Source organism: Pelobates fuscus, chromosome 8 (assembly GCF_036172605.1).
Source record: "Pelobates fuscus isolate aPelFus1 chromosome 8, aPelFus1.pri, whole genome shotgun sequence".
NCBI lineage: Eukaryota > Metazoa > Chordata > Amphibia > Anura > Pelobatidae > Pelobates > Pelobates fuscus.
The window spans coordinates 55605141-55677229 of NC_086324.1; the positions used below are offsets into that span (position 1 = coordinate 55605141).

Below are 72089 nucleotides of genomic sequence, written 5' to 3' on the forward strand. Positions count from 1 at the left end.
TGACCTAGGAGGAACTTTAGAAACGGCACATATTTGACATGCCCCAACATAATCTTTGATATCGTTTCTAAGAGCAGGCCACCAAAACCTCCTGGAGATGGCAGAGAGAGTTTTATGGACTCCAGGATGGCCCGCTGTGAGGTTGTCATGGAACAAATCTAGTACCTTCTTTCGAAACTGAGGTGACACATACAGTTTGTCCGGAGGTTTTCCCACAGGTGCCTGAGTTTGATCTGCTATTATGGCACAGAAGAGTGGAGAAGACACTTCGGAAACTGTAGTGGCAATGAGGCATTCAGGAGGTACGATAGGATATATCACCTGTTCCGGAACTTCATCTGTCTCAAACTGCCGAGAAAGTGCATCTGCCTTGGTGTTTTTAGTACCAGGTCTGTATGTAATTACGAAATTGAATCGGGAGAGGAACAATGACCACCTAGCCTGACGAGATGACAGTCTCTTAGCGTCCCCAATATAAGCCAAATTCTTATGATCAGTAAAGATCAAAAGTGGCTCTTTGGAACCTTCCAAGAGATGCCTCCATTCCTTAAGGGCAAGTACAATGGCCAAAAGTTCCCTATTCCCTATGTCGTAATTCTACTCTGCAGGCATGAGTTTGCGAGAGTAAAATCCACAGGGATGTAAAGGCGTATCAGGACTTTCTCTTTGAGACAGAATGGCTCCAACTCCTGTCTCTGATGCATCCACCTCTAGGATAAATGGTTTGGATGGATCAGGATGGGTCAGGACAGGTGCTGAGGAAAATAAAGATTTTAATCGTTCAAATGCCTCTCTTGCTTCTTTGGGCCAAGATATACAATTTGCTCCTTTTTTTGTTAAATTGGTTATAGGGGAAATCACGGAGGAAAATCCCTTTATGAATTTGTGGTAGTAATTCGCAAAACCTATAAAGCGTTGAGTAGCTTTAAGGCCCTTGGGTAATGGCCACTGTAAGACTGCCTCCAGTTTGCGAGGATCCATCTGGAAACCAGACGGAGATATAACGTATCCAAGGAATTGTATCTCCGTTTGGTCAAACTGGCATTTCTCCAGTTTACAGTAAAGGCCGTTCTGTAACAGGGTTTTCAGTACAATTCTCACATGTTCGTGATGTGTCTCTAGGTCTGGGGAATAGATGAGAATGTCGTCCAAATACACTAGAACGAACATGTGAAGGTACTCTCTTAGGACATCGTTAATAAAATCCTGGAATACCGCTGGAGCGTTACATAATCCAAGCGGCATAACCAGGTATTCGTAATGTCCCATTCTGGTGTTAAATGCGGTCATCCATTCGTGGCCGTCCTTAATCCTGACTAGATTGTATGCACTTCGGAGGTCGAGTTTGGTAAAGACTCGAGCTCCCTTCAATCTGTCAAACAGCTCTGATATAAGGGGAATAGGGTAGGCGTTTTTTATCGTAATCCTATTCAAACCCCTATAATCGATACAGGGGCGTAGGTCTCCTTCTTTTTTAGAGACAAAAAAGAATCCAGCCCCGGCTGGTGAGGAGGATCTACGGATATGACCCTTTCTGAGAGCATCCTTAATGTATTCCTCCAAACAAAGATTTTCCTGGGGGGACAAGGCATAAACTCCTCCCTTGGGAGGCATATTCCCTGGTAATAGATTTATAGTACAGTCATATGGTCTATGAGGAGGTAACCCTTCTGACTGGACCTTGTTAAATACCTCTTTCAAATCCATATACTGTGGTGGAATTTGTGTGGTCAAGGGAGGTGCAACAGGAACATTAATGGTACCAATAGGTTGTGGGATTTGCTTAAGGCAAACACCTTTGCATCTCTCACCCCAACTCACAATCTCTCCTTCAATCCAATCCAAACGTGGATTGTGTTTCAGGAGCCAAGGGAAACCGAGTATTATCGGAACTGTAGGTGAAGATATGATTTGAAAGGTCATTTCTTCAGAGTGGAGAATACCCACTGAAACAGTGATTGGCAGAGTTTCGTGTGTGATGAAAGGTTGGGTAAGAGGCCTTCCATCAATGGCCTCGACTGCTATAGGTTTCTCTTTATGTCTTAAGGGCAGGAGATGTTTTTCAGAGAATTCTTTGTCTAGGAAATTCTCCGCTGCCCCAGAGTCAATCATAGCCTCACACTGAACAGTAGTGTTCTTGAAAGATAAGGTTACTTTGACAAGGAAACGGTTCTTAGTCAATTTAGGGGACATATACATCACACCTAAGGTCGGTCCCCGTACGTGCCTTAGGTGTGCAAGTTTTCCGGCCGAACCGGGCATGACGATCTTAGATGTCCCTTCTTGCCACAATACATACATAACCCCTCGTTACGTCTGTGTTGTCTCTCTGCCTCAGTGAGTTTAGCGCTACCCAATTGCATGGGTTCAGGTTCTGGAAGAGGCGTTTGGCTACTCATCACTGGGTTAGAGAAACGAGGAGCTATGGACAAATTAGAACGTCTGTTACGTTGTTTGTTTTTCTCTCTCTCTCTGAGCCGGTTATCTATGTCTATCATGTAGGCAATAAACTCATTAAGACTAACCGGAAGGTCTCTAGCTGCAGTCTCATCTTGTATACTCTCAGCTAGACTTTCAGAGAAAGCAGCCACCAGACCACTATTGGTCCAATCAACCTCAGACGCTAATGTCCTGAATTCTATGGCATAATCGGCTACAGAACGACTGCCTTGCTTGATTCTCATAAGGGCTTTGGCAGCGTTCTTCTCCCTGCCTTTAGGTTCAAACGTAGCCTTAAAAGCCGTTAGAAAGGTACTGTAATCACGGGCTATTGCGTCACCACTTTCCCATAAGGGGTTAGCCCAGGTCAAGGCTTTTCCAGTTAATTGGTTCATCAGATAGCCAATTTTAGATCTATCTGTTGGGAATGAACCTGGGGAGGCCTCAAAGTGGTATTCAATTTGGTTTAAAAAACCTCTGAATTCTTTAGAATCACCTCCATAACGAGGGGGAGGTGACAGGGTTATGGACGGTGGTTTATGTGGTACGGGAACCACTACAGGTGGCGGAACCACAGGTGGTACAGGAGGAACCTCTAAATAGGCAGTCCTCTGGAGCAAGGTCTGAAATGCCTGGGCAAATTGGTCTAACCTGTGGTCCATATCCTCCACCCTACTCTCACAGGCGATCATATGCTTGCATAGTTCTGCAGGATCCATGGCCATGTCGTAATGTCACGACTAGTAATGTGGTCCAGCACGCAGAAACTATGTAAACATATACATAGGTAAGAAAAGGAAAATAACAGGATAGAGCGTAAACCGGACCTTAGAATGGCCGGACTAATACGCTAGAGACAGAGAATGGTCAAAGGGAAAGCCGAGGTCAAGGAAGCCAGAAAATACTCAATACCGATAAAACAAGCCAAGTCAGGGAAACCAGAGATCAGAATAACCAGGGAAACGCCAAGGATCAGGATACCAGGAAATCAGAATCACGGAAATAGCACTCTCAGGAAATCAGGAAACTGAAACCACGACATGGTAAAGTACTGGGGTGAATAAGGGGTTTAAATACCCCTCTCTAGGCTATGATTGGTCAGAGGGCGACCTCTGATCCCAGAACGTGCGTGTGCGTTGACGTCGTGACGTCACGCACACGTTAGTATAATTCTCGGGGGCGGGGCTATCCATAGACGCGACCACGTGGTCGGCGCCATATTGGATTCGGGCGTGATGCCCGGAAGAACTACGTGCGCGGTTCCCGGCTCGCCGACGAGCAGGTAAGCTCGTGTAGTCGGTGCGGTCGTGCCGGTCGGGCACGACCGTGAGGCTCGGCGGGCCGGTGACCGCAACAGGAGGGCTGTGCGGCCCCCCAAAGAAATGCCACCCCACACCATTACTGACCCACTGCCAAACCGGTCATGCTAGAGGATGTTGCAGGCAGCAAAACGTTCTCCACAGCATCTCCAGACTCTGTCACGTCTGTCACATGTGCTCAGTGTGAACCTGCTTTCATCTGTGAAGAGCACACGGCGCCAGTGGCGAATTTGCCAATCTTGGTGTTCTCTGGCAAATGCCAAGCGTCCTGCACGGTGTTGGGCTGTAAGCACAACCCCCACCTGTGGACGTCGGGCCCTCATACCACCCTCATGGAGTCTTTTTCTGACCGTTTGAGTAGACACATGCACATTTGTGACTTGCTGGAGGTCATTTTGCAGGGCTCTAGCAGTGCTCCTCCTGTTCCTCCTTGCACAAAGGCCGTCCTGCTGCTGGGTTGTTGCCCTCCTACGGCCTCCTCCACGTCTCCTGATGTACTGGCCTGTCTCCTGGTAGAGCCTCCATGCTCTGGACACTACGCTGACAGACACAGCAAACCTTCTTGCCACAGCTCACATTGATGTGCCATCCTGGATGAGCTGCACTACCTGAGCCACTTGTGTGGGTTGTAGACTCCGTCTCATGCTACCACTAGAGTGAAAGCACCGTCAGCATTCAAAAGTGACCAAAACATCAGCCAGGAAGCATAGGAACTGAGAAGTGGTCTGTGGTCACCACCTGCGGAACTACTCCTTTATTGGTGGTGTCTTGCTAATTGTCTATAATTTCCACCTGTTGTCTATCCCATTTGCACAACAGCATGTGAAATTGATTGTCACTCAGTGTTGCTTCCTAAGTGGACAGTTTGATTTCACAGAAGTGTGATTGACTTGGAGTTACATTGTGTTGTTTAAGTGTTCCCTTTATTTTTTGAGCAGTGTATATACCTCCAATGAAAACATGTGCATTTAATTATGCATTTGTTCTTTGCGATAGCTCTAACAACAACTTGCAAAAGCTGCAGTTCTCTTGTTTGCAGCCTTTACAAGCCCTCCCCTTCTAACCTCGCCCAAGCTTTCTGTGACTGTCCAATGCAGCTCAATGAGAAGTCTTTGCAAGACAGGTGCTCTGGTAAATTGCTGCCTCTTGAGTATATTGAGCTAACCTAAAAAGGAAGTAACATGATAGATTGTCTGACAGCCAGACGAGTGTAAAAAGATTAATTAAAGTTCCAATTTCTATTGAAATTTAAAAAAAAAAAAAAAAATACAAGCTGAAGAACTTCAGGAGTCTGTAATGTCCCTTTAAATAGCCTAAAATCTGCAGTTTGCAAGTATGTTCTCCAGAATACTGGGATGAAGCTCATAGTCATGTTCAATATTCTAAACATGAGTGAATTTTATATAGGAATGGGTGGTAGAGTATGGTGGTGGGATTTATGTACTCATAAGACTGTATACAGGTTATGGCATCCACCATCCCCATTTAGGTGATTTGAAGTGGTCATGGTAGTAGGAGTCCAGATGTGCAGCATCTCTGCTTGAATGCTGCACATCCAGAAATATATTTACACCCAAGGCACATGTGACTTTGGCAGTCCAGAATTCTCTCTCTTTGCAGGAATAGCCAGCAGCCCTCCCTCTTTGCGGTCCCTCCACCTCCCTCCATTACAGCTCTTTTTTTTTAAATAGAACTACAAATCTCTCCCTCTTAGCCTTTATAGTCTTTTTTCTCTATGAGTAGCCTATGATTGGACCACGCAAGGGCTTTCATGACATCAGATAACGAGGGAGATCAGCGTGGGAGCTTCACCCAGTGCTGGATTACAAGTAAGTAAAAAAAATAAATAAATTTAAAAAATCCCACATGATGAAAGAGTTAGAGTAACCTTTAATTTCCTATCAATAATACTGTGCTCACTATAACCCCAACATTACTAGTCCTCTTCAGCAAGTGTAACAGATCTCCTGCTTTGCAAAGACTTCTCATTGAACTGCATTGGGAAGTCTGTGATTGGACAGCCACAGAAAGTCTGGGCAGGGTTAGAAGGGGACGGTTTGTAAAGATAGCAGTCAACTGAAGCACAGCTTGTTCAAGCTTTTTAGATATACCCCCAGTGGGGAAAAAAACAATACATGCATACATGTTTTTATTGGGTATAGTAGTTCAGCATTTCCACTTGACTGCTTTCAATCCTTTTTACTATATTGTGTATAGAATCAGCCCATAATAATTGAATTGCCAGCATGTGGTGTCATCTCCCTGGCTGGTTACTGATTGATGTTTTTTTATAGTTTCCTAACTTGTTTATATTGATGCAGAGTTCAGAAGAGCAGGTTAATTAGTAGGTGTGCCATCTCTCTATTGCATAATAACTGTGAAGACTCGGGATAGCATGGGCACCAAAATTAGTTTCAAATTAATAAAGTGATTTTGGGTAGATCTGTTCTGCAGCCTTGGAAATAAAACCAGTGCCATTTCTGAGAAACAGCACTGTTTGCATTTTTCAATTTCCACCCAAGCTGACAGCAACTAGGGACTCCACATTGTAAGAGATTCAGTAGTTGAATTTATTGGACATTGGAGTAAGCACGCCCGCCCGCACCAGAAACTTTGTGAATCTAATGCTTCTAAATGAGAAACAGATTCAGTGTAGTATTAAACTGGCAGAGCTAATGGACAGTGTGTTCTCAATGCTTATAGGGACACTATAGTCACCGGAACTACACCTTGTAATTGTTCTGGTGTCTACAGTCTGTCCCTGCAGACTTTATAATGTAAACACTGCCTAGTAACACCCCTTGGTGCAGTCACTCAGATGACTACTAAAGGTGCTTCCTGGGTCATATGCAGCACTGACATTCAGCGTCTCCACACTCTGCGTGAATGTATACACTGACAGTTATCTATAAACAGAGCAACCAAACCATGAACTGTCAGGAATTCACCAATGTATTGCAATGGTCTATTAACTAAACCAGTACAGTGGACTATTTTCAACGATTGTTTTAAAGCTAAAATAGCTGAATTGGAAAAAAAAACTCAAGTTGAAAAACTTTTCCAATTATGCTTGTTTAACAAGTCCCAATTTAACCCTTGGGCCCTAGGCGTCCTCCTTAAGTTACCTTCCTAAAACGAAACACATTCTAAACCTAAACCCAGTGAAATGTTGCCGAATTTCGTTGATACTATGACCTTCCCACCACTACACTCATATGAGAACTTGGGCCAGTAGTCAGTGGCACGATAGGCAAGCAGCCAATGTATCGTATGTTTCCGTGTATAAGACGCCCCCTATTTTTTTTTTAGCCCAAAATTAAGAAATAGATATTTTAAACATCTATAGCACTGAAGTCCAGTTTGGCTGATGAGGATCCCCCACCAGTCCCGGGCCCCATCGCACTGCGGTAGGCCGCTCTCTGAGGTCCGGCCACGTACAGGCACTGGTTTCCTGGACCACTGTCTTGCTGTTGGCGGCAACGATGCCCTTTGTACCCTATGGGGGATATCCAGGCAAGGCCTCACCCTGTGGTGTCTATCTCTAGTACGGAGCTGTGAGGTTTTGGCGTGGTCCAGAGTGATGTGAGGAAGCATGCAGTTGTGCAAATTCTCCCAGACCCTCATCTGCTTCAAATATGTCAGCAGGCCGTAGAAGTGTACAACACAGCCTATGCCCGCAGGAAGCTGGCAGTAGCGAATCCAACAATCAACTGAGTGTTCTGTCAGTGAGTAGCCACGCTTTGTGCCCAAATTGCGCTGAGTAAGTATACAGTAAGTATTTCGCTTAATATTTAGATTTTTGAAGGACCTCCAGCCACATGTGACTAACTTGGTTGGCTATCAGGCCCCCTCCCCCCGCACAAGTTTTTTTTTTTAACCCTTGCTTTGACATTCCGTGTATTTTACGACCCCCAATTTTAGACAAAAAAAAAACATTGTCTTATACACGGAAAATACTGTATATGAGAATATGTACTTTTTAACTTTTTAAAATGTACTCATATACTCTTTGCATGTCAGATAAGTTCCTTATGCGTCACAATATGATTTTAAAAAACTTTTTATTTTCCTTTAAAGAGCCAATACTTGGTATACTTGGCATCTAGCAGGTGGGAGTGGTGAGTGCATATTTACAGTGTCTCAAGTGACCAAGCAGCCTGTTTGAATAGGGCCAGTTAGGTGAAGCCTTATTGTGTCCATGGCTACTGTGTACAGCTGAACCACAAGAATAAAGAAATCACAAACAAGAGACTGTTTGCCAACACCCTGTGTGTCTCACAACAGCATGCGGGATCATTCACAGGTTAGTGGGGTGGATTGGTTAACCCTTTCCTTTTTGCCGGATCAGCCATGTTTACCTGGGACTCATACACCTTCTATCTATCGATACGCAGCACATTAATAGTGCTGCCCTGCAGTATGTAGCATTCATGTTATACTGATTTTACTCCTGCAACATGTGAATTCCAGATACTGCAGGGGAGCACTTTTCCTGTGCAACCCATAATTGTGTATTTGGTGAAATGTGTCCAGGAAACGTGATGGGTCTGATGGAACACATAACTTATAGCAGAAATGTAACTAGTTAAAAAGTAATTACATTTCAATATCAGTGTGTGTACCATCAGACCCATCACGTTTCCTGGACACATTTCACATTTGCAAAACTAACAACAAATCGACTAAAGTGCAAATTGTAATATTTTCTTCTGGGAGATAATGCTTCATGGAGATTAAAAAACTTTAAAACAATGTTTGGTACCTTTTTAAATCTACAAAAATGCTTGACTGTTTATTTGTAATCATCATTTTATTGATATGTGGAGACATTTACCTGTTGGGGGTTAAACAGCATGTTTTTGTTTGTTTTTCTGTTTTATTGCTACTTTTTTATTTTTACAGCAACATTTTACTTCTGTACTGACTTCAAAGTAAATTTAAAATTGCAGGCCAAAATCGCCACAATGAAAACTGTTCTCAATTCAGCTATTTAAATGTATCCAGGTCAAAAATACATTTTCAGTTTTGTGTGCCTATTTAACATAAAGAAAATTGTGGGGCAGACAAAGGCACATGGGGGGCGACAAAGAGAGAACCAGATTAGCTGGAGAAGGGGCAAAAGAGGCAGACATGGGCTGGGGGCAGAAATACACAAAAGAGTAATACGAAAGGGGATGCACTAAAAAGGTTATGAGATTAGGACATTTAAAATAAAGGATAAAAAACAGAAAAAGGGGTACGCAATTCAAGAGGCGAGTTAAGAGACACACAGGTGAAGATTCATTTTTGGGGGCAGTAGAGTGTGTCAAAATGCATTTTTACCTGTGTAGCCAAAAATCCTTGCACCTTGTTCGGCCCAAGGGCCAAAAAGGCAGCAGGTCCGTCCATAGAATTGACAGGTCAGCCTTGTATAAATGCATGCCTGACCGCTTGCCAATCAAGTTGGCCGGCCCACCACAGGCAGACCATGCAGGAAACACAGTTACATGGCTCTCAGCAGAGTCCTAATGCCCTGAGCAAAGCGTGAGCGCATCATGAGATGTGCTGTGGATAGGTAGGACGCCAGGGCAGGAGTTAGGACACTAAAATCATGTCTAGAGACGTACTGGATACTTCACTCACCAAATAACCTAGGTGCTCTGAAGCCAAGGCTAGCCAGACCTCACTTCCAAGATAAATAACGGTTCAGGCATAGAAAAGGAAGCTTTATAGGGGCAACAGCAGCAACGTTTTGACCCTACCGAGTCTTTACCAAGCTCATAAAGACCCGGTAAGATTTAGATGTTGCTGCTTTTGCCTCAATAAAGCTGCTATTTCTGTTATCCCGGAGTGCCTGAACCGTTATTTATTTTGCATAACTAAAATCATGTCTGTCCTGCCTGAATTAAGACAGTTGGGAGGCCCGGACATGCCAGGCTGACTTCCAACCACACTGGCTGGTCCCATGAAGAAAGAGCTGTTACAGCGCTCTCTGTGACTTAATACACGTACTGGAGTACCTGAAAGCGGAACACCGGGGAATAAACCCAGGACAGCGGGACAGGACACTGAAATAGGGATTGACTCGCTAAAATCGGGACACTTCGCAGTCTGCACTTTTGTGAATTACCCCATGCATGGTGAGCTGCTAGGTTACCAAGGCTTTGTTTACACTTAGGTTTTTATGTGTGTAAAATCAATGTATTAATTGTATTTGTTTCATCATTGCATAAATTGCAGGTCTCCTCTGATCTGTCTTACTAAACCTGTTACATGCCTTATTTACAGGTAGCCTGATATTGTAATTAAAGCTGCAGATTACATGCTGGCCAGGCACCCGTCATATCAGACTAAAGCTAGGATCCTATTGCCATGTCCTCTTGTGTGGGGGCCCCTCAGGCCTATTTTGTTGCTGCAGGATATAGACATGGGAAACACTCTGCGCCAAAGTCCTCTGGGAGCAAAAACCGTCCAAGGTAAGTGTGTGTGAACTCTGTCTCTCTCAAATACCTCCATCTCATCACACCATACACCGTGCTTATACATTAGTGTGAAACTTTAATTAACTCCATGCAAGGTGTACATGAGTAAGTCAGGGAACCTATAGTCCCCAAAATAACAATTATCATTATTATTTCGGGACTATAGGCTGCCTTTTGTCCACCCCCTATGGATTTAAAAAATGAAAGTTAAATAATGATCACTCACCTCCTTGCTAACGGCGAGACTCCTCCAGTACAGCCTCCAGCTCCGGATAGAATGGAATAGTCAGTTGGGGGACAGTTGGAGACACAAGACGTGAATGACACGGATCGAGGAATGTGTGAATATAAAAGCATACTTAAATACACAAGGGTCCTCATTTTAAAGAATATGCAAAGTTTAGTTACTTCAATACGCAATATCTGATCAATACATTCCTGTTATAATCCTATGTCTAGAGGCGGCTGCAGTTATATTTTTGCTCTACTAGCAGTTTAATGGAGAAATTACAGCCATTCTTACTGGAAATCAGTTGCTCTCTGAATGTTATTTGTGACAATATTGTAAATGTAATTTTGTTAATTCATTTTTGGCATCTATTTGCATATATGTGGTTGAAAATCTTAAGGGTAGCTGTCTGATATGACTCATTTTATGTTTGAATGACAGTGTCCAGTAATCACCCGTAATATTTGTATTCCTCAGGATTTCTCCGACTGTCTGCACAGCATTCAGAGACCCAGGAAGAGAAATCATGTCTTTAAAATCATCGACTAACACCAGGTGTGCATACTGTTTGTTGTGTGTTTGGCTTTTAGAATCCCTTTGCTGTAACTGGCGCCTGCTTTCCATTGCAATATAAGACAGAGAAGGGATTAAATCTATAGTTAGTCACCCTGACATTGGAGAATTTGCACGTCCCCATATTTAACTTCAATTATACAACTCTGTTGAAATAATTAGTAATTATTACTTTCTCTTATACAGAAAGTGGACGTCTCCCAGACAGTCTGGTTGCAGAATGAGGAGCAAGGAACCCGCTAAGGTATTTTAATGATTTTTATCTTTATTTATAAAAATGGTTAATTAATTTGTAGGGATTAATAAGAATATTATTTTCTGTCTCATTAGAGATTTTTTTTTTTGTCGGAAATTGTTACCGCAAGACCTACCTAAGAGATTTTCCTTGAAGCGATATGTTACTTTTTAGTGGCCATTGCTGTGGTTATTTAAATTTGCAGTTTTACCACTTATATGGGTAACACAAAATTCCAATGGATTGCATCATCATCTTAATTAATAAATAGAGATTTGCATAAAGCAACTATGATGTCTCAAGGGAACACTGCAAGCATTATAACCACTAAAGCTCGGTGTAGTGGTTATGGTGGCAGGACTACCCTGGCACTCCTCCAATGTAAGTAGTCAAACTGTTTTTTGCATGGAGTAGTTTGCTGGGCTCAGTTCCTTGCTTCTACTGCCAACACAGTAGAGCCAGAACGTTTGTTAGTAGGAACTTCCGTTCGCTCTCCTGAGCTCAACCCTACAGTGCAAGGCTTAGCTCATTGGCTGAAAGAGTTAGCTTTCCAGTGTTGGTAGTGGAGGCAGGCAGCGGTGTCTAGAAAATCCCAGGTAAATTATCAAATGATAGTTAAACAGCATTAACATGATTTGACTTCTTACAATGGTGGGAGGGGGGGACACAAATGATTCCTACAGTGAGCTGCGGTGGTTGTGGTGCTTGGACTGTTCCTTTAATCAGTGAAATCGCAAGGAACTCTCTGTTGTGAATGCCAACATATACCTTACAGTACTGTACTAAATAAAACCAGAAAGTCGCACACAGCATACCTGGGTGAAAATCAGGATATATCTGGTTGGAAACCGTGGATGTTCGGAAAACTAGAATATCATGAATGTCACAGAGCCCTCTAAAAAGTACTCAATAAGGGTTATTGTCACTGTGGGGAGGGTATATTGGGGATGTTTTCTATCCCCTAGCAAGGGATCGCCAGAACCTATTTTCCTACTGGGCACATGACCAAAAGATGCCCAGAGACTTTGTTGAACTACTCGCCGGATCAGAACTGGGACATGATCTGGTGAATCTTTGATCATGTGTAGCTTGGTCCCCCGACGACCAGTTACCGCGCTCTTCAGGAAGGATGTTAAGGAGGCATCTGTGGATCTCCTGGAGTTGGTATAGTGTTCCTTTATGGGGGCCTTTAGGTGTCAGAGTCTATAATTTTAGAAAAATGTATTTTGAAGCACATTACAGCTGGATTTTGTGTGTGAAGAAGTTTTGGCGGAATTGGCGGCTAGTGAAGTTTTAAGATTCCTTTGGAATTTGACTCCATTTTATATATGTAAATCATCCCAAGACCAGCATATAACAGGGTACATTGCAAGTGCTTCATAAACCAGGATAGAGTTAAACTGTACAGTCTATCTAATCTAGCATTTAATGTTTTACATATCAAGTACTTCTGATAACAGAATAAGATAATTCAAACTGTAATGGGTTATCTCATTGGGCATAAATAATAAGTTACCTAGCAAGTGTTATGTAACCCAGAATACAGTGAGTTAAACTGTAATGGGTTATCTAATCATGTGTATCTATAATGGGTTACCTAGCAAGTGGTCTATAAACCAGAATACAATCAGTCAAACAGCAATGTAGAAATATCCAACTGAAAATAAATTGTAACAGGTTACCCAGCTCTGCTTGTGACATTGAAAGCATTAAAGGACCACTATGGACTCCCAGACGTAATCATCTCAATGACGTGGTCTGGGTGCAGTGCCCCGGTTAATTTAATACTGCAATGTAAAACATTGCACTTTTGTAGATCGGGCAAAGTTAACACACTGCTCTTTGTTGTCTTCCTGACCGACAGTAGAGGCACTTCCTCTAAATAACTGAGTCACACTCGGTTAGTCAATCATATGGTGCTCGTATAGAACATTTGATTGGCACAGTCTGGCTTTTTGCTGTGAATGTCCACTTGCCTTCTGTTGCTCCCCTATGACGATGCTTTAGATTGCATATAGAAAGAATCCCAGGCACTCACTGTGATTGTTCTTCAAGCAGGTTTATTGCAACGTTTCGACCTCAATGAGGTCTTTTTCAAGCTTTAGATGCTTTAGATTGTCTGAGATCATTAACACTGATGATCTCAGTCAAAAAGGTGGGGGTTAATGGAGCCCTCATGGACGCACCAGCCCAGGCAAAGCTGCAGCCACCTGAGGCTCTCTGCAGAGCGGCTGCAGCATGAGGGGGGCCAGCGGAGCTCGGGGGGATTTCCCCATAACCTGTCCCCCCCGCATGATTTGCTGGGGGGGGATGCGTCCCCCCCATCCACCCCGGTTCCTACCAGCAATGCTAATAGGAACACTTGGAAAGTATTGCTACCCATTGCCTAATGCAGTAGTCACAGCAGTCATCAAATGAAATCTGAAGTTCTAACTACTGTCGAGGGAGCTACCCATTGTATGCCACCGCTTTACTTTTTTTTTTATTATTATTTTTTTTTCGTCTTGACAAAGGTAGCAATATGACATTAGCAACATGGCTTGTGCAAAAGCCCAAAAGATCGCAACACTTATACACATTGTCATATGTATGATACATTTACGTATTACATCTTGTACCCTCGGGGTTAGCTTGTCCTGCTACTTGTCAAGGGGTTTTTCGATTAATAATGACAGCATTGGTATTGTTTGATCGTTTTGTCCCACCTGTTGCAGTTTTACGGATCACAATAGGGGTGCAGAAAATAATGTGTTTTTTTTTTAATCTGTTAAGCAATCTCGTTCCCCTATGTCCCGACTTTATAGGACAAGTTCTGGTCTCAACAAAACAAATTGCTTTCAGTCATTATCGTGCTCTATACCTAAATCCAACGGTATTAGATATACATCCTTCTGCCTTACATTGCGTACAGTGTTTTAAGGTAGCGTTTTTTGGTCGGGAGGGAACTCTGTCTCCCGTCCCTTGTGGTGTGACCTGGGGCCGGCCAGGGGTTCTCTAAGTCGCTATCAAACAAGGTTCGGTTCCCAGGTTCCCCCACAATATTGTGAACCAAAGAGAAAGAAGGTCAAGAGAGAAGAAGAGAGAAGAAGAGAGGGAAGAGAGGAGGTGAGAGAGAGAAGGAAGGAGAGGGTGGGTGGGAGAAGGATATACGTCAGTTCAGTGTGGTGTGAAGTTCTGTGGTTGAAGTCCGTCTCTTCTTAGGACCTAATCTAGAACCATCCCTAGCCTCAAGGGGGTTGGATATGTGTCGTATCATCAGAGAGGTCGCTGCTCTGCCACAGCTCCCACAATTTGTCGAATCTGGTCATGGATCCCCTTACCCGCGCAAACTGTCCATTAAATACACCTCCTTGATGTTGGAGATTACCCTTTGTATGGGTGGCATGTCTGCTTGTAGCTATGTCTGCGCTACTGCTCTCCTAGCGGCTAGTGTGATATTGTGGATCAGTTTCTGTTCCCTCTTCGTCCAGTCATCTAAGGATCTGTTGAGTAAGTATGTCCAAGGGTCTAATTTGGGCGCTCTGTGGAAAATTCTGTTAATTAGGTTGTGTATTTTTGTCCAGAAAATCTGCACGTGTGGGCATTCCCACCACATGTGGATATATGTGCCTCTAAGGCCGCAACCCCTCCAACAGGTATCGGTCTGTGTTAGTTTCATGCGGTGTAGTTTGGCGGTGTGGTATACCACCTGAACATTGTTTTAAGAAACTGTTCTTGAAGGGAGATGCATATGGATACGGCACTATTTGCTTTCCATATTTCCCTCCACTCTACCCCTTCCAGGACCTCCCCTATATCCTTCTCCCAGGCGTCTGCATAGGCTAGGGTACCCCATTCCTCTATTTCTGAGCATATGTGCGTGTACATCTTAGTTATTAATCCCCGCTGTGCGGTTTCGTTAAGGCACATTCTCTCAAATAAAGTTTGTGGCCCCCTAGCGGCTTGTTGCACCTGTGGGTGTTGTACGTTGTCCCTAATTTGTAAGTACCAAAATAAATCTGTGGGGGTGAAAGGTGCCAGCTGTTTTAGGTGGTCGAAGGTGACCAACTGGCCGTATTCAAACATATGGCATATCCTCTGCAGTCCTACTTTTTCTAGGTTCGTGAAGTCTCTCGCTGCCATACCTGGGGGGGAAAGCCCTGTTTCTCAGGAGGGGGGTCAGTGGAGATGGGGAGGATGTCAATTTGTATTTGTGTGCAGTAGCATCCCAGATTCTCAGGGAGTTAAGTATAGCTGGGCATGCAGTCCTTAGAATAGGCCTATCTGCCTTGGGAACCCATATGTGGTATTGAGGGAGGTCTGCACCTGTCGGGAGGGACTCCAGGTCCACCCATCTCCTCACTTCCAATGGTGTGTGCCACATGGCCACTTGTGCAAGTTGCGCAGCTAAGTAGTAATAGTAGAGATTTCTGTAGTACAGCAATAGTAGAGATTTCTGTTTATAGAAAATGCTCTGCAACCTCCTGGAAAGTAGTTAGAAGTTGGAAATAAGAACTTACACATTCCGTGAATGCCAATCTTGGGTATCCCAAGAGATACTCAGTCAGTTGATGGGCGAGACAAGACATCACTAAAGTAACTAGTCACTAACGAGTTGCTGCCTGCTAAGCAGTTGTTTTTTGTGCTATTCTAGGGCTGCCATGATATTGTGAGCCCATGGCGGCCCTAGAAAAAGCGCCAAAGCACAGATCTCTTCTCAGTACTATCTTGGCTCTGACATCCCTTATCAAACTGAAATAGCTTCTTAAATGAGACTCAATGCCTGAAGTTTACTGAAGTTTTTTTTTTTGTTGCAAAAAGCCTACCAAGATTTTGATATGCCCAATTAATGCTCTACAGCAGGAATAGGCAACCTTCAACACTTCAGATGTTGTAGACACTTCAGATGTTACATTTCCAATAATGCTCTTACAGCCATAATGCTGGCAGAGCATCAGGGGAGATGTAGTTCACAACATCTAGAGTGTCAAAGGTTGCCTACCACTACTCTACAGCATCATTAGACAGCCACCTATCTGAGGGCAGAGGAAAACTGCGGAACTCAAATCATTAACATATACAACCAGTGGTAGAACCAATCAGTAGAGAATATATTTATTGGAGGTCCCCTGTCATGCCCATAATGTATTATGTGTATTTTCATGTTGCAGAAATATAAAATATATAATAGAACCCTGGTCTATTCCCTTGGATTATTGCTTTGCCCTGTTTGGGGCTTACTCATTCAACTGGAAAAAATATTGGGAATTGAATAGTCATTTCCAGCAGTTCAAAGAACAGTATACCTTAATGAATCTGTTTCACAATGCTAAATGTACAATCTGACAGGGGAGGGAGAGCAGAGAGGGTCCTGGTCAGCTAGGTGACAGTACAGCTATAAGGTCATATGTACACAGTGATCATCATGAGTTACCGAGGGCTCTATAGATGCACTGTCGCAGTGCAGCCTGGCCTCCTGGCTAACTGGAATCCTGAATATACTCCTTTTCTTATGGGCGGCTGGTGGCACTGGAGGCGTCAATGCCAGTTCATCTGCTGCCTTACTGGTAGTTCCGTCCCAAGATACAACACAGTTGTAACATGCACTTATTACAAAGCCTGGTGTAAGTTTTAGCTTTCTACAAAAGCTTTCAAGTTACAAAATTATAATTTCTAATCTAGGTTTAACACAACACAGGTCCCAGTTCAAACCTCCACACAACTGATTCTGCATTTGAGTCAAAAGAAGGTGAAAAATCAGATTTGCAACCAGTTTTAATTGTGCAACAAACAGAGGCAGAATCCTTCTTGATTTTAAAAGAACAATCAGATATGCTTTGTAAACCATTGGATAGAGTTCGAACTTGTTCATCAACAGTTACGCCATGCATGATTGCAGATCATGACTTTTTTTGCATCAAAACCGGTAGAACCCTCCCTCGGGAGCCACTGTGGATACAACCACTGCCCTAAAATTGCAAAAAAAAAAAGAGGGAAAAGGTTGCTAAGAAAGAAAGTTGTGTTCATTTTTATTTGTCATTTTAATTTTCCTCTTCATCTGTTTAGAGTGAGAAGGAGTATTTGGTCATATCAACTGGCTATACAATGATGCGGTCTAAGAGTCACATTGCTGTTAGGTTGGAGGAAGAGTTTTTTGGGGGTGCTGCCCAGGAAGTTGAAGAAAAACCCCATTTCACACCTCCCAGATCCAGGTAAAATCATAAAACAGAGTTTGGATTTGTCCTGCTTTAGGGAGTGTCTGTGGTTCACGTATCAAAATAAAATTAAAGGAAATTCAATGCCCTAGTGACTTTCGCAGTAAAATATATGCACTGAAATAAATTGCAGCATTGCTTAGAGAACTTTAACCAATTCGAATAATTCCTTTGTTTTTGTTAATTTGCCTTTTAACGCTTTCATGATGGACGCCATACTGGTTATGTCACTCTACTTAAGCACTATGTGTCGACTGATATACACTGTATGGTCACCACCAAAAGTGCTGGTGGTCTTGCTGTGATTGTCGAGGCCAGGCTGTTTGTCGATGCCCCAAGTGATATCATTGATTTGGGCTAACAAAAGTTAGATAGAGTTAAAAATAGCATCCAAGTTTCATGGTGGATCGTATTCAATCCTTGCAATATTCGTCCTATGATTTTCAAAAAGTAATGAAAATTCTAGACATTTGAGGCTTTTTGCCAATAAGGTCTAGTAAGTAAATCTTTTTCAGTTATTTTCCATAGTTGCATTAGTTATGGAGAAATTATCATAAGCCAAACAGTGACATAATTCGATTGATAATGGAAGGCAAAACGAGGATTGGATCAGGATAAAATAGAATAGAAAATACTTACTGTCTGTCTGACATATTCTGTTTTCACTTCTAGATTGTCAGATCCTGATGAAATGTAAGTATTACTACAAAACACATGAAATAGTAAACAAACTAATTTTCCATTTCATTTTGTGTTTTTTTGTTTTATATATACAGTTTTATCAAAGTATGTATTATCGTAGTATATTTCAGAATACTTTATTACATAATATTTAAATAAACATTTATAACATAAGATGTGTACCTGACCTTGTTATTGTAAAATGATCTACAATCCCATATTTGTATTAACCTATGTATTGATTATTTATATCTCTATTTATTGAAACAGAATGCTTTAATTACTTGCTTCTGATTTTATAATGTGTATATTTATTCACATGCATGTCGTCCATTTTTACACACACTAGTGGTCTATTTCATGATAGTTATGATGGTTCTAACATTGTGTATTGCTCCAATAGACCCAGTGTGAAACCAAGTCGCCTAGGAACAGCACAAAAACCTGAGAAAAGGGAACAACTGCCAATTAGAAGGTATAGAAAACGATATTAGTGAGACCAATGCCGGAGGTGTCAAACTGTGGGACCCCAGAAGTTACAACTCCCATAATTATCTGTCAGTTTATAGTTCACATGGAATTATTTTTTTACAATCTTTATAAACATTTTGATTAACACACAAGACAAAAAAAAAAAACAAGAATATAAATGAAGATACAGTAATAGACACATTTTGGTGGTCTACACCCAGGGCCAGTGAGCTTATAGACAGCATGTTCAAGAACCCAGTACAGTTGTTACTACAGCATTAAAGGGCATAACTTCATAAATACGAAATACAGTGGTGGGGAGTTAAGACTATTAGATGACAAGAGCCAATATATAAAATAGGATCAGAGGAGGAAAAAAGAATGAAGAAAAATAAGGAATTCGAGGTGGTTTATACTTTCTGTGATTTTTGCAGTATGTAATGTCCTTTCACCTTTTCAGAACTCTTGTTTTTTTGTTGAGCATCTCTTAATGTCTCTTAGTCCATTTAGAACTTGACAATATTTCCTGTGGTTTCATTCCAAAGAGTCCCTATAGATATCTGAAAAGTTCGAAGATATATTCAACAAATAGTGAACTTGCAACCCACTCCATATATTGTGATCATGAGTTTCCATGCGGACTAGGCCTTAATGTCATTAGTGGTATATAATACAGGATTTATCTGATACCTTGCAGGGAAAATATTGTGGAAGATTTGCAAGAACAAATTGCCAAACTAACTGTACTTCTGGAACAAGAGACAACTGAACATCAGAAGACACATAGACGAGTGAGTTCAAAAGGGCCAGGCTGTAGGGCACTTTTAAAAAAAAAATTTGACACTTAGCATTTATAGTATGTCATGCAGTTCATTGAGAAGGGTGAAGGCAGGTGTGCAGTAGCGCAGCTCACCTGCCACATCTGTTAGCTTCACGGAGCTTACAGAAGTTGAATAATACCTCTCTGGCTTAAATGTCACACATGTGACAGGCTTCAGACACGTGTAGTTTCCCTTTTAAAATGCCTGTGCTGGTGATAGGTGCATATCATTCCTGCCCTGCGGTCTCCATCAGGGAGGTGCCTATATAATAAAAACCAAAGAAAAGAAAAACGTTACCTGCGCTTTCTCCTTAATCCCTATGTATATTTAGACAAATGGAGGTCATTTAGTTGCTCCAATGGCCATTGGAGGGAATGCCCGCCTGCCAACGTCAAGGCAGACCCCCCTAAGCGGGTCCTAACACTGACCCTTCAGCCTGCTTCCTTGAGCTTCTGGCAAAGATATCTCTAATGAGACAGAAAGGGGTATTTTTTATATACACCCCTATACTTATTAATCCTTAATAGGGAACACATGGGATGGGTAGCAGCATTGTAACCAGGCTGTGTGATACAAAGTAAATACAAATACAAAAAGAGAAGTCCTGCGCTTAAGCAGCAAGGACTACAACACACATCAGCCCCAATATATAGTAAAAACCAAAGAAAAGAAAAACGTTACCTCCTTAATCCCTATGTATATTTAGACAAATGGAGGTCATTTAGTTGCTCCAATGGCCATTGGAGGGAATGCCCGCCTGCCAACGTCAAGGCAGACCCCCCTAAGCGGGTCCTAACACTGACCCTTCAGCCTGCTTCCTTGAGCTTCTGGCAAAGATATCTCTAATGAGACAGAAAGGGGTATTTTTTATATACACCCCTATACTTATTAACCCTTAATAGGGAACACAAGGGATGGGTAGCAGCATTGTAACCAGGCTGTGTGATACAAAGTAAATACAAATACAAAAAGGTGCCTATATAAGCATGGTACAGATATCTGCCCATGGACACATGCATTTCCTGCTATGTCTGTGTACATAATTTATTCCTTTTGTTCCCTGCCTTTGGAGTCCAGGAACAACAATGCTAAATGGATCTGAAGAGGCATACAGGTCATTATTGTAGAATTGTCCATGGTACCTGGATCTAACTGTAAACTGGAAGGAAAATGACTTTCCAATATATTAATTTTAGAGTGATGGCCCAAAGTAGTAAGAAGTATGCGTTGGGCTGGAGAATCTAAAAATCCAAGTGTGAACTCTCTTAGCTATTAGATATTAGGTTAGGAGTAATAGGTTGGGTTGATAAGCAATTCTTATATTGCAAACATTCCACTCTGTGCTGTAATTACACCAGATGAGATCTGCTCTTAACAACTACATGCTCAGCTGCGGAGTGCTCATCCCACCAGGTGACATTTTGAATTGCCTACTGTCACAGTGAAATAAAGGAAGCTTTACAGAAATCAGTGTAACAAGACCCTGGCTTTCAAATCACACACATATTTCCTCTTAATTACTTACTTATGGCATGGATATTTAAAGACAGCAGTAACTACTTGATGACATGTAAATGAATATGCTAACTGGATTAATTTTATACGTTCTGTACGCTCTACTAAATTACAGCTAACTCAGGAATTGGAAGACAAAGTTACAGAATTACTACATAATAATGAAGAGGAAATAAGGTAAACATCTCATACAGAATGTATGTCTTCTCAGTATCTCACTGTGCAGGTTGTGTTCCCAAATATTCCAAGCACTGTGCTGCATCTTGACCGGTGGTGAAGTGTGAAGGATTGGGGGGTGGTGAGCTAGTTCACTGTCCTCAGTTTTCCTGGGTCAATCTAACACTATCTTCCTATGCATCAGCTCCCTGCTCTAAATACTCTCACACCTGCCCATTTTATACTGAGCAGAGCTATCCTCTGTTCTTTGGTTATATCTTCCCATTCCCTTGTCCAAGACATCTCCCAAGTTATACCTGTCCTCTGGCATTCCTCATTTAGCTCCATCACACTCTATCACACTTAACCCACAGCTTAAAACATTTGTTGTCGAATTCACCTATTTCGGGAAACCTATCTCCTTTCCATTTATTTCCGAATCTATTATACAGATTACATGCTAAAATGACCAAGTCTAACGTCCTTAACTTCCTAGAACGAATTGCCCTTTACTGTCCTACTTCCTCCTCCCTGCAGCCCCTTTCCTTCTGTTTATATCACCCAATCACTTTAAGTTCCCAAGAGCAAGACCCTCTTCCCTTCTCTGCCAGTATTTAGCAAGATGTATGTTACATGAAACTTTATGTAATGTTTATTCAATCTTGTTTGTAACCCTGTTATATGGTAGTGTAGTAGTGCTCTATAAATAATACTGGTAACACTAAAATCTGTGTGCTGTGGGCTATCTGCCAGAGATAGGGTTGACCGAATATTTTGGCTTATTCAGGAATCTTCAGATGAAGTACGCTGAAGAACTTCTTGCGCTTCAACAGCAACACAATACTGAACTACAAGAAGAGAAGGACAAGGCTGAAAAGAAGTTTGGTAAGACTATGTTTTTTTGTTTTTTGTTTTTTTTTGCAGGTAAGACATAACATCTCAATTCTATTTGCATTAAGAACAGCAATATCAATATAAAAGAAAAACATTTCCCTTTCCCCTTTTGTTCAAGTTATGATATTATGATAGTAAAGTATCCTGCAAACATATTACTCTAGCACTATGAGCCTGGATCCCCAAACTGAAAAAATGGTACAGCATAGGGTGAAATGGATGAGTTAGATATCATATAACAAATCTGCCCACTCAAGGCTATAAAATGGGATTGACAGGATTGCAATACCCTTAACCAAGAGGGTGGCAGGGTTAGCAGGTAAGATGTCCCCAACAGTGCGGAAGGTATTGTTAGACTGTATGATATTTATCATCAATGTGAGCACATAATGATAAAATTACACTCTGTTACTTGCCTGTTGGCTATGAAAATTAAGGTATAACCCCTATTTTAAGCAGGAAAAAATTGTACACATCAGCAACATACATAAAGATAAAAAAAACAACAGCAAGTATGGAGTGTGGATCATACTGAGGATTCCTGTCCCTCACCCGTTCTTGGAACAAATGTAATTACTCTGCGTAAATTCCATCAATGTGTTGAGTCAGATTAGTTGGTGCAGAAAGCCCCAGGGCCATTAAGAAGAATGGAGCTTCTTCCACGGATTTGTTGGTGAGGACAATTCCATCGCTGGACCCCGGCAATGACTGTGACTCCACTTAGAAATCCTCTCCATTGCAGAATTGCTGTAGGCGGGTCTTGATAAAAGATAAATTGACTGCCTTGTACCGATGTCATGATATGTTGCTTGTCATGAAATGTTTGGCACTGGAGTATTACATCCCAAGTGGCCGATGATGGTGCCTTTGCCGCCTTGTTGATGTGGTGCAGTCTATCCAGGGTTAGCTTTTTGGCAAAATTGGGGGGTAGAATGGAAGGAATCATACATCTCACATAGTGTGGAAGCTCTTCCATATTGATGTAATTTGGGATGTCTCCATCTACTGCATTCCTCCAACACATATACCTTGAGTGTAACACCTTTTTAAGTTGTCTGCAGTGGTTGAATGTCCTCCTTAATAGAGAACGTACCCTAATGGTGTCGAGGCTATCTAAGCCCTAAGCCTATCAGTAACCACCTGCACATCAGCCTTTATTAAACCCAGATGTCCGCTAATAATTTCTGAATGTCCTATTTTGTGGAAGGTGTTGTCAAAGCTGTGTCTCCTGTTAGAGGAGCTAGGTTAGAGACCCCCTCAATAGTGTCACTCGCAGAGTAGGTCTCACAATCCTCTGAATCCGCAATTTTGACAGACTAGTGACGTTGAAATGATGTGCCTATATCCTGGCTAACTGCCAGGGTGCCTGAGTGAGGTCTTGATGACCGGAGTCTCATCTCTGTGGCTGATTGTGTTGTGTCAGCAAGCACTGTAATTGGGGTAACTTCCTACCAAACACGTGGCTCCTCTAAACTGGTAGGTAAGTAAGAACCCAGATCTTTGGTGTTGCTTCTAGTTTATCAAAGTGAATAAGAAAGGCCTAAGGTTGTAGCTGGGGACGTGTACAGCAATATTCCAGTAGAGTAAAATCTATACCGGCCTGTTTGACCGTATTATTTGGCAAAAATAGTCAGAAGTTGCAGGAGCTGCCCAGTATGGCATGTAGTTTGGATAGATGCCAGATTCTGCCCACCAGTAAAATTATGTTTTGAATAAAATATTTTCCTATTACTCTAGTGGACTTTACAATAGATTGTTGCAGAGGCTTGTCTTTAATAGGAAATCCAATCCTTAGCCAGTGATTCCATAGTTTGCATGCCAACTGGCTTGTGCTATGAAGCAGATTAAAGAAATGCTGTAGGATGAATGCAAAATCAAACCAGTCCCACTCTTGCACAGATAAAACATATATATAATAGACTATGATACAAACTATCATTTTAGATTTGTCATTAGAATTCTTGCTCAGTATGAAAATGTCATTAAATTTTAAGAGTCGTTATATTGAGTGTAATAAAGTGTGTGAGCTGAAAGGTTCTACCTGATGACCCATTGTACCCATAAAACCTATGCAAATCACATAGAAAATAACCTGACCAAAACAAAAAACAACAAAGTGAAAGAATATACGGTAACAAGAATGTAGTTGAAAGTATGAATATCTGGGGATCTTTTAAATTGATTATTATACCGCCACATCACTCTTTCTGACTACCATGTTGAATAAGTTTAGATGAGTCTCAGATTTGATGTAGACGTGTCATAAGCCCTATTGCCCTATCATACTAGCAAATGTCCACAGGATTTAAATTGTATTTGATGTCAACAAGAAGGTAGTAAGGTATACACTATTTTATATATAAAAAAAACATAAATAGTTTTTCTCAGTAGTTTATTTTAGAAAACACATTTTAATCTTTAAACATAACTTTCATTTCAGTTTGAAGAAGTCTTGTTTAATTCCTTTTGACTTTTGGATAATGTGACAGTTTTTGTTAGTCTAGCTAAAATTCTGTATTTTGTTTGTACAGACAAATTGCAAAAGGAGAACGTCCTGCTGCAGAGTTCCTTTAGAACATACCAGGTAAGTATCCATATTATGGATTACACTGGGTAAGGCTCACTAACACATAGCACCAGTAGCAGCAACCTTTGATTGATTGTAACGCTTTATTATCACCATGGTGATCAAATATGGAAATCATCTATACCATAATACTGTAGGGCCTATGATGTTATGGACTCCACTTGTGAGCTATAAATGATTAATAATAACAAAAAATAAATTGAAAAAATGGGGGAGCGAGATCAGAAAGTGCAATGCATTATAGCTGCAGTGATTTGTTAAATTTTTTTTTTTTTAAACAAATACTGAGGCTATGAGCTACTCTCACTGAGAGTGAGTGTAGGGCACTCTCTGCACATCCACCTATGCAATCTTGGAGGTGGAGTTGTTATGGTGATTAGAGTGACCATCTAACGACGTGCATTATAGCTTATACAGCTTTTATGTACAATTATAATACAAAATATGATCTGAATAGAATTATTTCAATCACTATCAGAAAACCTTTTTTACTATATGAAGCAGATTTTGTCTGCACAGCTTAACAGAAAGCTCCATATTGTCTCCATCCTATATGGAGTTACACTATTATTATTATCATTATCATCGCCATTTATATAGCACCAACAGATTCCGTAGCGCTTTACAATATTATGAGAGGGGGGATTGAACTATAAATAGGACAATTACAAGAAAACTTACAGGAACGAAAGGTTGAAGAGGACCCTGCTCAAACAAGCTTACAGTCTATAGGAGGTGGGGGTGTAAAAAAATTACTGTTTACATATACACGATATAGAATAACCTTATAGCTATCTGTCATAGGAAAGTCTGTCGGAGGAGATGAATGCAGAATGGCTCCTGAAGGAGGCACAATGGAAAGAAACGTTTGAAAATGAGAAACTGAAGGAGTTGACAAAGCAAAGTGAGAATCGTGTGACATTTGTGAGCGGAGGCTATTAAGTGATCTTATGTGATTATGTCTGTAAGGAACACTCCAGCATTCTAAATAAATACATATACACTGAATGTGTTTTGCGTTCCAGAGCTGTCTCTGATGAATGCGTTTGAAGAACAGAAAAGTGAATTGAGGAAGAGAGCTCAGGAAGATGCATCTATGGTTCAACAGAGCTATGAGAAGAAAATGGAGGTAACTTATTTATAGGGTGGTAGATTGTATTTTCATATACCGGGTCTTTATTCTTGATATTATATGGTAATAGTTTCCTGTAACAATAGCTTTTTATTATTTTGCAAGATGCTACCTCCACGTTGGGCAGTGTTTTGAAAAATATATATTTAAAAAAATGGACATGTAAGTACGGAGAGGTAAGTATTCCATTAACAAATGACTATGCTCCAAAACATGAAAAGACAGATCATTTTAAACAGGGTATTTCACAAAAACAGGGTTATTACACAAACAGGGTTATTCGCCAACGTGCTTATTTATTGAAAACTAAGTAATGTAGAATTATTTTGAGAAAAAAAAAATTGGAAACATTGCTGACTTTTTTTTTTTTTTTTTATCCAATTTGAATAGTTTTAGCTAAATCTCACAATGACTTTACTTTTAATTCCGGACATAGAACATTGTGGTGAATAGCCCTGTGGTTATTATGCTATTGCTTTACAACTGCTTGTTAAGCGTTTGAGAATTACCTAGCTGCTTGAAAATCATTGTTAACAGTTTTAGACTTGTTTCACCATCGGGAGCCTTGTAAAAGCAGCAATAATAGATCATTATATTGGATGTTACGGATTGCAATGTTTCATTTATGATTTTGTTTTTCAAACCCTGAAAAGGCAATGAGATGGGAATTTCCATTTGCTGTGCTTATTTCGTTATGATAAAGTGTTTTGTATGGAGTTCAAATTGCAATCGCTTCAGATCTTTAAGAACTTTTATTTCACCAAATACCAGAGCTTATTATGTGCCAATATTTTACAGTGTAAATAGAACTGCTGCTGCAACACTACACAATGACTTTGCGCCCCATTTTTGTAATTCAGAAACCTGGCACCTGTATTATATAGGTAATTACATGTTCGCCATAGAACAGAAGGAGGAGATCAATGTAGCTTGTATCTCAGGGAGGGGAACCAACCATGGTTTTACAGATTTATGCTGAAATTATTTTGGACATATATGTGTTGAAGTCTTGTGTTTTGGATATTGTAGATAAGAAGATACATTATAGCAGTTATAAAATTCTGTTAAAGAAGAAATATCCCTTCTTTGGAATCTTTATGGTAGTACAAAACACTGAAAATGATTTAGAACAGTTTAACTCCTTACCCATGAGATGCTCCATTTTCTTTCAAATGTGCATGAAAGGTTTAACAAATGCCTTCACGGTCCAGCTCACAGAAGGTAAAGCTGGGGTAAACATTGGAAATGAGAAGCATGGTTCCATATCTCCTCTTCTCTGTATGCTCTCTGTCGAAGGCAGGCACAAAGTCTGGAGTTTGTAACAATAATTGACTGGGAGATCATCTGGAGATGCCAGGTTGCAGGATAAAGAGGTGTGTTTTTCATAATTCCAGTAAAAATAGAAATCCAGCGCACTCACTTATCAACTAAACAGCTACTTTGATGCTGACAGATTTGACTAGTTTTATTAAAAACACCTAATCTAGGCAAAAAATAATGGGGGTTTAGTTACACTATATGATCATACATTGCATAAGCCTGCCACAAACGTCAATGTACCCCATCTTTGGCAGGTCCTACTCTCACTGCCAACTGTCTACTAAATGAGCTACTCACTTGGGGAAATCCTTCCATCTCGAGTTCTCTGCAGTACAGGGCTAAATAGGGTCCTGAGATGAGACACCTATGACAGGGGGCGGTGCAAAACCAAGGAGCTGGCTAGACTCCTAAATATATATGGGAAAACAAGGGGCTGGCTGCACTCACCTAAACATGCTTAAATGGGGTGCTGCTGGGGGCCAAACATCATAATTTCTAAATACTACATGTAGTATGTAGAAACTTGACTACACACCTGGGGTCCTTTAGGCACCAGTTACCTCGTGCCGGAGAGCCAGAAGTTCTGAGCTAACCCAGTGATGCAAGACCTAGCTCATTGGATGAGAGCACCCAGCTGACCCACTCAGCCAATAAACCAACTTGGGAGAGTCAATGGAAGCTCCACGCAGGAGCTCCTGGCTCTCCTGGAGGCTGTTTGGAGCACACCAGGTAAGTTATCAAACTGTTATGGTACTTGGAGTGTTTTTCTTTTAATTTTAATATTCAAATTTCACAAATATGTATTAGTTAAAGTAAACAAAATATCACAAATTCTAGTAAATTTCTTTGTGTATTAGAACTAATCTGTGTTTTTCGAGTTTTTAGGAAACCTGGAAAAAGTACAAAGAAACCTTGCAGGAATCAAAGAGACAGGAAGTGTTAAAAATGGTAACTGTTTACACTCGGTATATTCATTTAGGAAAAGTCATATTGCCACAAATAAAATGGTAGAAATTAGATTAACACTTGGGTAAGCAGCAGTCAGATTTTCTCAGGTAAACTGTGCAACTAAATCTCTTCTTTTAATATAGGAATAAGTTGCTGTTATGCTGTGTGTGTGTGTGTGTGTCAGTGAGAGATATGTCAGCAGGTGTACAGTTTAAAACGTACACTTGCCTCACCACGCTGACTCACCAGTTAATCCCACTTATCTCTCCTACTCACAATGTTACCATTTCATGTCTTGGTTAATAACATGGCTAATCAAAATTATAACAGAGCACAACAAACAATATCACTTCCTAAAATGAAACAATCAAAATAGAAATCAATAAAAGTATACACATAGGAAATCCCCCCCCCCCCCCCCCCCCCCAATCTCAACACTGAAAATACACAAACATATGCATTTAGTTTGCTCTACTAAGTACTAAAAATGCTTGCCATAAAGAGATGGAATACGTTTGAGACTGGAGAAGTCAAGTTAAATTTTCAGTTGAATTTGGGGAAACCACTTGAAACATTCATTGTGTTGAGCTATTTAATTGCTTTTGCATAATTAGTTCATTGCAAACAGCTGAACGTCTGTACATTTTGACAATAAACATTATTTTTAATGGGGGTTGAATAATTTTGATTACAACTGTAATTGATTAGTGAATGTGATGTACAAGAATGTGTAGTGTGCGTAAATGTATTATAGAGCTCCTTTAGAAGCCTGTGAATATTCTAAAGATCCAAATTACTGGGCAGTATGTATGATTTTATCACAGAGCGTTTGCATCTTATTATTTTCTTTTGCAATATATAATTAACTAATAATAATAATTACTGTATAATTATATATTCTAACTGCGCTCTTCCAGAAATTGAGGCTTGTATCTGCCCCTCTATGGATAATTTATTACATTAATGATATCTATACGACTGACTCTGTATGTTTTCATGCAGCTTCTGGAGGGCGAATTAGCTGAAAAAAAGGAGACTATTATCACACTAAACGCAGAGATACAACAAGCACGCTCGCAGATCGGGAAGATGGTAAGTACAGTAATTTTAAATAAAAAATACACCAGTTAAAATTGTAGTATAACATTTTTTTAGTACATTTTTGTTTCCCCCAGCGTTCCAGTAATATGTATCATTACGTTTGCCGAAAAAAATGAAGGCAAATCTGTCTTTCAAATTACTGGAAGTTGCTTGTGGCTAATTTCTCATGTGTGACATTACACTAGGTTTCATATCAGAAATTAATGCACACCAGTGGCAGGACTACCACTGTCGCAGGTGTGACCAGGTCCGTCACTCCAGGGTGCCGACCGCTCTGTTAACCCCTGCTAAATGATATTCATTAACGTGAGAGGTCCGGGACCCAAGCTGGGAGGCGGTCCATGAGTTCCACTAGTATGAAGAACAGAGCGAGCTCAGAGGGAGCATGGGGCACTGCTGGATGTGAGATCCCCCTGATATGAGCTATCCAGGGCATGGCTCCTAGGGCAGTTGCTGACATGAAACCCGGAATGGCTATGTAAAGAGCTGCGTGCTCCGCAACTTCCACCGGGTGCGCTGTGTGGACCACAGTCCTTGCCGTGCTGGGGAGCCCCAATCTTTCCTCCTGCGCTTCGCCATGCCATGAACTATCTCTTCCTCTTAGCCTTTGCCTTCTTCCTGATCTACTATAGTCCGCTCTCACAGGGACCTGCTGCACTTGTAGCCCAGCTCCTGGCTGTGTTGGGCTGTCTGGCTGTGCTGTACTGGGCACCCTCTAGCAGGCCCTGCAGCTCAGGCAAAGCATGATGGTCGTGGGCTTTTCCAGCCTGATCTGGCTAGTGGCTCTCACTAGCCTCTGCCCCCTGCCACACGCCTTCTGGACTGCTGGCTTTCCTGCTGGATCTGGGCTTCATCCACTTCTTTCAGATCAGGAAGGCCCACCCTAGGGCCACCATGATGAAAGACAAGGAGCCTGTGATCAGATCCAGCTGTGTGTCCTTGTGAGAGACCTCAACTTACTATGGAAGCGACAAGATATGCAGGAGACCTTCCATGTCCTGTATCTCCAGGGAGCAGGTAGGTTGGATTGGGGGCTTCCTTTAAATGGGTAGGTGGGATCTGACCTGTATCTCTAGGGAGGTTGGAGGGGGCTTCCTTTAATTGCGGTGGGGAACCTGTCCTGCCCTGTATATGCAGGGAACAGGTAGGTTGGAGAGGGTCTTCTTTTAACTGGGGTGGAAGTGCCATGGGATAAAGGCAGGCTCCTTTGTAGCGAAACCCCCTGGTGTCCAGGGGGAGGCAGTTAAAATGCTCACTACAAGACCATAGGAGAGAGAGCTGGACTTAGACAGAGGGTAAGCGTGTCTATGTGTGTCAGTGTGTATGCTGGACTGGTGTACGAATCTGTGCATGTATGTTAGTCAATGTATTTGTGTATGTGTGTCAATCTGTGTATCTCTCAGAATGAATCTGTGTGTCTTTGGGCATCTTTGTGTGGCAGTGTATGTGTGTTTCTGTGTATGTGATGGTGCCCCTCTATGTGTGTGTGTGCGGTGCATATGTATTTGTAAGTACACATTTGCATGAGAGCACCAATATTACACACAAACACATTCCTGCATTTAAACGTCAACACTGCACACAAAAGCAGTTCTGCATTCAAATGGCAACACTGCACACAAACACACAGGGCCGCCATCGGGGGGTGACAACCACACTGCATCCACTACACTAACACACACACTGCATCCACAACACTAACACACACTGCATCCACAACACTAACACACACTGCATCCACAACACTAACACACACACACACTGCATCCACAACACTAACACACACACACTGCATCCACAACACTAACACACACTGCATCCACTACACTAACACACACACTGCATCCACAACACTAACACATACACTGCATCCACAACACTAACACATACACTGCATCCACAACACTAACACATACACTGCAACCACAACACTAACACATACACTGCACCCACTGCACTAACACATACACTGCACTAACACATACACTGCACCCACAACATTAACACATACAACTCATCCACAACACTAACACACACTGCATCCACAACACTAACACGCACTGCATCCACTACACTAACACACACACTGCATCCACAACACTAATATATACACTGCATCCACTACACTAACACACACACTGCATCCACTACACTAACACACACACTGCATCCACTACACTAACACACACACTGCATCCACTACACTAACACACACACTGCATCCACAACACTAACACACACACTGCATCCACAACACTAACACACACACTGCATCCACAACACTAACACACACTGCATCCACAACACTAACACATACACTGCACTAACACATACACTGCATCCACAACACTAACACGCACTGCATCCGCAACACTAACACGCACTGCATCCGCAACACTAACACCCACTGCATCCACTACACTAACACACCCACTGCATCCACTACACTAACACACACACTGCATCCACAACACTAACACACACTGCATCCACAACACTAACACATACACTGCACTAACACATACACTGCATCCACAACACTAACACGCACTGCATCCGCAACACTAACACACACTGCATCCACAACACTAACACATACACTGCATCCACAACACTAACACGCACTGCATCCGCAACACTAACACATACACTGCATCCGCAACACTAACACATACACTGCATCCGCAACACTAACACACACACTGCATCCACTACACTAACACACACTGCATCCACTACACTAACACACACTGCATCCACTACACTAACACACACACTGCATCCACTACACTAACACATACACTGCATCCACTGCACTAACACATACACTGCATCCACTGCACTAACACATACACTGCATCCACTGCACTAACACATACACTGCATCCACTGCACTAACACATCCACTGCATCCACTGCACTAACACATACACTGCATCCACTGCACTAACACATACACTGCATCCACTGCACTAACACATACACTGCATCCACTGCACTAACACACACACTGCACCCACTGCACTAACACATACACTGCATCCACAGCACTAACACATACACTGCATCCACAGCACTAACACACACACTGCATCCACTGCACTAACACATACACTGCATCCACAGCACTAACACACACACTGCATCCACAGCACTAACACACACACTGCATCCACAGCACTAACACACACACTGCATCCACAGCACTAACACATACACTGCATCCACTGCACTAACACACACACACACTGCATCCACTGCACTAACACACACACACTGCACTAACACACACACACTGCACCCACTGCACTAACACACACACTGCACCCACTGCACCAACACATACACTGCATCCACAGCACTAACACACACACTGCATCCACAACACTAACACATACACTGCATCCACAACACTAACACACTGCATCCACAACACTAACACATACACTGCATCCACTGCACTAACACACACACACTGCATCCACTGCACTAACACACACACACACTGCATCCACAACACTAACACACACACTGCATCCACAACACTAACACACACACTGCATCCACTGCACTAACACACACACTGCATCCACTGCACTAACACACACTGCATCCACTGCACTAATACACACACTGCATCCACAGCACTAACACACACACACACACTGCATCCACTGCACTAACACACACACTGCATCCACTGCACTAACACACACACTGCATGCACGGCACTGACACACACTCTGCATTCATTACACTGACACACACTCTGCATTCACTACACTGACACACACTCTGCATTCACTACACTGACACACACTCTGCATTCATTACACTGACACACACTCTGCATTCACTACACTGACACACACTCTGCATTCACTACACTGACACACACATACTGCATTCATTACACTGACACACACTCTGCATTCATTACACTGACACACACACTGCATCCACAACACTAACACATACACTGCATCCACTGCACTAACACACACACACACTGCACCCACTGCACTAACACACACACACTGCACCCACTGCACTAACACACACACTGCACCCACTGCACTAACACATACACTGCATCCACAGCACTAACACACATACTGCATCCACAACACTAACACATACACTGCATCCACAACACTAACACACTGCATCCACAACACTAACACATACACTGCATCCACTGCACTAACACACACACACACACACACACACTGCATCCACTGCACTAACACACACACACACTGCATCCACAACACTAACACACACACTGCATCCACAACACTAACACACACACTGCATCCACTGCACTAACACACACACTGCATCCACTGCACTAATACACACACTGCATCCACAGCACTAATACACACACACACACACACACACACTGCATCCACTGCACTAACACACACACTGCATCCACTGCACTAACGCACACACTGCATGCACTGCACTGACACACACACTGCATTCATTACACTGACACACACACTGCATTCATTACACTGACACACACTCTGCATTCATTACACTGACACACACTCTGCATTCACTACACTGACACACACTCTGCATTCACTACACTGACACACACTCTGCATTCACTACACTGACACACACTCTGCATTCACTACACTGACACACACACTGCATTCATTACACTGACACACACTCTGCATTCATTACACTGACACACACACTGCATCCACTGCACTAACACACACTGCATCCACTGCACTAACACACACTGCATCCACTGCACTAACACACACTGCATCCACTGCACTAACACACACACACACTGCATCCACACCACTAACACACACACTGCATCCACTGCACTAACACACACACACACACACACACTGCATCCACTGCACTAATACACACACTGCATCCACAGCACTAACACACACACACACACACACTGCATCCACTGCACTAACACACACTGCACTAACACACACTGCATGCACTGCGCTGACACACACACTGCATCCACTGCACTGACACACACACTGCATTCATTACACTGACACACACTCTGCATTCACTACACTGAGACACACTCTGCATTCACTACACTGACACACACTCTGCATTCACTACACTGACACACACTCTGCATTCACTACACTGACACACACTCTGCATTCACTACACTGACACACACTCTGCATTCACTACACTGACACACACACACTGCATTCATTACACTGACACACACTCTGCATTCATTACACTGACACTCACTCTGCATTCATTACACTGACACACACTCTGCATCCACAACACTAACACACACACTGTATTCACTACACTGACACACACACTGCTTCCACTACACTGACAAAAACACACACTGCATTCACTACACTGACACACACACTGCATTCATTACACTAACACACACACTGCAATTATTACACTAACACACACTGCATTCATTGCGGGGGGAGGCCGGCCGGGGGTGGGGGGGGGGCGTAGGGGGCCCAGACCTTGTGCTTTGCAAACACATCCCTGCATTCACATGCGGACTGGGGGCCCTTAACACATTCTTGCACCGGGGCCTTGAGGTTTCTAGTTACGCCCCTGATGCACATTGTATGTATGGATGGATGTTCACAAAAATTATGGAAGGTCAGATAATGAATGAGAAATCCCAGCCAGATCTTATCACGTGCAGAATAGCAGATTTGGTGAGATTCCCCTCGCAAGGACTTGTGAAAGTAGGAGAAAATATATTTTATTCACTAGGAACAGCATCCCCTCTCCTTATGGTACTTGAATGTCAGTGTGAATTTGTGTGTGTGCATGCAGGATACTGCCTTTAGACGTTTTAGGGACAGTTGTGGTATGTGGATTCAACAAGTACCTAAATCGTAACCCCTTAAGGACCAAACTTCTGGAATAAAAGGGAATCATGACATGTCACACATATCATGTGTCCTTAAGGGGTTAAAGGGACACCAACAAGATGCAAGTGCAGGTTTTGATTTCATTCATTATTTGCCCCTTTTGCATTCAAAGCTCATTAGGTTTGCTAAAATAAATGATGTTGCCTCCTTTTTGCACATGCCGCAAAACTAAAATACTAAATATATTTTGTGCTAATACCTGTCAAATGCACTTTAAGTTGTGTTGGTACCCAGAGGTTACATGGATGGTACACAGAATATTTTAGGTGTGTTCCTAATTACCATTTATACAACTAAAATGCGATTTATAATAAAGCAATGTATCCTATTTAAACAGGAGGATTTCCAAACACATTTATCGTAGTTTAAATGCACATATTGCTGGGGTAAATTCAGACAGACACACCAAAAATATGGATCTCCTAGAAAAGAGGGACGTTAGGATAGAATATAGGGACACAGGGATTTGGGCTCGAAATAAGGACTGTCCGTTCTAAATAAGGACACTTGAGAGGTATGCTATCTGATTTGGAGCCTTGTTTTTATCCACTTTAGGATCAAGGTTTGGTAAATGATTGAGACATGTTGTCAAATCCGAATGTGTCACAAGTATCCCTGTGTTTCTTTTCTGTTTCTTATAAAACATGACTATCAATCGAAAACTTAATGAGCTAATGCTACCTTTGAATGTTAAATTATTGGTTTTGCTGCTCTCTTGTGGTAGAGGGAAATTATTACCAGAGATTGAAATTATTACATTGAGAATATTACAGGAGTATAAAGGTGCAGCAAAAGCAGTGAAAGTCTAGTCTAGCCGTGGGATGTTTTCTGAGAGAACCTAATGTTGTTTATATAACCATTAACAAAGTCTGAGTTTTTAAAAAAGATTCTTTATTTTATGTTGTGCATAGGTACACAAGCAGGCATCCAAAGCCAGAACAGCTAACGCAAGTATTTTTAAATAGCATAGTAAGACATTTATATGGCATAATGGGTAAACTGCACATTTTATAATAGTATTGTAGTGAGGGCTAAATCACAGGGGTCAGAGAGGGGTAGCTATGCCATGTGAGAACCATAATAAAGGAACCCATTGTGACCAAGATTGAGGAGTGCGGACAGTAGTGATATTTAATAATAAAGTAAAAATTAAAAGTTAGAACAAATTCAACTGGCCAGCTCAGAGGCATATAATGAAGTAAGTGCACATGAATTGCGTTGAGATGGGTACTGCAACATCAACATAGTGTGTGAACACCCCCTATACCCCTACTGTGGGTAATTTGATAGTAAGGCCCCAGGAAAAATTAAAGTCCAGATATAAACATAATATTAGGCTCAGATCATAATTTTAAAACATTCCCAACTAAGCTTTGTAATGTGAAGGCTGAGGATAGTGACGGCCAATATATATAGGGGAGAACTCAATTCAGCCGATACTCTCTGGTATAGTCCTGCTGTCTTCAAGCATTCTGGCGCCATCAGGGAGGTGCAGTGGGTTATAACTGGGATAGGAAGCAACGTCTCACGCTGTGAGCCAGCGGTCTGGGCAGGCATGAGGGCAAGTCCTCCAGGGCTGATGTGTGTTGGTGGTTCTGTGCCGCGTTCGCCGACTTACAGTACCTCTACCTTCTTTGCCACTTGTTGGCCGCCACTTGTTGGCCGCCCCAGGGCCGGAGCCCAGGCTTCACGTTGGGTCTTGTCTGGCAAATACTGGGATGGGATACCACTTTGTTTCTGCTGAATAGGCTGCCGCAGAAATGTAGTGAGCTGCCGCCAAAAGTCTGTGAGGATTTTATCTAGCGAGGAGGGAAATTTTGCGTCCAACCTGGTGCAAGCTGTTGCATTTCCGGCTTTCACCATTTTAAGTATGACTCATGATCTGAATAGTGGTATAATGGTACACTGGGGGTGCGGAGTCGCTGTCATGGTAGGGACCAGAGGGTGTGGACCGGGATCATCTCAACTGGTCCAGACAGGGGGGAGACCGGGCCAGGTGCACACAGTTTTGGGAGTCCAACTTGATATAGTCGGGCAGGACAGCAGCTGTCCACCCTACACAACGCCCGAGTAGGCCTCATTCTAGGAAGACGACAAATATCCTCCCGAGGGACTAGAACAGAGCCTTGCCTCTGAACCAGTACTCCCTTGTGTACAGGACCACAGCTTCTGGCTGCCAGGTAGGTACAGGATCAGCTTTTGTGGGCTGAAATTCGAAAGATGGTAGGAGCTGCTATCTCCTGCGACCTTTCAGCGTGGCGGACAGGCCCCGCCCCCTAGTCTGAGGTTTTTAATACTAGCAGATTAAAGAGGAACAGTCACTTACCAGGGTTTTGTTTTTTTTTGTTTTTTTTTTTGTAAATCTCTTTTTTATTGAGGCATAAAGTCATGTGGGTACAGAATGTAGAAAGGGAGACAATAAGGTTTTCAAACAATACGGGGGTAATACCATGCAATACATATCATCCCTGTACGGTGTTAGCCTCTTTTTTGTAGATTTTGTGTTCATTATTTCTTTTCTTTTTGTTTTTTGTTTTTTCAATCAAGATGTTTGAAGCTGTGAGACTCGCAGGTCTCCATAATGAGTTATATACAATTTAAATCAACATTAACAGTTTGGGCCCGCAGGCCCGCATTGTTGTAGGTTTCGCTAATCACTAATGTCAATTCAGTCACGTTTCTGGTTGGGTAAGTAGTCAAGTGTGTGTTAGCTGGTGTCTCCCCCAGTGTCTGTGTGGTTTGGTTGTGTTTGGGAGTCAGGTAGAGTGAGCGCCACCATAGCTGTTGGAGCGTAGTTTGTGGGTAGCTTTCTTCAGTAGGTGTGTGAGTTAGCTCCTTCCCCTCCTTGTTTTCCTTATTCCCTTACTGTGGTTGAACCCTCCTATGCTATGTCTGTCCCCCCGAGGGGTTGAGTGAGTTGGTAAGTCCGAAACTTGTTTGGTTCCTTAGATTTCAGGGTTGTATGTAGTGTTGGCGGGGGGTCTACGGTGGCTGGGTAAGCTCTTGTTTTAGGGTCTGTCGTTTTCCCTTGTGTTGGTGCATTCCTGGGGGCTGAGGCAGGAGTATAGCTAGGTCAACATGGGGGGGGGGGGGAGGTGGGAGGGGGGTGGGTTGAAGGTATGTCGGGTAGAAGAGGGGGTCGGGTGCGTCCTTCGTCCGTCGTCCTCAGTCGTGTTTGTTGTGGGTTGGTCTAGTCTGGCTGTGTCTCAGTTGGCGTTAGTTCTGATGGTCTGTTGGAATCCTTCTTTTGCTGTCTCAAGGATCCAGTGTGTCCAAATGTCTAGGTAGGTCTTATGGGTCTGGTTGGCCGTCATCGTCAGTTCCTCAATTTTCCTAAGGTCTTCCATTTGGCTAAACCATGTCAGTAGCGGGGGTGTTGTAGTTTGCTTCCAGAATTGGGGGAGCACCTGTTTGGCTGTGTTGAGTATTCTAACGGTTATTGATTTTTTTGTATTTGGAGTGTGGGACAGTAGTATGGTGTAGGAGCATCGCAGCCGGTTCCAGGGGGGGGGGCGCATCCGAGAACTTCTCCAGGACCTTGTGTATTCCCTCCCAGTATGTTTTGATTTTCTCACAGTCCCACCATATGTGTTTAATGGTTCCCACCTCTTTTTCGCATCTCCAGCATTGGTCAGAGTGTGTTGGGTCAATTTGGTGTAGGAGGTGTGGTGTTTTGTACCATTGTGTTAATAATTTATATGCTGTCTCTTGGGTTTTACTGTGCGTTGAGCAGTGGTGTGTTAGGTAACAGATGGACTCCCATTCCTTATCCGTGAGTGTGGTGCGTAGGGCCGTCTCCCATTTACCCATGTACAGTGGTGTGTCGGATGGGGTTTCTAGTTGTAGCATGGAGTATAGATAGGATATTCCATGCGGGAGTGGTTCTGGGCTTGCGCTGACCGCTTCTATTGTGGTCAGGCCCCTAGTAAGCGCCGGACCTTGCGGTAGCGTTCGGATAAAGTTAGTCAGCTGGGTGTGTCTGAACCTGTGCATGAATGTCATAGGTGTCTCCCCTAGTAGGGCTGTCAGTGGTTTACATTCACCTGCTTGGAGGATGTGGCGTAAGCGAGGGGTCTCGTCCGGAAGAATGTTGCGAAGTGCTTTCGGGTCTAGTCCCGGGGGGAAGTCGGGGTTATATGTAAGGGGCAGAAGGGGGGAGGGGAATGGCGACATGTTACCGGTCTTGGAGGCTCTCCTCCATACCTTCAAAGTGTGCCATGTGTATATGGACATGTCTTTCCCATCCGCTGCCTCCCGGCCCCAGGGTAGTCCGGAGAGCGGTCTGCCCACTTCTGCCTCCTCTACTGTTTTCCAGAGCTTCCCGACGGTATCCTTTGACCACTCCACGATCCGCAGGAGTTGCGCCGCGACGTAGTATTGGTAGAAGTCTGGGAGGGCTATTCCCCCCCTGTTTTTGGGGCGAGTTAGTGTGGTGAATTTCAATCTAGGTCTACCCCCGTTCCATACGTATTTGGTCATCTCCGATCTAAGGGACCCGAAGAATGTCTTTTGGATCGCTATGGGGATGGCCTGGAGGAGGTAGAGGAGACGTGGGAGGAAGTTCATTTTCAGGACCTGGACTCTTCCCAGCCAGGAGATGTGTGGGAAGGACCATTCTCGCATGTCTCTTTGGAATGATTGTAGTGTGGTCGTGAAATTTTCTTTGTACAAGTCCTCACTATGTCTTGTCAGCCATATCCCTAAGTACCTAATTTTGTGTTCGGCCCATTGGTATGGGAAGCTGTTTCGTAGGGGCTCTGTTTGTGTGGCATTTAAACTGACGTTGAGAATGAATGATTTCCCGTGGTTGATTTTTAGATTTGATATGTTCCCGAATTCCCTTAGTTCTTTCTGCAGGTTTGGAAGGGAGATCTCGGGTTTGGTCACCACAAAGAGCATGTCGTCCGCGTACGCGGCGACCTTGTGGTGCACTTGCCCTGTTTCCACTCCGGTGATGTCTGTGTTGTGTCTAATGTGTGAGAGGAACGGTTCTAGTGCTAGAACAAATAAGAGCGGGGAGAGGGGGCAACCCTGTCTCGTGCCGTTGTGTATGGTGAAGGTCTCCGTGGGTGCTCCATTAACTATTACCTGGGCTGTCGGTTCCCGGTAAAGTTCCTCTATCCACCTTCTCAGGTGAGGTCCTAGTCCTGCTTGGGCCAGCACTTCGAAGAGGTATACCCAACAGACCCTATCGAAGGCCTTCTCTGCGTCAGTTGACAGGAGAAGAAGGCCTTCCCTCTTACCTGTACTACCGTGCATGAGGGTAAGCGCTCTGATGGTATTGTCGCGGGCCTCACGTCCCGCCACAAACCCTACCTGGTCCGGGTGGACCAGCGATGGGACATGTTTTGTGAGCCGTGTGGCCAGGATCTTGGCCAGTAGCTTGATGTCGCAATTGATGAGCGATATGGGCCTATAGTTACTACATTGTTCCCTGTCTTTACCGTCTTTGGGGATTATGGAGATATGCGCCGCTAGGGCTTGTTTAGGGATATTGTGTCCCTCTCTGACTGCATTAAAGGCTTCTACCATTGGTTGGTATAAGTCTTCAGCATAGGTCTTGTAGTATTTGGTCGGTAGGCCATCCGGCCCTGGACTTTTACCTGTCTTGGTTTGCTTAATTGCCATCGCTAGTTCCTCTGTCGTGATAGGCATGCTTACCAGGGTTTTTAATGTTATGTTTACTTATTCCCCAAATGTAACAATTATAGGTCGCGTGGCCTGGACACTGATGGTGATCAATAGTCAGTAGCTCTTGAAAACTAGGGAGACACACAGTGTGCTCACAGCTAGTATTGCGGCGAAATACTGAAATCCTCCACTTGAGAGGATACCTACCTTACACCAAATATGACAAATAGCTCCTTGAAAAAGCAGAAGGGAGCAATTATCTCCCTACAAGTTATGACCCTCAGGCCCCCAGCAGAGCTGATTCAAGATGGCGCAGACCACACTCCATCTCTCGCGTCTCTCTAAGTAGGGAGCGATAAAACCTGTATCTCCAATCCAGGCACAGCCCCTGCCACAGGTCACTCAGTGAAGAAAATGATGACTGAAATGCAGGCATCAATTAAAGCTGACCTCCTCACACTTTCTACAGAAATTAAAGCTGAGATTGAGACTTTAGGTGACCACACAGCACACTTATGGAGGAAATAATAGGAGCTCATCATTCTCTGGTGGATGTCTATGCCAAGGATTCAAAGATAGCTCAGTTAGAGCAACCTTCCGTACCATAACTCTGGCACCTACCCCGTCTTTTCAGTTTTAAGTCCAGAAAATTCTTTACTCCTTTATATGGGCTAAAAAGAAAGCAAGATTCTGAGAAAACTCTAGAGGTGGTGCGGGAGCTCTAATGTTCTTTAAAGCTGCTATCCTGGGCTGGCACAAACTATTTGCTTACACGCACCTGAGGCGTGTCTTCAATGGGTAGACATAGGGAGGGCACATATCTCTCCTTTGCAGCTTCTTAATGTTATTTTGACACCAAAAAATCAGATCACTTTATCTGATCATTGCCCTTTAAATTAGTTTGAGATGATGTGATGCACGGATTCCCCACAGCCCCTTTAACAGCCCTATAGGCAGTAGTCCCAGATCTCCCAGTGACATTATTGGCAAGAAGGGAAGTCGCCAACATACTCCTGGTGGTTAAGAGAGATGGGATGTTTCCTTTCACCTCTCTGCAGGCCACATTCTCATTGTCTCCCAAATATATGTTCTAAAACCTACAACTGAAAAGTGTCTTGCAAAAATATGTAAATTTATAGTGGAATGTGTGTGCAGAATTATGGTTTCATAGAATATTTCACCGCTGCTGGTCTAGTCCATTTGAAAATAAAGCTCTGTGTGTTATAATGCCTATATGCAAGACTTTCAAAACAGGGATACTCCAAAACTGAGATTTATAATGCAGTGGGAAAGATGTATGTTTAACTATTGATAAGTGAAATCAAGTTGCTCAACGGCTTAAAAGGTATTACATAGTGTTAAAACCACATAGAGACACATTGTATGTTCTCATATACAGGTGGTATTAATCTCTAGAAAATTTGCAAAAGTTATATGCTTCACCTAACCCATATTGCTGGAGATGCCAAAAACAAGCGGGCACAACGCTCCATATTTGGTGGGTATGCCCACAGATACGCTCTATCTTGGCACAAGTTCAAACCTTGATCACAACAACCTGCGGCACCGGCTTGCCACTGATACCAGCAACATATTTATGTATGATCTTTCCACCCCCTGGCAACACATGTTAAATTGGCAGCAAAATACCTAATCACCCTACATTGGAAGAGCCAAAAAATTCCCACCATAAGAAAACTAAAGGATAGGATACATACTAATTGCAAGTATGAGCTTATGGTCGCATGTACGATCCCTCAGAAGAGGGCAGCTGAGAAAACGTGGCCATCTTGGCTAAAAAATTTCCCCATGATAAGGTCTTCCTTCGTAGAAGTGGGCTCTGTAGGGAACAAATCTCAGACACCTTAGATACAAAGAATAATCCTAGCAACATTGCACCTGATCCACTCAAATAAGGCTAACCCCGGAGTCCTGAAAATGATTCTTAGGCTTACATGGGAAGGCTGGATGGGGTGGTTGAGCAACTTGGTACACATTATTGTTGATTTATAATTTTTATTGTTCCGGTCTGGTTATTCCAGTCTGTATTGGCTATATATGCATATTGGCGAAATCTCTAAACTTTGTGCACTGTGCATTATATTTCTTGTACCATTCTTCTTTTTGTTATGAAGAGAAATCAAGCGACTTCGATTTGAGGAGGATTTTTTTTTTAACAATTATATATTTGTAAAGGGTGGAAAATAAAATTAAGTGTAGAAATCCTCATTGTTTTTCACACAACGGGGCACCTCCATCTTGGCTGTCTGGCAATAATTTGTTAAAAGCTCTATGCTTTGAATCTGATAGTCATCATAGAGAAAGCATGAAATAAAGAGGGGAATAAAACAATGTTTCTTCTCCTGATTTGCAATGAGAGACTTCCTTGGTTGTACCAGAATTGAATTAGATTGAGCAGTCATTTGATAAACCTTTAATGTAAATTTAAAATTAAAACTTTGATCACATTGCAAATCCGAAAAGCAAGCATTTGTTTTAATAGTTTTATATTTTAAAACTATGAATTTATGAACAGTTCACACAAATATCTCACTGTGTACTTTTTTGCAACTCAACGTCACGATATTGCATTAGATCTTCCCTAGGAAAAAAAAGTATTGGTTTATCTGGCATTTATATATTTAATTGTATATTTAAAAATGTCTTTAAGAAAGGGACATTGAGGCCAATCTTCTTTTTTTTTTTTTTTTTGTTTCATCAATTTGGTTTGACGTGACTTTTAAAACACAATATTCAAAGAGCACCACTGGTGTAAGGACTGGCTGTGCCACTGCTGGTCATTCACACTTTTATTATGGAGCCATTGCAGTGTTTACAGACTGATATTTACTGTACCCCCTTATCAATACAACATAACCGCTAATGTCATTAGACTGCTGCTTGGGAGTACATTTCCATCAGATGCACAGCATAGCCAAAGATACTTTAAGAGTGGGGTACCATATCTGCCCATGTTTGCAGATACAAAGCTGGGACTGGAGGATTGTACGCTAGCAGTGTTAATTTTGGCGGCAAATTTCAATTTAGTTTTAGTCACAGTCTTTTGACTAAAAAGCCTTTTTAGTTTTAGTCGTATTTTAGTTATCTGAATTGTTTTAGTCTAGTTTTAGTCGACTAAATCTCAAGTAAATTTTAGTCGACACGACTAACATCTAATGGGTTTAATTAAAGCCTCTGTCTGTCTCTTATGCCCCTTCCAAGCCCCTCTGTGTCTCTTTGTGTTCCCCCAGCTCCTTATATGTCTCATTTCTTCTCCTCCCTCCCCCAGGTGTCTGACCCGCCAGTGTTAATTTTGGCGGCAAATTTAGTTTTAGTCATAGTCTTTTGACTAAAGAACCATTTTAGTTCTAGTCGTATTTTAGTCATCTGCATTGTTTTAGTATAATTTTAGTCGAATAAATCTCGAAAATTTTAGCCAACTAAAATCTGACTAAAATTGTTAGTTGACAAAATTAACACTGTGATGTAATTTGCTGTCAGGTGGAGCATGTAACCTCCCCCCCCCCCCCAACCCCAAGTCATCCTTACCTCATAACTTTCCCAGATTAAACAGTTATGTTTGATAGTTCACCCGTTATTAATTTGTGTACAATCAGCTCATTTCGATTCTGTACTTTACCCATCTACTTTAGAGAACCTGTTTGGATTTTGTTTGTTCATGTTTGTGTTTATTATATCCATTTTTCATTTATCTCTGTTCACAAAGCATTTAACAAATAGTTAATATGACAATGTGAAGTTTTTTTTGTTTTTTTTTTATAACTGTAGAGGTAATGATACTGTATATTTAACATTCACAATACAAAGATAACATTATTTAAAAAAAATCATTATAGGCTACTCTCTGAATTAATAATGTTAGAAGGTTGGATTTAATTAGATTTTTTAATGTTTGTTTTAATTTAGAAAAGTCAATTAGATGACCTGAGAAGGTCCTTTGACGATAAAGTAAACAAAGTTGAGGCGAAATATAACCACAGAATCCATACTTTATTGAACGAAAATGCAGATTTAAGGTAAGCGAGGCGAAAGTACTCTTTGTTTTTGTTTATCCATTCCTTCACCTATGAACATACATTCATTCGCTGTGCAAACACTAGCTACAAGAACAAATAAACAAACCCTTGATCCCTGTAGGAATTTGTTACATCATGCTTTCATTATCAGAAAATATTCATCCTTTCACTTACAAGCTAGATTTTACTTCCATGACTCCAAGCACCTATTTCTGTACTAACAAAGCTCTCTGCTAATTTGTAACACACAAACCATTATTCACTGAAATCAGAATGGGAGCAAATAAAAATATCTATTGTAAAATGAACGCAAAAATTCTCTAACTCGGCTATAGTCAAAGCATAGCTGTTTCTGCAATTTGGATTCTAATCTGTTAAAATGTAGTGAATAATCTTGTATATTGCTGGTGATTAACTTCAGTCCATTTTTCCATGAGAAAACTTAAAATGTTTGCATGACAGTCTCTCCATTCAAACTTTCATTTAGTAACCCAGTGACTGCCATTATTTTTTACATGATACAGGAGGAAACTTATCGCAAAGAATGAACAACTATTCAGTGAAAGAATTCAATAAACCTGCTGAGAGTCAAAGAATGAAAGCTATATTGCAACCATAACATTAAAATCAGACTGTCTGAAGAAACAATATGCTGGGGCTCAAATGACAACAAACTGTATATTTAAAAATCTACATCTTTTTTTTAGTTGTTTTTTATTTATTTTTAATTCAGAAGGGTTTTTTAAATCATTCTTCTTATGGTTTCTACCGACAAGGAAATCTGTCTTAGAGTAATTCACCAAAGTGTGAATTGTAGGAATTCAAAGTGACATAAAACAGAATTTCATATGTTAGGCCATAACAATCAGACAGAAAATATAGCAAAGAATGTTTAAAGTTGTGCTAATTTGGCCTAAAACGTGAAATTTGTTATTCCGTAAACTCCAGATTTTAGCAAATTAAATCAAAGTGGCACATTTAAGACTAAAATCCGTGTTTATGCATTATGGCGTTAAGTATTTATGAGGGAACATCCCTATTTTGGCCCCAACCCCCCTTTGCCTCTTCAATTTTTATAATAATATAATAAAATAGTCATGCCTATAATAGGAAACTTGAAAGAAAAATGAAAATATGTGAAAACACAGGAGGATACAAAATAAGAGAACGTGCCTGGACGGGGATAATCGTCCCAAGGGAATCACCTTAAGAATATGACAAAAAATCCCCCTATCCTGTGGAGTCCGTCACTCAGCAATAGTACCTCAGGAGAATGTCCTTAATATGGAAAAATTCCTACCACAGATGCCCCGGATCACTCCCTTCAACACCCCCTGACAGTGACAAAATCAGAGTCTATTGGGTTAAGAAAGTTGCAAACAGTTGTCTACTTGGGAGAAAAGGTGTAGCATAAAGTGGTAATAAATGAGGTCTATATACAATGTGATCAGCCCCTAGTCAGGCTCCGACAGCCAAATAGATACAGTGTAGCAGGTTACATGACAACTGCTTAAACACTGTATCTAGGAGAGGGGAATACTAGAGGGAAATTGGTGTGGCACAGAAAACGTTTGAATTGGAAGATAGCCCTAAAAAAAAGCTATTCAACGATACACACACCGTTGTCTGACTAAAAACTGGAAATTCCCCGTCAACCACACCTTCACCTTCCCACCCCACTCTCTCCTCTAATGAATCATTACGAAAATGTCGAGAATAAACTAACTGGCTGATCATGCAGAGAGACAATACTAGTAGGAGTCCAGGTTCTCAGCTATCCTTCCTGCCTGCTACCTCTATAAATGCATCCAAACTAAGAATTGTTCTCCCCACACAGGCAACCCCACAAGCAGCATCCCCCTACACACAACTACACAACAACCTTTCCCACACATGCAACCCCAAGAGCAGCTTCCATATAAATACACACTCTCCCAGCCCTATTCCACTTATCATCCAACCACCCACCTAGTCACAATTACCATTCAATCATACTACAAAGCTTGTCAAATTAAGGCACCCCAAACCTTTGCATTACTTTTGCGTTATATATATCTATATCAGCGGTGCATTAAAAATGGTATTGAAGCAGCAAGGAGGGTAAATCAGGCCCTGCTGGTATAGATATCTATATTGACTTTATGCTACAAAAAATTGTAGACAAGTGGTGGAGGAAATACAGGTTTATAGACTTTTCCCAATCTATTCATGTATAGATTACATTTTATTTTTTCTAAATTGAAAATTTTGGGAAAATGGCATTAGCTTATAAGATAAATAAAAACATTTATATGTGAAATAGAGTGGGAATTTCACAATTCCAAGTTCAACTCAGGGACATCAGACACTGATATTATTTGGACCCTGCCCTGAGACGCACTATCTCTGTGTGCTACTCATATTTAGCCAGATGTTCCAGAATTTGATTCTTTGTTAAAATGGTAAAGGGAATTAGACACAGAGTATGGACTAAAGCTATGGTTTGCTTTTGCATCTGCATTGAAGGGCATTACGCAGTGTGTGACACATTTGGAGTCCCATTATAAAATAATTTATCACTGGTAAGTCACTCCCTCCAGACTTTTTAAGTTACAATTGTCTTATACAAACGCATGCTGGAGGGGATGCGGTCAAGTAGGTTCGTTGTGACACATACTGTGGACGTGTCCCAAGCTTACATCCTACTGGAACTTTATTCTTGATTTAATTAAAGCCATTACTGGCTCAATTGTAGCTTCATCACTCGAACTCTGCTTTTTCAAAAAAATCCCTATTGATTTGTCGAAATACCAAGAACTATGTTGGCTCACCTCTTACTTTCAGCTACATCAACCATCCCTCTTTATTGGAAAATCGCTAATTTACAACTCCATACTAAAGTATAAACGTTGTGAATTAGCATTTTGGCCGCCATCTGATACAGTTAACATGCTAAGGCATGAATGGGCAATCTGGGAGGAGAATGTCAAATAAAGATACTGTTTGCATTCATGATCCCCACTTGGCCAGATATATTCATATACATTATGATTACGCTTTGGAATCCTGAGCCATGGTAATGAAATCACGACAGGCCTTTTCTTTTGGTAAATAATTTTATTCATGATATTTAAGACATTTGAATGTATTTTATTTATCACTGGAAGAATTTTATTTTGTTATTCCTCTATTTTTCTTATTGTTTTCTTATGTTTTTGTTATTTCTTATTGTTTGTTGTGATATATAATATTTGAAACTTGTTGATAAAAACCCTCTTTGACCAGATTACATTTTATTTACTTTAAACATAACAAATGTGTGTGTACCATGACAGGTACAGTTTAGCCCTTCAAGGACCAAGGGAAACCTAAGCACGGCTTCACCGTGGAACTGGAGACTGAGCCCCAACCTGCTAAGAGACCAACAGGCGCAAGAGGCGATTAGGCAGGGAATCTGCGAGTACTTCCTAGAAAATACGACGGAAGAACTCTCACCTGGAACCATATGGGCAGCACATAAATCGGTAATACGGGGCACATGCATACAGCTAGCCACTAGAAAGAAAAAACAAAAAAACGCAGCGATTAAAACAACTATTGGAAGCACTACGTAACATAGAGCAGAAACACAAGGCGACACCCACTCCCCACCTTGCCGATATACTCCAGGACACAAGGAGATCAATTACAGAACTATTATTAGACGACGCGGTCAGAGATCTCACCTGGTCCAGAAGAACCTACTACGAAAAAAAACAAGACAGATACTCTACTAGCGAGAGCTTTAAGGCCAAGACAAAGACGATCCCACATAGGAGCAATCAAGCAAAATGACGGAACCATAAAAAACACCCCAGCCGACGTGGCCCAAGTTATATAACCACACACCCAAAAATAACGATCAACAGCTTGCGGTGGAGGATGACATGCACACCTTCTTACGGAACCTGAACCTACCGAAACTATCGAGAGAAGCGACACAACACCTAGCTGAAGACATAACTAGCGACGAAAAGCCATAGCAAGCCTCAAAAGCCACAAGGCCCCGGGCCCCGACGGCTTCGATGGGGGATATTATGAAACGTTCCGGGAAGAACTTTCCCCCAAGTTAGCACAGCTATTCAACAACTTTATGGCGGGTGGCAACCCGAGAAAGGGATGTCTTTGGCAAACATAATCCTCCTCCCAGGTAGGGACCCCATGCTACCAGCAAATTACAGGCCTATCTCCTTGATCAACCACGCCATCAAGATACTAGCAAAAGTATTAGCAGAGCGATTCAACCCCATCTTGAAAACATTGATACATCCAGGCCGTCAACTATTTGAGAACACCAGAAGGAACATAGACATAATATGGCAACAAAAAACAACCAAGTCACCCACCTTGGTAGTATCCATCGACGCTTAGAAGGCGTTCGATAGAGTTGAGTGGCCCTATCTCTTCAAGTTACTAACATTCCTGGGATTCCCTGATCAATACGTTACCTCAATAAAAGCAATGTGCAGCAACGTAACTGCCCAAGTAAAAATCGCGGGCACATGGCCCCAACCCTTCAGCCTCGGCAACGGCACGAGGCAAGGATGTCCACTCTCCCCTCTACTGTTCGCATTGTCCCTAGAACCCTTACTACAGGCTATACGGGAACATCCTCGCATCCGGGGAGTCAAGGTGGGTGACCAGGAATTTCTAGTTTCTGCATACGCAGATGACGTCCTCCTAACGATCACGGAGCCGAGGATATCAATGGACGCTCTCGCTGAGGTCCTTACACAATACAGAACCTTCTCAGGGTATAAAGTTAACCTGGAAAAATCTAGTGCCCTTCCGGTGGGAATGTCTGTGGCTGACACGGCGGCAGTGCGAGCAGCCCACAACATGCCTATAGCACAAGGACACATCAAGTATCTAGGGATTTACTTGCCAGACAACCCGGTTAAACTATATCACCTAAACTACACCCCACTTATAAGGACACTCACAAAAGATAGGGAAAAATGGCTAGATAAGCCCATCTCCTGGATAGGATGCGTACACACGGTAAAAATGAATATATTGCCCCGGGTGCTATTCCTTTTCCAGGCCCTACCCATCCCAATCACTAAATCCAACCTAGCACCATTACAACAAGCAATAGGAAAATTTATATGGCAAAATAGAAGGTATAGGATTTCAAGAAATATCCTATTTAGACAAAAACAAAGAGGGGGTCTGGGCCTACCACACTTATATTTTTATTACCTAGCAGCCCAACTCTCGCAGGTGGCGATGTGGCACGACCCCCTAGAAGAAAGGAGATGGGTAGATCTTGAGTCCCTATTGACAGGGGTAGACTTACCCCAATTCCACATGTGGGTGCCAAAAGAGGATAGGCCCATCCTACGCACAACCTGCCCAGCGATTCTAAATTCCCTGAGAATATGGGATGCCACAGCCCGTAAATTTAAACTAGTCTCCGTCCCATCACCACTCACCCCACTGTTAAGAAACAGAGCCTTCCTCCCTGGAATGACAGCACGAGACTTTGCCAACCTTGAAAAAGCGGGGATCCAAAGGATATGCCATATGTATAAGGATAACACATTAGTTACCTTCGATCACTTGCAACAGGCGACACACCTCACCCCAACTGACTTCTTCCGATACCTACAACTCAAAGACTATATGAAACGTCCACACCTACAACAAGCAGCAACAGGGCACATGTCTTTCTTTGAAAGAATGTGCCTAAACGAATGCATGCCACCGTGTCTTATCTCAAAGCTATACGCACACATTAGCTCAGAAACTGATGAATGGGGCACACTCACCTACACGGACACGTGGGAGAAGGAACTGGGGGAGGTACTGGAAGGAGTAGAATGGAGAGAGATATGGGAGGCGAACACCTCTGTATCCATATGTGTGTCTCTCCAAGAACAAGCGTATAAGACATGTTCAGGTGGTACACCACACCAGTTAAATTGCGTCAAATGGGGAAAATTCCTAGCGACGATTGCTGGAGGGGATGTGGCCTTCAAGGCACGTACATCCATATGTGATGGGAATACCCTCAGGTACAAAGGTTTTGGAAGGAGATACATGACTTGATATTGCACATTTTTCATAGAGCACCAGACTTAAACCCATGGACGTACTTACTTAACAGAGAACTGGACAAAAAGAGAGCAAAAACGAATACACAAGGTGATGTTAGTGGCCTGGAGAGCGTTAGCCCAAATGTGGCTGAAAGTCGAAGTACCCCCTGTGAGAACCGTTCTGTCAAACATAAAAGATGTATACCTTATGGACAGCTTAACAGCTAGGGTTAGAGGGTCTATGTCACGTTTTGAGAAACTATGGGAACCCTGGACTTCTAGCGATCTAACCTAAGTGAGCATCAGCACAGATAGGGTGCGACCGACCTCACCCGAACCCACTAAAAGATAGGCCCCAAAAGGGACCCAATTAACATGGGACCATACACAACACACACCATGGCGCCGACATTCTCCAGCCTGATGAACCCCCTCTAACACTTTTATCTCTCTTTTTCTTCATATCCTTTTCTTTCTTTCTCTGATGCTTTTCCGGTGGAAAATTGGCCCGATAGGCAATTCCGAACGTCATGAATAAACATTGGGCGGGACCTATCCTAACCCAGCGGCAACTGTAGAGGAGACAGGTGCCGTGAGCCCTACCGGAGAGGTAGACTGATACATTAGCTTTCATAAGCACTGTTGAGAAGTATGGTTACTTAGTTTAAGCACTATCGTTACAGTTGTACATTACGTTATATAAAAACATAAAAATCAACAGCAAAACGAAGGTATCTTGACAAACAGGAACAATAGGCCAATTATGACGGAGATAGACCGTGGAATGTATCAATACCAAGAAATCTGACTGTAATAGCATAACTGTGGCAATGTATACTGTTTACCATGTATATGTCAAGCGCTTCAATCCTAAATAAAATATTAAAAAAAAAAAAAAAAAATTGCTTACCTGGTAACAAAGCTTACTTAGAATTATGTTGTAAGTAACTCCAAACAGGGGTTATAGTGCCAGGGGAGCCCTGGTGTCCTCGTAGGATAAGAAGTCAAACCATTAAAGAATAGTTTGGCAACTTACCTGTGGTGGTCCACCGTGTATTCTTTTCAGCATCCCCTATAGATGGAATGTAGTGGTTATGGTGCTTAGAGTGTTCCTCTTTAAAAAAAAAAAAAAATTCTGGAAGGATTGGCATTTCCCCCATTGTAGATGTAAATATGTGAGGACCCAGTTTGAACGTTGTTTGGTAATCTCACATGAACCTGCAGATAAGATACTACTAAAAGCAATGCTCATCGGCTGAAAAACATAATAACGTTTAAATTTTAAAAATCTGACGAGTTTTTCATTGGTTTTCCAATGATCTGATTTATATATTTCCAAGCAAGGAAGTTGTTGAAAGTGAAGTTTAATATTTTTACAGTTAAAGTGTTACTCTGAACAAAAACACTGTTTTAAGAAACTCTGTTTTTAGTCAGAATAATCCCAAAAAAGGAAAAAGAAGAAAATAGTTCAAACTGACCTCTGTCCTAGCGCCTATGTAAAGTTCTGCCTCAGACTGACCCACCTCTGCTGACATCACTCCCCCTCGATTGATAGGGATGGATGTCAGGGTAGATGGAGGCTCAGTGGAGAACATGGGTGGCACGAGAGTGGGGGTGGCATGCCTCTCATCAACATGCTAGTCAACTGACGACAGACAAACATGCACAGAAATGACATTAGCCAGGCTGGAAATCTCATTCTGGGTTCGGCTAAGGACACCAAATTGATGCTGCCGTAGGTGGTGCTATGCTGGCAGCAGAGTAGTTAAACTCTGTATGTGCAGTGTGTTATAGCAAAACGCTGCACATACAGACTCAAATCACCATGAATACTTCAAATCAGTGATGTGATCATTGTGTTTGAAGTAACCTTTTTCATGTTCAGTTTGTAAAACAAATAGGTAGGAACTGTACCAATATCGCAAACATAATGTTACTGTCAGTGAAGAGTGTGTTATACAATATCATAATATAGCGTATTTAAGATTTACTGTGGGCTTTAAAAATAAACTATAGTCACTATATATAGTCAGGCCCTGTAGGCTTTTTAATATAAACACTGCCTGTTCAGAGAAAATTCTGTGTTTACATTGGTGCCTTGTAAAACCTCCAGAGGCAGTCACTCGGACGACCACAAGAGGTGCTTCCTAGTCCAGTGCTGCACAATTGGTGTTCAGCATCTTCACCCTCTGCATGGAGGCGCTGAACGTTCCCCATAGAGATGCGTTGATTCAATGCCTCTCTATGAGGAGATGCTGATTGTCGCAGCGCAGCATTTTGCGCAATAGCCTTCCAATGCTTTCCTAAGTTTTATCTCAGACATGGAGACAGAGCCAGCCTAGGTAAGACCAGTGCACCGTGGGAGAAAAATGTGACTAAAAACATCTTTTTCAAAGCGATGCAAGCAAGGTGGGGACCTAAATAGTGGGTTTAACACTATAGTGTCAGGAATACATGTTTCTTTAACCCCTTCATGACCGCTGACGGTTCAGGACCGTCATCGGAAAAATACCCTTGAGGACTGATGACAGTCCTGAACCGTCATAACGGTTATTTATATATTTTCCGTCGTTCCCCAGGCAGCCGCAGGCGTCGCTCCCCAGGCAGCAATCAGCGTTGCTCCCGGTGTGGCGGGACTGCCTGACAGCCCAGGCAGTCTCCCCTTCGGCGAATTAGGATGCCGCGGCCATGTGATCGCTCTAACAGAGCGGTCACATGGCTGCAATAGGTGTCCAAGTATCTGCCTGCAGGGGGACTGCCTTTGCCGACAGGCAGTCTCCCTGCATGTATAAAATATATATTTTTTAATTAGTAAATAAAAATATAATTAGATATGTGTGTGTGTGTGTGTGTGTGTGTATATATATATATATATACATATATATATATATATATGTAAGATATATAGATATATATATTATATCTATATAATATATGTCTATCTTATATATATAATGTCATACTATGTTATGCATAGTATTGTACATATAGAAAAAAAGCATATCAAAACTGAAGCCCATGGATCAGCGCAGTCAGGGGAATGGGCCTTGACAGAGCCAAGGAGTAGGCAGGTGGTGCTATAGATTCGGGGGTGGGGTTTAGGGTGGAGCATGCTAAAGGGTGTGGTAAAGTGCGAGTATATTAAGCGGCCATTTTAGTAAACGGCCATTTTAATTCAGAATCCGCACTTACCTGTTAATTGTTTTGGCAGGCTGTGTGGTTTCTTTTCTTCTGTTTTTCAGATGGCTTCACTTGAAGAGATCTTGGACGGTGTGAGAGCAGCAGTGAGGGACAGGGGGATGGCATGGCTACAGCAGCAACTGGCGGTTCCTGGGACCAGCGGTGACCCCCCAGCGGCTGTGGAGAGGCGTTCGGTGCGGAGGGCGAGACCGCCCCAGCGGCTGAGCCCGGGCGTGATGCCCGCAGCGCGTCGGAGACGGAGTCCTTCCAGGGAGGCAAACGGATCCTCGGTTGGGGAAGCAGGCCGGTCGGAGCCAACGCAAACGCCGCCGGCCCCGTCTGCGCGACGTGGCGCCGGTAAGGCAAGGGCGGTGATTAGGCCTGGCATGGTGTCGCGGCCTACCACGAGGAGCGCTGCTCGCAGGTCGGCGGGCGGCAAGGCGGCAAAGTTAGCGACGGCCTCCGAGGAGACCGGGACCGCAGAGGATGTCGGAGGTGCAGATGGAGCCCAGAGACGTCCCGGTGAGTCTGCCGCCGGTTTGAATACCGGGCGGCAAGGAAAGGCACTGGGGATTGGGAAGGACGGGCTGACGCCATCTCAGAGGGCAGTGAGGGATGCCAGTGGAGGGGGACTTGATCATGCGGGCGAGGCAAGGCCCAGGCAAGGCAGCGGGGGGACGGCGGGACAGGTCACCCAGCTAGGGCAGAAGGAACAAGTCAGGGCGACAGCGGAAGGGGCTTCCGTTTGTCAGGGCCAGCGCAGCGCTTCCCCAGTGGACGGGGGAGCGGACAGTGAGGGATCGTCCCGAGGGTATGACACACACTCTGACAGCGGGGTTAGGAGTGTACGGGAGGGCCATAAATGTTGCTCCCGGGGTCGGCATGATTGCAGAGACAACCCTAGGCCTGCGGATTACAAGAGGCGGCGCGGGGCAGGCGCCAGGCAAAAACGGACAGGGTGTGTCAGGGAGAGGAGCCCGTCTACTGACGGGTGCAGTAGGCGGGGATCAGTCTACAGAGCCAGGGGGAGAAGGGAACGGCGCAGCTAGTCTGGGTCATCCAACGGGAGCACCCAAGGACGGCCGGATAGTTCTTACGGCCCAGAGGGCCTGGCTACTAGACGGGAGAGGCGCAGGGTTGATGACAGGGAACGTAAGGAGGAAGGGCGGGTAGATGGGCACTCGAACAGACTACCCAGGTGTTCTTCTCCCTACAGGTCACGGAGCGGTACACCTACGGTCTCACGGCGGGATCTGGCGGAAGGGAGTCGGCGTCAATTGGACACCCGGGAGCCGCACGCGGCGGAGGGAAGGAAAACGACCTCGCGGCCTTCCGCGGCCGGAGGCTCTGGCGGTGAGTTGCCTGTTACATCACACTCTGATTCCATGTTAACTTGCCTAAAATCATTGTTAGACTCATGGGGCGGTGGGGAGGGGGTTTCACCGCAATTTTCAAGGGTATGGGTTCCGGAAGCAGGTTCCGGGACATCGGGTCAGGCGAAAGGGGCGGTGAGTGGTGTCTCCGGACGGAGCACGCCCGAACCAGGTGAGAGGACAGGCTTGAGTTCGGTAGGGGGAGGGGAGGTTTCTGACGCGGCGCGGCAGAATGTACATGTCTCTTTCGCGGGCCCCTTGGGATGTCACCTGAAGTCTGAGGTGAAAGACAGGATTTGGAAAGGTGAGTTTGTAGAGGTTTTTTCTCTCCTTCCTCTGGAGGAGTTCCTTGATCTAAAGGATGAGGATAAAAAGGATGCGAAGAAGGAGGAGGAAGAGAAAAAACGTAGGTATCGGAAGATACCCAAGACGTTTGCAAACTGGTTGCGGGCTTTTTGCATACTGGCCAGCGTCATCGGGGAAAAGTTTCCCGATCGCTGTTCACAACTTTTTTGCTACTTGGACGGGATAGGGGACGCTTACCGGACGTATGGGGGGATTGCTTGGTGGAAATACGATGAGCAGTTCCGCCAACGTTTAGCAGCGAACCCGAGCATGAGATGGGATCAGATGGACCTGCCCCTGTGGATGCGGCTCATGATGGCGCAGAAGGCTGCGCCCTTTCACGGGGCGGCCGGTGCAGCACCTGGAGGAGCAGCGCCGGCCGGACAAAAGAAGGGTTTCTGCTGGCTTTTCAACGAGGGCCAATGTAAATGGGGCTCGACGTGCAGATTCAAACACGAGTGTTCCGGTTGCGGCGGTACACATGGAGTCAATAGGTGCTTCAAGAGAGGCAAATCGACTAGCGGGGGAGGTCCCAGTGGCGCCACGGCCCCTGCCGCTGCCACTGGGGGCAACTCCGGTGAAGGTAGGCGAGATGTTGCCGTGGCTAAAGCGCTACGCTAATCGGGCTGACGCGGAATTTTTGTGGAAAGGATTCACAGAGGGGTTTAGGATACCATTTAAAGGGAAGGGGTCAGGGACTTTATGTTTGAATTTACGATTCGTTCGGGATCACCCAGGGGTGGTGCGGGACAAATTGATGTCGGAGGTACGGCTGGGCAGGATGGCGGGACCCTATGCGGTCCCACCTTTGCCGAACTTGAGGGTGTCTCCGTTGGGGGTGGTCCCCAAGAAGGAACCAGGCAAATTTCGGTTGATACACCATTTGTCTTACCCAAAAGGGGCGTCTGTTAACGACGACATTGACGCGGCCCTAAGCTCTGTGTCATACGCGTCATTCGACCAAGCGGTTGAGTTGGTACGGAGAGCGGGGCCGGGTGCGTTGATGGCGAAGGTGGACGTGGAGGCGGCTTTCAGGTTGCTTCCTATTCACCCGACATGTCACCACTTATTAGGCTGTTTCTTTGACGAGGGTTTTTTCGTAGATTTGTGTTTGCCCATGGGCTGCTCTATTTCTTGCTCATACTTTGAAAAGTTCAGCTCTTTCTTTGAATGGGTGGTGCGTTTGGAGTCAGCCGGGGGTGCAGTAGTGCACTATCTGGACGACTTTTTGTGCGTAGGTCCGGCAGGGTCCGATCGTTGTGGGCAAGTACTAGGGGTGTTACAATGGGTGGCGCAGGCCTTTGGGATCCCGTTGGCGGCTGAGAAGACGGTGGGCCCGACGGTATGCTTGAGCTTCCTAGGGCTGGAAATAGATTCGGTGAAGGGGGAATGTAGGTTACCTGCGGATAAATTGTCAGCGCCCCGCCAGCGGGTGGAGGTGGTCAGGGGTTCGAAGAAGGTGACCTTGAGGCAGTTGCAGTCCCTGCTGGGGAGCTTGAACTTTGCTTGTAAAGTGATCCCTATGGGGAGGGTTTTTTGCAGGCAGTTGGCTCGAGCAACCTGCGGGGCGCGATTGCCAGGTCATTATATCAGAGTCTCCGCTGCAATGAAGGCGGATCTGGATGTTTGGTTGTGTTTCTTACAGGAATTCAATGGTCGGGTGTATTTTAGGGAGGAGGCGACGTCATCAGAAGCGATAGGCTTATATACGGACGCTTCCGGGAGCGTAGGTTTCGGGGCCTACTTGGCAGGGAGATGGTGCGCGGAAGAGTGGCCAGAGGCGTGGAAGGAAAGCGCCTTGATCAGGAACCTGGCCTTCCTTGAGCTCTTTCCTGTGGTAGTGGCGGTATCTTTATGGGGCGAAGAGCTCGCGGACAGGAAGGTGATCTTTCATTCTGATAACATGGCGGTGGTGCAGGCAATTAATAATATCTCGGCCTCTTCGCTGCCTGTGGTACGGTTGTTGAGGCGTTTGGTGCTGCTGTGCATGTCTTGGAATATTGTGTTTAGGGCGAAACACGTCCCGGGATTGTTGAATGTTATCGCTGACGCCTTATCTCGTTCGCAGTGGGAACGTTTTCGGGCAGCGGCGCCGGGAGCTCAGGAGACAGGTCAGTCATGCCCGGCGGAGATGTGGCGGCTCGGGACGTCTTGCTTGGGGGCTTTATAAGAAGTTCCCTGGCGCCCGGAACGTGGACAGCGTACACCAAGGTATGGTATGAATGGGAGGAGATGATGGGGCAGTCTGGAGGGGCGAATTCGCCGGCAGGTAGGTTGGACACGCTATTATGGTTATTGTGTCGGTTATTCGCGGGAGGGGCTTCTCCCGCGAAGGTGGACCGTTACATGTCAGCATTAGCATTTTGGTTTAAATTCACGGGTAAAGAGGATATTACAAAAACTTTTTTGGTGAAGCAGGTGTTGAAAGGCTTTCGTAAAGGACGTAGGTCTGTAGACTCGAGACGGCCTGTGTCGTTTAACATTCTACAAGGCCTGACTGACAGGCTGCATGACGTTTGCACATCTACGTTTGAAGTGCTCTTGTTGACCGTAGCTTTTGTTTGGGCGTTTTTTGGGGCGTTCCGCATCGGCGAACTGGTCAGTTCTAATAAGTCCGGGGCGAATGGGATCCGGTTCGAGGATGTGGTGCTGGGGCAGGACAAAGTCGAGATACGCCTGAGGTGCTCCAAGACGGATGTCTTTGGGAGAGGTAAGACGATAAGTTTGTTTGCGTTGCCGGGGTCGGTAGTCTGCCCAGTAGCATGTGGGCACAAATACTTGGGCGTGCGCCCTCAAAGCTCAGGGTGCTTCCTCGTTCATGAGGATGGTCTTGCGCTGTCGCGCTTCCAATTTGTCAGGGTATTTCGCATGGGGCTGCAACAGTTGGGTTTGCATCCCATGCAATTTGGGACTCATTCATTTCGCATAGGGGCTGCGACGGAAGCAGCACGGCTCGGACTCGGGGATGAACGGATAAAACAGATAGGTCGGTGGGAGTCCGCGCGTTTTAGGACTTATGTACGAACAGATAAGTTGGTTTGAAAGGGGTGTCTGGTTGGGTTGAGTTGTGGTGTCGATGCCCTGCTAGTTTATAACTTGTGTTTCTTTCCAGGTCGGGTTGTATGGTTGGTGGGTCACTCCTACGTTTATTGGGCGCAGAAGAGGGCCGCAGTTCGGAGGAATGGAGCACAACTGGGCTTTCTTCAGGACACTGTACAGTTACAATGGTTTGGTTTTCGTGGTTTCAGCTGGCAGAGCATTAGCGGAGTGATTTTTGGTAAATTGTTGGAAGGAAATCCCCCGGATGTAATACTGATACATGGTGGGGGTAACGATTTGGGGCTTATCCCTCAGAGGGAGCTAATTAGGAGGATGAAGCGGGATTTGGATCGCATCCGGGAGCGGGTGCCGGGAGTGGTTATAGTGTGGTCTGAGATGGTTCCTAGATTTAATTGGAGACACGCCAGGGACACAGCGGCGGTGTCGAGATGTCGGGGGAAGGTTAATAAGGCCATGTCAGTTTTCGTTAGGAGGTCAGGCGGGGTCCCGGTAAGGCATTGGGAGCTAGAGGGTATGTTACCTGGGTATTATCGTAAGGATGGGGTGCACCTTTCGGAGGTAGGTTGTGACTTGCTAAACCTCGGTTTTCAGGAAGGGATCTCCCGGGCCCTATTTCTGTGTGGTGGGGGGCGCTCGAGACATTAAGGGATCAAGTCTCGGGCTGTGGCGGGATAGGGCTAGGGTAATTGGGATGGAAGTGGATTAGCAAGTGGCTAGGCTAAGCTTAAGTTGAATTAGGCCAGAGTTGGAAGTGGTCTGTTGGTTCGAGCTCATCGGGTGCTCCGAACCTGGTGGTGTAGGGGTGTCTCGGTACACCCCTACAGTTAATAAAGTTACAATTATGGGGCCTCTTTGGTAGGCCGTGTGTTATATTTATGTGTTATTTATATTGTTATATATTGTTTATGGTATGGGGTCATTGTCTGGGTTAATGCTGTACGGATGGGGGTGGGGGTAAATTAAGTTATTTGGCAATGACCCCAATTTGTTATCTTGTTTATGGAAAAAATTTAAATAAAGCTGTGGACTTTTATTTTCCAACAGAAAATTGGTGTCTGTGTTTATTGGGGGTTATGGGGAAGAAAATGCCACAAGCCGAATAACGACTGTGCGCATGTCATGAAGCCCATGGATCAGCGCAGTCAGGGGAATGGGCCTTGACAGAGCCAAGGAGTAGGCAGGTGGTGCTATAGATTCGGGGGTGGGGTTTAGGGTGGAGCATGCTAAAGGGTGTGGTAAAGTGCGAGTATATTAAGCGGCCATTTTAGTAAACGGCCATTTTAATTCAGAATCCGCACTTACCTGTTAATTGTCCCTCCCTCCCTCCCTAGGTTTTTTAGCAGGTCCCGTTTTGTCACAGCGGCGGGATAGGGCTAGGGTAATTGGGATGGAAGTGGATTAGCAAGTGGCTAGGCTAAGCTTAAGTTGAATTAGGCCAGAGTTGGAAGTGGTCTGTTGGTTCGAGCTCATCGGTGGCTCCGAACCTGGTGGTGTAGGGGTGTCTCGGTACACCCCTACAGTTAATAAAGTTACAATTATGGGGCCTCTTTGGTAGGCCGTGTGTTATATTTATGTGTTATTTATATTGTTATATATTGTTTATGGTATGGGGTCATTGTCTGGGTTAATGCTGTACGGATGGGGGTGGGGGTAAATTAAGTTATTTGGCAATGACCCCAAAATGGATGCGAAGAAGGAGGAGGAAGAGAAAAAACGTAGGTATCGGAAGATACCCAAGACGTTTGCAAACTGGTTGCGGGCTTTTTGCATACTGGCCAGCGTCATCGGGGAAAAGTTTCCCGATCGCTGTTCACAACTTTTTTGCTACTTGGACGGGATAGGGGACGCTTACCGGACGTATGGGGGGATTGCTTGGTGGAAATACGATGAGCAGTTCCGCCAACGTTTAGCAGCGAACCCGAGCATGAGATGGGATCAGATGGACCTGCCCCTGTGGATGCGGCTCATGATGGCGCAGAAGGCTGCGCCCTTTCACGGGGCGGCCGGTGCAGCACCTGGAGGAGCAGCGCCGGCCGGACAAAAGAAGGGTTTCTGCTGGCTTTTCAACGAGGGCCAATGTAAATGGGGCTCGACGTGCAGATTCAAACACGAGTGTTCCGGTTGCGGCGGTACACATGGAGTCAATAGGTGCTTCAAGAGAGGCAAATCGACTAGCGGGGGAGGTCCCAGTGGCGCCACGGCCCCTGCCGCTGCCACTGGGGGCAACTCCGGTGAAGGTAGGCGAGATGCTGCCGTGGCTAAAGCGCTACGCTAATCGGGCTGACGCGGAATTTTTGTGGAAAGGATTCACAGAGGGGTTTAGGATACCATTTAAAGGGAAGGGGTCAGGGACTTTATGTTTGAATTTACGATTCGTTCGGGATCACCCAGGGGTGGTGCGGGACAAATTGATGTCGGAGGTACGGCTTGGCAGGATGGCGGGACCCTATGCGGTCCCACCTTTGCCGAACTTGAGGGTGTCTCCGTTGGGGGTGGTCCCCAAGAAGGAACCAGGCAAATTTCGGTTGATACACCATTTGTCTTACCCAAAAGGGGCGTCTGTTAACGACGACATTGACGCGGCCCTAAGCTCTGTGTCATACGCGTCATTCGACCAAGCGGTTGAGTTGGTACGGAGAGCGGGGCCGGGTGCGTTGATGGCGAAGGTGGACGTGGAGGCGGCTTTCAGGTTGCTTCCTATTCACCCGACATGTCACCACTTATTAGGCTGTTTCTTTGACGAGGGTTTTTTCGTAGATTTGTGTTTGCCCATGGGCTGCTCTATTTCTTGCTCATACTTTGAAAAGTTCAGCTCTTTCTTTGAATGGGTGGTGCGTTTGGAGTCAGCCGGGGGTGCAGTAGTGCACTATCTGGACGACTTTTTGTGCGTAGGTCCGGCAGGGTCCGATCGTTGTGGGCAAGTACTAGGGGTGTTACAATGGGTGGCGCAGGCCTTTGGGATCCCGTTGGCGGCTGAGAAGACGGTGGGCCCGACGGTATGCTTGAGCTTCCTAGGGCTGGAAATAGATTCGGTGAAGGGGGAATGTAGGTTACCTGCGGATAAATTGTCAGCGCTCCGCCAGCGGGTGGAGGTGGTCAGGGGTTCGAAGAAGGTGACCTTGAGGCAGTTGCAGTCCCTGCTGGGGAGCTTGAACTTTGCTTGTAAAGTGATCCCTATGGGGAGGGTTTTTTGCAGGCAGTTGGCTCGAGCAACCTGCGGGGCGCGATTGCCAGGTCATTATATCAGAGTCTCCGCTGCAATGAAGGCGGATCTGGATGTTTGGTTGTGTTTCTTACAGGAATTCAATGGTCGGGTGTATTTTAGGGAGGAGGCGACGTCATCAGAAGCGATAGGCTTATATACGGACGCTTCCGGGAGCGTAGGTTTCGGGGCCTACTTGGCAGGGAGATGGTGCGCGGAAGAGTGGCCAGAGGCGTGGAAGGAAAGCGCCTTGATCAGGAACCTGGCCTTCCTTGAGCTCTTTCCTGTGGTAGTGGCGGTATCTTTATGGGGCGAAGAGCTCGCGGACAGGAAGGTGATCTTTCATTCTGATAACATGGCGGTGGTGCAGGCAATTAATAATATCTCGGCCTCTTCGCTGCCTGTGGTACGGTTGTTGAGGCGTTTGGTGCTGCTGTGCATGTCTTGGAATATTGTGTTTAGGGCGAAACACGTCCCGGGATTGTTGAATGTTATCGCTGACGCCTTATCTCGTTCGCAGTGGGAACGTTTTCGGGCAGCGGCGCCGGGAGCTCAGGAGACAGGTCAGTCATGCCCGGCGGAGATGTGGCGGCTCGGGACGTCTTGCTTGGGGGCTTTATAAGAAGTTCCCTGGCGCCCGGAACGTGGACAGCGTACACCAAGGTATGGTATGAATGGGAGGAGATGATGGGGCAGTCTGGAGGGGCGAATTCGCCGGCAGGTAGGTTGGACACGCTATTATGGTTATTGTGTCGGTTATTCGCGGGAGGGGCTTCTCCCGCGAAGGTGGACCGTTACATGTCAGCATTAGCATTTTGGTTTAAATTCACGGGTAAAGAGGATATTACAAAAACTTTTTTGGTGAAGCAGGTGTTGAAAGGCTTTCGTAAAGGACGTAGGTCTGTAGACTCGAGACGGCCTGTGTCGTTTAACATTCTACAAGGCCTGACTGACAGGCTGCATGACGTTTGCACATCTACGTTTGAAGTGCTCTTGTTGACCGTAGCTTTTGTTTGGGCGTTTTTTGGGGCGTTCCGCATCGGCGAACTGGTCAGTTCTAATAAGTCCGGGGCGAATGGGATCCGGTTCGAGGATGTGGTGCTGGGGCAGGACAAAGTCGAGATACGCCTGAGGTGCTCCAAGACGGATGTCTTTGGGAGAGGTAAGACGATAAGTTTGTTTGCGTTGCCGGGGTCGGTAGTCTGCCCAGTAGCATGTGGGCACAAATACTTGGGCGTGCGCCCTCAAAGCTCAGGGTGCTTCCTCGTTCATGAGGATGGTCTTGCGCTGTCGCGCTTCCAATTTGTCAGGGTATTTCGCATGGGGCTGCAACAGTTGGGTTTGCATCCCATGCAATTTGGGACTCATTCATTTCGCATAGGGGCTGCGACGGAAGCAGCACGGCTCGGACTCGGGGATGAACGGATAAAACAGATAGGTCGGTGGGAGTCCGCGCGTTTTAGGACTTATGTACGAACAGATAAGTTGGTTTGAAAGGGGTGTCTGGTTGGGTTGAGTTGTGGTGTCGATGCCCTGCTAGTTTATAACTTGTGTTTCTTTCCAGGTCGGGTTGTATGGTTGGTGGGTCACTCCTACGTTTATTGGGCGCAGAAGAGGGCCGCAGTTCGGAGGAATGGAGCACAACTGGGCTTTCTTCAGGACACTGTACAGTTACAATGGTTTGGTTTTCGTGGTTTCAGCTGGCAGAGCATTAGCGGAGTGATTTTTGGTAAATTGTTGGAAGGAAATCCCCCGGATGTAATACTGATACATGGTGGGGGTAACGATTTGGGGCTTATCCCTCAGAGGGAGCTAATTAGGAGGATGAAGCGGGATTTGGATCGCATCCGGGAGCGGGTGCCGGGAGTGGTTATAGTGTGGTCTGAGATGGTTCCTAGATTTAATTGGAGACACGCCAGGGACACAGCGGCGGTGTCGAGATGTCGGGGGAAGGTTAATAAGGCCATGTCAGTTTTCGTTAGGAGGTCAGGCGGGGTCCCGGTAAGGCATTGGGAGCTAGAGGGTATGTTACCTGGGTATTATCGTAAGGATGGGGTGCACCTTTCGGAGGTAGGTTGTGACTTGCTAAACCTCGGTTTTCAGGAAGGGATCTCCCGGGCCCTATTTCTGTGTGGTGGGGGGCGCTCGAGACATTAAGGGATCAAGTCTCGGGCTGTGGCGGGATAGGGCTAGGGTAATTGGGATGGAAGTGGATTAGCAAGTGGCTAGGCTAAGCTTAAGTTGAATTAGGCCAGAGTTGGAAGTGGTCTGTTGGTTCGAGCTCATCGGGTGCTCCGAACCTGGTGGTGTAGGGGTGTCTCGGTACACCCCTACAGTTAATAAAGTTACAATTATGGGGCCTCTTTGGTAGGCCGTGTGTTATATTTATGTGTTATTTATATTGTTATATATTGTTTATGGTATGGGGTCATTGTCTGGGTTAATGCTGTACGGATGGGGGTGGGGGTAAATTAAGTTATTTGGCAATGACCCCAATTTGTTATCTTGTTTATGGAAAAAATTTAAATAAAGCTGTGGACTTTTATTTTCCAACAGAAAATTGGTGTCTGTGTTTATTGGGGGTTATGGGGAAGAAAATGCCACAAGCCGAATAACGACTGTGCGCATGTCATGAAGCCCATGGATCAGCGCAGTCAGGGGAATGGGCCTTGACAGAGCCAAGGAGTAGGCAGGTGGTGCTATAGATTCGGGGGTGGGGTTTAGGGTGGAGCATGCTAAAGGGTGTGGTAAAGTGCGAGTATATTAAGCGGCCATTTTAGTAAACGGCCATTTTAATTCAGAATCCGCACTTACCTGTTAATTGTCCCTCCCTCCCTCCCTAGGTTTTTTAGCAGGTCCCGTTTTGTCACAGCGGCGGGATAGGGCTAGGGTAATTGGGATGGAAGTGGATTAGCAAGTGGCTAGGCTAAGCTTAAGTTGAATTAGGCCAGAGTTGGAAGTGGTCTGTTGGTTCGAGCTCATCGGTGGCTCCGAACCTGGTGGTGTAGGGGTGTCTCGGTACACCCCTACAGTTAATAAAGTTACAATTATGGGGCCTCTTTGGTAGGCCGTGTGTTATATTTATGTGTTATTTATATTGTTATATATTGTTTATGGTATGGGGTCATTGTCTGGGTTAATGCTGTACGGATGGGGGTGGGGGTAAATTAAGTTATTTGGCAATGACCCCAAAATGGATGCGAAGAAGGAGGAGGAAGAGAAAAAACGTAGGTATCGGAAGATACCCAAGACGTTTGCAAACTGGTTGCGGGCTTTTTGCATACTGGCCAGCGTCATCGGGGAAAAGTTTCCCGATCGCTGTTCACAACTTTTTTGCTACTTGGACGGGATAGGGGACGCTTACCGGACGTATGGGGGGATTGCTTGGTGGAAATACGATGAGCAGTTCCGCCAACGTTTAGCAGCGAACCCGAGCATGAGATGGGATCAGATGGACCTGCCCCTGTGGATGCGGCTCATGATGGCGCAGAAGGCTGCGCCCTTTCACGGGGCGGCCGGTGCAGCACCTGGAGGAGCAGCGCCGGCCGGACAAAAGAAGGGTTTCTGCTGGCTTTTCAACGAGGGCCAATGTAAATGGGGCTCGACGTGCAGATTCAAACACGAGTGTTCCGGTTGCGGCGGTACACATGGAGTCAATAGGTGCTTCAAGAGAGGCAAATCGACTAGCGGGGGAGGTCCCAGTGGCGCCACGGCCCCTGCCGCTGCCACTGGGGGCAACTCCGGTGAAGGTAGGCGAGATGCTGCCGTGGCTAAAGCGCTACGCTAATCGGGCTGACGCGGAATTTTTGTGGAAAGGATTCACAGAGGGGTTTAGGATACCATTTAAAGGGAAGGGGTCAGGGACTTTATGTTTGAATTTACGATTCGTTCGGGATCACCCAGGGGTGGTGCGGGACAAATTGATGTCGGAGGTACGGCTTGGCAGGATGGCGGGACCCTATGCGGTCCCACCTTTGCCGAACTTGAGGGTGTCTCCGTTGGGGGTGGTCCCCAAGAAGGAACCAGGCAAATTTCGGTTGATACACCATTTGTCTTACCCAAAAGGGGCGTCTGTTAACAACGACATTGACGCGGCCCTAAGCTCTGTGTCATACGCGTCATTCGACCAAGTGGTTGAGTTGGTACGGAGAGCGGGGCCGGGTGCGTTGATGGCGAAGGTGGACGTGGAGGCGGCTTTCAGGTTGCTTCCTATTCACCCGACATGTCACCACTTATTAGGCTGTTTCTTTGACGAGGGTTTTTTCGTAGATTTGTGTTTGCCCATGGGCTGCTCTATTTCTTGCTCATACTTTGAAAAGTTCAGCTCTTTCTTTGAATGGGTGGTGCGTTTGGAGTCAGCCGGGGGTGCAGTAGTGCACTATCTGGACGACTTTTTGTGTGTAGGTCCGGCAGGGTCCGATCGTTGTGGGCAAGTACTAGGGGTGTTACAATGGGTGGCGCAGGCCTTTGGGATCCCGTTGGCGGCTGAGAAGACGGTGGGCCCGACGGTATGCTTGAGCTTCCTAGGGCTGGAAATAGATTCGGTGAAGGGGGAATGTAGGTTACCTGCGGATAAATTGTCAGCGCTCCGCCAGCGGGTGGAGGTGGTCAGGGGTTCGAAGAAGGTGACCTTGAGGCAGTTGCAGTCCCTGCTGGGGAGCTTGAACTTTGCTTGTAAAGTGATCCCTATGGGGAGGGTTTTTTGCAGGCAGTTGGCTCGAGCAACCTGCGGGGCGCGATTGCCAGGTCATTATATCAGAGTCTCCGCTGCAATGAAGGCGGATCTGGATGTTTGGTTGTGTTTCTTACAGGAATTCAATGGTCGGGTGCATTTTAGGGAGGAGGCGACGTCATCAGAAGCGATAGGCTTATATACGGACGCTTCCGGGAGCGTAGGTTTCGGGGCCTACTTGGCAGGGAGATGGTGCGCGGAAGAGTGGCCAGAGGCGTGGAAGGAAAGCGCCTTGATCAGGAACCTGGCCTTCCTTGAGCTCTTTCCTGTGGTAGTGGCGGTATCTTTATGGGGCGAAGAGCTCGCGGACAGGAAGGTGATCTTTCATTCTGATAACATGGCGGTGGTGCAGGCAATTAATAATATCTCGGCCTCTTCGCTGCCTGTGGTACGGTTGTTGAGGCGTTTGGTGCTGCTGTGCATGTCTTGGAATATTGTGTTTAGGGCGAAACACGTCCCGGGATTGTTGAATGTTATCGCTGACGCCTTATCTCGTTCGCAGTGGGAACGTTTTCGGGCAGCGGCGCCGGGAGCTCAGGAGACAGGTCAGTCATGCCCGGCGGAGATGTGGCGGCTCGGGACGTCTTGCTTGGGGGCTTTATAAGAAGTTCCCTGGCGCCCGGAACGTGGACAGCGTACACCAAGGTATGGTATGAATGGGAGGAGATGATGGGGCAGTCTGGAGGGGCGAATTCGCCGGCAGGTAGGTTGGACACGCTATTATGGTTATTGTGTCGGTTATTCGCGGGAGGGGCTTCTCCCGCGAAGGTGGACCGTTACATGTCAGCATTAGCATTTTGGTTTAAATTCACGGGTAAAGAGGATATTACAAAAACTTTTTTGGTGAAGCAGGTGTTGAAAGGCTTTCGTAAAGGACGTAGGTCTGTAGACTCGAGACGGCCTGTGTCGTTTAACATTCTACAAGGCCTGACTGACAGGCTGCATGACGTTTGCACATCTACGTTTGAAGTGCTCTTGTTGACCGTAGCTTTTGTTTGGGCGTTTTTTGGGGCGTTCCGCATCGGCGAACTGGTCAGTTCTAATAAGTCCGGGGCGAATGGGATCCGGTTCGAGGATGTGGTGCTGGGGCAGGACAAAGTCGAGATACGCCTGAGGTGCTCCAAGACGGATGTCTTTGGGAGAGGTAAGACGATAAGTTTGTTTGCGTTGCCGGGGTCGGTAGTCTGCCCAGTAGCATGTGGGCACAAATACTTGGGCGTGCGCCCTCAAAGCTCAGGGTGCTTCCTCGTTCATGAGGATGGTCTTGCGCTGTCGCGCTTCCAATTTGTCAGGGTATTTCGCATGGGGCTGCAACAGTTGGGTTTGCATCCCATGCAATTTGGGACTCATTCATTTCGCATAGGGGCTGCGACGGAAGCAGCACGGCTCGGACTCGGGGATGAACGGATAAAACAGATAGGTCGGTGGGAGTCCGCGCGTTTTAGGACTTATGTACGAACAGATAAGTTGGTTTGAAAGGGGTGTCTGGTTGGGTTGAGTTGTGGTGTCGATGCCCTGCTAGTTTATAACTTGTGTTTCTTTCCAGGTCGGGTTGTATGGTTGGTGGGTCACTCCTACGTTTATTGGGCGCAGAAGAGGGCCGCAGTTCGGAGGAATGGAGCACAACTGGGCTTTCTTCAGGACACTGTACAGTTACAATGGTTTGGTTTTCGTGGTTTCAGCTGGCAGAGCATTAGCGGAGTGATTTTTGGTAAATTGTTGGAAGGAAATCCCCCGGATGTAATACTGATACATGGTGGGGGTAACGATTTGGGGCTTATCCCTCAGAGGGAGCTAATTAGGAGGATGAAGCGGGATTTGGATCGCATCCGGGAGCGGGTGCCGGGAGTGGTTATAGTGTGGTCTGAGATGGTTCCTAGATTTAATTGGAGACACGCCAGGGACACAGCGGCGGTGTCGATATGTCGGGGGAAGGTTAATAAGGCCATGTCAGTTTTCGTTAGGAGGTCAGGCGGGGTCCCGGTAAGGCATTGGGAGCTAGAGGGTATGTTACCTGGGTATTATCGTAAGGATGGGGTGCACCTTTCGGAGGTAGGTTGTGACTTGCTAAACCTCGGTTTTCAGGAAGGGATCTCCCGGGCCCTATTTCTGTGTGGTGGGGGGCGCTCGAGACATTAAGGGATCAAGTCTCGGGCTGTGGCGGGATAGGGCTAGGGTAATTGGGATGGAAGTGGATTAGCAAGTGGCTAGGCTAAGCTTAAGTTGAATTAGGCCAGAGTTGGAAGTGGTCTGTTGGTTCGAGCTCATCGGGTGCTCCGAACCTGGTGGTGTAGGGGTGTCTCGGTACACCCCTACAGTTAATAAAGTTACAATTATGGGGCCTCTTTGGTAGGCCGTGTGTTATATTTATGTGTTATTTATATTGTTATATATTGTTTATGGTATGGGGTCATTGTCTGGGTTAATGCTGTACGGATGGGGGTGGGGGTAAATTAAGTTATTTGGCAATGACCCCAATTTGTTATCTTGTTTATGGAAAAAATTTAAATAAAGCTGTGGACTTTTATTTTCCAACAGAAAATTGGTGTCTGTGTTTATTGGGGGTTATGGGGAAGAAAATGCCACAAGCCGAATAACGACTGTGCGCATGTCATGAAGCCCATGGATCAGCGCAGTCAGGGGAATGGGCCTTGACAGAGCCAAGGAGTAGGCAGGTGGTGCTATAGATTCGGGGGTGGGGTTTAGGGTGGAGCATGCTAAAGGGTGTGGTAAAGTGCGAGTATATTAAGCGGCCATTTTAGTAAACGGCCATTTTAATTCAGAATCCGCACTTACCTGTTAATTGTCCCTCCCTCCCTCCCTAGGTTTTTTAGCAGGTCCCGTTTTGTCACAGCGGCGGGATAGGGCTAGGGTAATTGGGATGGAAGTGGATTAGCAAGTGGCTAGGCTAAGCTTAAGTTGAATTAGGCCAGAGTTGGAAGTGGTCTGTTGGTTCGAGCTCATCGGTGGCTCCGAACCTGGTGGTGTAGGGGTGTCTCGGTACACCCCTACAGTTAATAAAGTTACAATTATGGGGCCTCTTTGGTAGGCCGTGTGTTATATTTATGTGTTATTTATATTGTTATATATTGTTTATGGTATGGGGTCATTGTCTGGGTTAATGCTGTACGGATGGGGGTGGGGGTAAATTAAGTTATTTGGCAATGACCCCAATTTGTTATCTTGTTTATGGAAAAAATTTAAATAAAGCTGTGGACTTTTATTTTCCAACAGAAAATTGGTGTCTGTGTTTATTGGGGGTTATGGGGAAGAAAATGCCACAAGCCGAATAACGACTGTGCGCATGTCATGGGTATTTTTAAACTCAGGACAACATTTTGAATCTATTTAGCATTTTGTTTCATTAGCTTTTTGTAGATAAGTAAAAGTTTTTTCAAGTAAAAGTCATAAAACATGTTTTTTCTTTCAATTTTTTAACATATTTTATTTTTTTTCAAGTAAATTATATGACATGATACGAATAATGGTGTGTAAAGAAAGCCCTTCTTATCCTGAAAAGAAAAACTTGTATAACACAGTAAATGAGAGAGAGGAAAATTACAGCTAAACACAAACACCAAAAATGTGTTAAAACAGCTCTGATCCTTAACGGACAACATGGCCAAAACAGTCCGGTCCTGAAGGGGTCAAAGCAAAGATGAAAAAAGGGAGGAGGGGGGAATTGACGTTGTGCACTGTTAGGTAAGAAAACAGATTCTTGTCCACTGCTTGTCTGTATAGCTTTTCTTCTCCCATTTGGCCTTGAAGTGTGGTGAGTCTGTTGAGGATATTTGAAGGAGTATGGAGTCCATGAGATTCCAACCAGTGGTGTAATGTCTCGCATGCATTAGGACTCAAAGGGTGTCCGAGGTGGCAATGGCTAAGTGCTGTGTATGGTTTGTCTTAGTCAGTGGTAATGGAAATGTATGAGACAGGGAGCAGAGGTCCCATCTACCATATATCTCAAAGGTTTACTCCAAGTCGGATGTGGTGGGTATGATGCCAGGAATATCCTAGTGCTGTACCTTGGTAACGGGGCAAGCCGTTTTGCTCACTGTAGCAGCTATGGTGCAATGGGGTTTTGTTTTGGAGCAGGACTCTTCCAGCATCGAAAGCACAGACGCCCCCCCTGCCGCTGCACAGGTAATGAATGCAGAAAATAACAATCCGTATTACGTATTATTGGGCATTTCTGCTAGATTCCATGTATATAAGTATATTGTTCTTGAGAAACAAGCAGACAATGCATGCAGTCATTCAGTTCTTCTGTGTTTGACATCTTTCCCATTGGATAAGCTCTCCAAGGAATATGATTTCACACTCTTAAAACAATTTACCACCACCCTTCATCATCCACACCTAGAATAACCAGAATTAGTTTTCACGTGGTGGGAAGACTAGATTTCTAACTTGCAGGATGATTGGCGGCTGGACAAAAGATGAGTTGCTTGCACAATGTTGTACATGGCTGTGGCATCTGCAGCGCCCTTTTCCTGCTCACTTCATTGTTTACTCGTATCAGGATTGACTGAATATCCTCACCTCTGGGGAAATAAAAGGAAATGATGTATCATGAAACGAAACATATTTATGGCTGGATCACAATACATACTGTTAGTCGCAGTGGGTGGCCAGTCATAGTTCCCATGGAGTGTTCATTTAAAGCAGGGGTACTCAACCCAGTCCTCAAGAACCCCCTACCAGTCCAGGATTTAGGGATTTCTAAGGTGTTTAGAAAAAGTAAAAAAAAACACCTTAGACACACCCAGGTAATCCCTAAATCCTTGAGGACTGGGTTGAGAACCCCTGATTTAAAGCGCCACTCTATGCACTATAGCCGCTACATCTTATTAGAATGGTTATTATGGAGATATGGGTGCATTCCTTAGTTTGTTTTTATGAAACTTCGTTAAAGTTTTATGAAGCAAAAAAAAAAAAGAGGGTTTCCCCGGCACCTAAAGGCCTCCCCTCTAATGTCATAATAAGGAATTTCCTCATCTGTATAAATACTTGGGTGGTGTGAGTTCTCTTTGCACACATCTGATATAGGGGTAAATTTATTATTTTTTGATAAGCCTGCAAAATAGTTAATATTTTGGGTAAACTTTGGAAATGACTTAATATTTTGAAAACTGTTTTAATATTTAGCTTTTTTTTTTTTTTTAAGTTATTGGGTTTTTTCATATATACATGATATATATTTTGATATTTTATTATTCTGAGAAAAATAAAATTAAAAGACAATCCAAAAGCATTAAATCTGGCCATATTCTTGTTAGTGTTTGAATTTGCTGCAGTGATTTTGTAAAGGTATCAAGAAGTAATGGGGTTGATACAAAGCTACTATTTCACCGATACATTATATAAGTTGACAGGCTGCTCTAGTTTGTACTGTTTTGGCTACACTCCTTAACCCCTTAAGGACACATGACATGTGTGACATGTCATGATTCCCTTTAAT

The 72089-nt window shown here is 44.4% G+C and overlaps 2 protein-coding genes across 3 annotated transcripts in view; one reads left to right on the forward strand and one right to left on the reverse strand.

Moving 5' to 3' along the window:
* Positions 1-7949: 7949 nt before the first annotated feature.
* FLACC1 (flagellum associated containing coiled-coil domains 1) lies at positions 7950-45730 on the forward strand. The gene is made up of 17 exons (XM_063429857.1): positions 7950-8061; positions 10026-10213; positions 10926-11003; positions 11208-11265; positions 17302-17447; positions 18123-18143; positions 18535-18606; positions 19300-19393; positions 21054-21115; positions 21882-21979; positions 24520-24572; positions 25380-25479; positions 25601-25704; positions 27913-27975; positions 28978-29067; positions 44571-44680; positions 45205-45730. Exons 2-17 carry the CDS (start codon positions 10110-10112, stop codon positions 45254-45256), a joined length of 1305 nt encoding a protein of 434 aa, XP_063285927.1. The 5' UTR covers positions 7950-8061; positions 10026-10109; the 3' UTR covers positions 45257-45730.
* A 24986-nt stretch (positions 45731-70716) lies between these two features.
* Positions 70717-72089, reverse strand: part of CASP8 (caspase 8) — a 23287-nt gene continuing 21914 nt past the window's right edge. For both annotated transcript variants that reach the window (XM_063429861.1, XM_063429860.1), the window contains exon 6: positions 70717-71172. In XM_063429861.1, the coding sequence (XP_063285931.1) occupies positions 71034-71172 (139 nt within the window). In that variant the 3' untranslated portion in view covers positions 70717-71033. The remainder of the gene's footprint in view (positions 71173-72089) is intronic.

Coding starts and splice junctions, on each gene's coding strand:
- FLACC1 (XM_063429857.1), top strand. CDS start 10,110: ATGTCCTCTTGTGTGGGGGCCCCTCAGGCCTATTTTGTTGCTGCAGGA. Junction 18,144..18,534: donor TTGTCAGATCCTGATGAAAT/GTAAGTATTACT, acceptor TTGCTCCAATAG/ACCCAGTGTGAAACCAAGTC. Junction 29,068..44,570: donor GCTCGCAGATCGGGAAGATG/GTAAGTACAGTA, acceptor GTTTTAATTTAG/AAAAGTCAATTAGATGACCT.